Below are 72,089 nucleotides of genomic sequence, written 5' to 3' on the forward strand. Positions count from 1 at the left end.
ACCTCTCAGGTATCCCGCTGTGTGGGACTTACTGTAGGTAACAGAAGGAGTTCCTGGTCCCTAAGGACCCCCAGCATCCAGGAGAATGTCATCCCCCACACGGTAGTACATCAGGATGCGTGGTTGCAGAGTGGTGTAGAAAGGGGGCGGGGCCTCCTATCACCTCTCAGCAATCCCCCTGTTTGGGACCTACTGTAGGTAGCAAGAGGGGTGGTTGGTGGTCAAGGACCCTCTGCAGTCAAGGGAACTTCATCCCCTACCATTTGTGAGCCAGGAGGCGCATTTAAGAGTGGTGCTGAAAGGGGCGGGCCCCTGGTGACTTTCCGTTCCCGCTTTAAAAATATATATATTTCTTAGGGGAGGTGGGGCTGCATGATCCCCCTTCCCTGGGCCAATTTGGGCCCCGAGGACCCTATCTCCCGGGTCCAGGCTTTTTTTTAAATGTGCGTGGGGGAGCTGCACATCCCTCCTTTCCAGGTCCGATTTCGATCCCAGGGACCCCATCACCCAGGGCCCAGCCTATTTTTTTTCTTTTTTTTTAATTAAAGGGAGGGGGCTGAACAGCCTCCATTCAGGCCGATTATGGCACTGGGGACACCATCCTTGGTGCCCGGCCTTGTTAGTCCAGGAGGTGTGGCCCCCTCCTGGATTATTTAAGCCCCAGAGACTCCATCAACCAGGACAGGGCCTCTTTTGTGAGTGCCTTGGTCCCAACCAGCAAAAGACACACAACTGATGGACGGAATGCAGAACAAATCAAAACATTCACCCCCAGTCAAGAGATCTGGGTTAAATCCATCATTCTTTTGCTCACCATGCCACCCCAGTTTAGACCTGGCCATATGCAAATCAGTCTTGACCATATGCCTTGTGGGAACAGTCCAGCCCGAACTGCCAAGCCAGGTCCTCCCTGGACCGGAAACAAGCATCCTAGGATCGGTTTCAGGGTTTCCCCCCTCTTCAGCCAGGATAGCTTGATTCCAGTGGCACAGTGAGCCCAGGACCCATGTCTTGGCATACCTGGCGCACTTAGGGCGAGAAAGCAAAAGACACACAATTGATGGACGGAATGCGGAGCAAATCAAAACATTCACCTCAAGTCAAGAGATCTGGGCACCCAGTGATAGGGACCACAGGGGAGCCCCAAGGCCCCCGTTGTCCGTGCTATTGCCTGCTAGAAGCAGAGCATTTGCTGTGGCTTGACGTGAGCGTTAAAGCTCCTGCAAGCCATAGGAAACAGCTATGTCCTGGGGTGGGCACCCTGGGACAGAGCAAGAGCCGACCCTGAGTGATGGCAGTCTTTATGGCCATCCTCCTTTCTAGAATTTTGCTCCATGGACGTGATGGTCCCAGGGCATTGCGGGTGGCCACGCGCCCCGCATTCAATATTACAAAAGCACCAGGGAGGTGGTTGTCCCGAAGGCTACGGGGTCCATGTGGCCCCTCTGTATTAATTGAAACTTAAAGCCCAGGGAGGTAGGGGCCCTTGGGATTGTGTGGGGGGGGATCAGTGCGGCCAACCCCACATTTCTTCAGGTAAAACCCCAGAGAGGGTCGGTCCCCGGGGATGGGGGTTCTGAGAGGCCTCCCATTTAAAAAGTAGATAAGTTCTTGGGAGGAGGTTGTCCCCCGCATTCATTTTATAAAAAGCCACTGTGAGGTTATCCTCCCTGGGGAAATATTAAGCCCCAGGAGAGAACAGTGCACCCCCTTCCCTTATTAAGAAAAATGCCCAAGGACCTAGCACACCCAAGGGCCGATAATTAATTAATCGTGGGAGACCATACCTTACCAGGTCCCTGTGCAACCCCCGAAAGAGGCCTAGGGGGTCAGGGTATTTCTACCGTCCCCCCCCCCCTTTATATATATATGCAACAACAATTAGAGAGCTGAAGAAAGCGTTACACCACGTAGCGTGTGGTCACTCTATTTCTTTATTTGCTACGGATCCTCACACTGACACAAGCCTTTTTTAAAGTGTTCGTGCTCAATCAACTCTAGACAAACATATACACCATCTGTCATGAACATAAACAACATACATTCACAGGCCTTCATTTCTCCTTTTATGTCAGGATATGAGCCCTGAGTAAATTCCAATTATTTATATTAAAAACAAATTAGTAAATCGGAAAATATGTCAGCATTTGGTGAATACATTAATCAGTAAGTAAATAGATTAGCATATGTGCAAGTGTTTCTCGGGGCATCTCCAAGTATCCACTTTTATCCAATTTATACCATTTTTCCAGGGACACTAGCCTATTTAGTTATCTCATTTAATGAGTAACTATTTAACATCTGTGCCAGCATGTACCCTATAATGCACTACATGTGCAAAAAACAGCTAAAAGGGGAGATGAGAGGGGCTAAAGGAGGGGAGAGGAAGAAGAAGAGGAGGCCAAGCAAGTCAATTACAACTCTATATCACAACAATAATTGTTCATTAGCATCCTCTGTATCATATTGGAGTTAGGTTCAAAGGATCTCGGGCCAGTGCCTGGTTTTTCTATGCTTGGGTTATCTCTCAATGGCTCCCACTATGCTAAGTGGAATCATTGACTTTAACAGAGCTATGTTATATTCACTGTAAAATGAGTTACCAATGTAATCACATAGTAAGTAGTCATATAAAAACTCAATCTAGAGATATAGCAGCAGAGGAATGTAGCAGCAACAAAATATATAAAGCAGCAACATCTTAATTACCCTTACAGGGTATCACAGCTGCTTAGTAGCATCATCATCCAAGATTACAAATGCAAAGATAGCCAGCAGTGTCATAATAACAACAATAATATGCACTTCACAATATAGGGATATGCATTAGGAGATAAAAGGCATAAATAGTAAAATTATCATAAAAACTCTAATCAAGCCGGCACTATATAACCAAAATTAGCTGCACCTAAATAACCTAATTTCAATCTTCATTTTTACACCATATTATGGGTACAATGATAAGTAATAAATGCTAATAATAAAGACTGGGTTCCCTTAGTTGCAGACTCGAATGTGTGATAACAGCTGTTAGTCTGATTCATATTCATTGCCAATTTTAACCCACATGTAGCTCCATCTCTTCATCCCTATTAAGACTGGCTAGAAACGTTGCATGAAGTTCCAGAATATATCTGTTTCAACTGCATTACTCTATTGCCTCCGCTTCGGCTCTGAGCAATCCTGCATATGGCAAAAAACATGTTTCTCTGGGTCGCTGTTGTGTTTATCAAAGAAATGCTGTGCTACCGGATATGTATAGTCCGCATTTCTTATGGACCTTTGATGCTTCAATATGCGTTTACGCAAATGAAAGATAGTACTTCCCATGTACATTAGGGCAAATGGGCAAAGCAATACATAAATACACTGGTCAGAACCGCAGTTATAAAAACTACCTATCCTCCTTATATGCCCATCTGAAGTAGTATATTCAACAGTGCTCATAATAGTTTTGCAGGCCTAGCAATGCACTTGTAGAACCCCTCTGATGTGGACAACCAGGTATAAGCTTTATGCATCTTTGTGTGGTAACTATGTGTCAGCTCATCACTCATGGTCCTACCTCTTCTATATGTGATGGGCAATCTCACAGGCAAATCCAGGACTATCACTGTATCGTTCTTAGCTCGTGCCCCTGCCATACATGTTATTGTGATATTATCAATGATGTGTTCAAAGATGTCATAAGTATTGTAATATCTGGGGTAATTATCTGAATTGTGAGGGCGTGAGTTATAGTTACATTAGGGCACAAGTTATAATTACTTGCTATAACTCTAACAGGTGAATTTCTATGGTTTTGTACATTTAAAAAAGTAGCCTAACTATAAAGTCCCTGTAACCTTTGGTTTTTTAAGTGAATTTGTAGTTTTTTTTAAATTCTACTTCCTAGCTATAACATTATCTGTAATGGTTTGGTTTTTTCACTGAATTTCTATCTTTTTTTTAAAGCATGCAATTTGAATTTCTTTATGTTAATACAACCTCCGGAGTGTGGGGGTCAGCTCAGCCAACTCCCTATAACCACCAAACCCGGCGCCACGCAGGTCCTTCACACATGCATGGCAGCTTTTAGCAGCCCCTGGGTCCTACCTTAAACATATTGCGGAGGAGGACCCCACAGCCCCCCTCCCCAGGCCGATATCAGCCCCGGGAACCCCATACACCGGGGCCTGGCCATTATTCAATGGGGGAGGGGGGGCCACACAGTCACCTGCCCGGGATTATGTCGACTCTGGGACCCCCGAGCCCGGCCATTATCCTGTTGGAGGCAGCTCTATTTAAGGGTCATGATGGCAGGGGGCTGAGCACAGAGCTCTTGGAGCCTTCACGGAGTGAGCGAGGGAGTGAGTTAGGGACAAAAGGGGCACCTTAATTTGAGCGGGGGTGTCCGGGAACGCTTGCTCTAAAAATGAAGGAAACATATGTGAGCCATGGAAGCAGTTTTATTAAGAAGGTGCAACTTCAAAAACTGCAAGACAAAGGCATAAAAATACAAAATACAGAATCCAGATAGTCACATGGATAAGATGGCATTTCTCTATTAAAACTATTGTACTGTCTGAGAGAGATAAAGACTAAACCTCAAAGACACATTTATAAATGCATTATGAGAAACATAAGTTACATCAAGGAAAATGTTCTCAGAATGTAAAACATACTTGATCTGAAATACTGGAAATACTCACGTACATACCTAAAACCTAAAAGAAAGCAACTTTGCAAATGTGATATAAGTATGGAATGTTCATTAAGAAAAAAACAATTTAGGGACAAAATAGCAGAGCAAAATAGCATACATAGCATATACAGCAAATATATTGGCAAGTTAAATTGTATCTTAAAAACAAAAAACAAAAGCTTTTGGGAACCACCCAGACCCACCTACCATTTACTAACAGACGTGTGGGGTAGTCTGCCGAGGACTGTGTGAGCTCCCCTTTTATATGGTTTTAGGCTATAAGAAGCGCCTACAATAACGTCATCTCACCCCACTTCTACCTACGTCAGTCTACCCTAAAAAGCTCGGTCTGCAACTTTTATCAGACGTGGCGTCGCTTAATGCGGAACATAGACTAGGTGAAAAGGTCAGTTTCTCAGGCCAAGCGCTCATCGTAAATTGCATAGGGTAAGCAGAAAAATGTGTATTGTAAAGGGATTCTGCCTCAGCTTGACACATCTGCGGTGGCAACTTCCTTAAAAGTATGTACCAGCCCAGGATGCAGCCTACTGTATGTCGAAAGATCAGGGGGATGTTGAACTTTGAGACAGTGAACTTAGCACACGGGTAGGGTGGGGGCTCTTAGTTTGGAGCAGGAGGCCTCACAGAAAGAGGAGCTGGGTATGATTTGGGTCAGACCTGCCTTCAGCCTGCTATACAGTAAAATGGCAGAACTATGGTCAATTTAACAAAGAGGCCTACATATTGAACAGAAGGGCCTACACAGGGGTTTTATGTTGGCTGAGTGGTAAGGATGTCCCAGGGTATTTGTTATATAGTAACACAGGACCCTCTGGTCAATTTAATATGGCCTACAAATTAGGCTGGCAGGGCAAGGACAAGGGTCTCATACCTCAGGTGTGGACAGAACGGGCCTGGGGCACGCTATGATATAAAATCGACCCTCTCGCAATCCTTTGGGTGAGGAGGGCAGCATGGTCCCCCATCTGAGTCAGATTTCAGCCCTGGGGGCCCCATTCCCCGGGGCCAGGCCTTAATTTAAGGAGGAGGACAAGCATATGGCCCCCCTTCCCAGGCCGATTTCAGCCCTGGGGACCCCATACCCTGGGGTCCCCCCATTATCCCATGGGGCAGGGGATCGCACGGCCCCTCTCGCCAGCCGATTTCAGACACATCTTTCCATGCAAGTTACCATAGTGGCATGTTGGGTTTATGTTGTCTTAGAATCTTGATAAAACAAGACAATGGTACCTTTGGGGGTAATACAAGCCTCTGCTTCCTTAGCAATCCATTGATTGCTTGTCATAGTGAAATTAATTAGTTTAATGTTTATTTTACACAACTCTGAGATTTTTTATCAGGATATGTACAAATATAGACACATTGTATCAAAAGGTGTTCCCAAAAACAACATAGTGACAGTGAATAAATTAAATAAAGTGTGCAGGTGCTGTAGACAAGGCATACATACAAAGTTCGTGGCTAGAGTTGTGTACAATAAACTAAAAGATGTATTAATTTATCTTCGAAAAGCAATCAATTGATAGTCATGTTACAACTATGAAAGGAAGTAGAGGTTTATACTTCCCCCAAAAGGACCAATGTCTTGTTTTATTATTGTCTAGCCTCGCTTCCCAGGGTTATAGAGCTGACCATTTTATTTTTCATAGGTCTTAGAATCTTAAGCATGCATTAGATGTCGGTTTTAACATTGCTTCAGTGTATAAAGCACTATTGTTTTCCAAGTATGCAAAATGTGATTCTGCATCACGTCACTAAGTAAGTCAAATACCATTAAGCACCAGCAGAGTGTAGCACGGCTTTGCTCCTCCCTTCCCCTCTGAACTGCTGCATTCCAACAGTCTGATCAAATTACCCTCTGAGCACCTTCGTGTGGCCCACTACACTTGCTCGAGGCTGCAGCACTGCAGCATGCTTGCTGCAGAACCAGTGTCCTTAAGAGAACAGTAGCCTCCCATGCTCATAGGAGAAACTGCAGTCAGAATAACACTGCCTCTGCAGCGCATCTGTGGACAAGCATCACTGACGTGCATAGTTTGTAATTTGTGTTTATTGCCCTTTCACCCCCTCCCAGCGCCACTATGCCTGGCTCGCTCCTTCGTTTGAGCAGCAGTGACAGGAAGATGGACGGTAATTGACACCAAAGGTTGCTTCTAGTCACAGTAGAAGAATCAGCACAAAGCTAGCTATTCTATGTCTGAAACTGAGCACCATCTTCTACAGTGGACGTCTTCAAATTTACCATAGTAGCCATCTTAAAAAACCTTTTACTGCTTTTCCAGGCCCAACCCAGATACACAAACCAAGAAGCAAACTAGGTATAATAGGCCGAGGTAAAAAATAGATAGATACATAAAGAAATACCAGTGTTGCTCTAACTGTTCCTTTAGCACATCCATCCCCATACAAGTGGGTAGCAATCTACGCCCATTGTTTAATGGGTAAACTCTCCCACCAGACGGAAACCACCTGGGGTCTCTCTACCAGTCTATATAACAACTGAACCTATGCCCTAACGAGTTGTAGGAGTCAGGAGTAGATTCCTGTCCTGTTTGTATAATGCAATTGGGTAGTTCACCTATATCATACCATGTCCTTTGGTAGTCCACGTTTGACAGTGGTTGGGCTGTGCCAGAGAGTTTTATTGAATTGTTGTTGTCACATGGTTGTGTGTCACATGGAGTCCTTCAAAGGATAAACAATGTCACCCTTTAATGCAATTGAAGGTACATGGTATTGTTTGAAGTGGAGGCCAGATTTCCGTGCACTCAGAAAAAGGTGTTTAGGGGTGCATTGACCCAAAGTAGCCACTCTTGCTATGCTCTTTCAGCATAATTTTGAGAAATTCAGGACCATATTCTCAAGGAGCTATCTCCGAGTTAATGGCACTTTAGTGCAGCCAAAGTCGTGATAAATTTACAGCCCCATTCACAAGCCGGTGCAAACAGCCTACAGCACCACTTTTCCGGCGTTAGCATCTGCAACAAACATCACCACAGATGACCCCGGCAACTATCGCTAATGAGATGCAGAGTAGGCGTTCCCGAGCAAAAACCAGCCACAACATTACTCCGCAACATTCTCAACGACCAGCCAGATCTGCGCTAAGAACACGAAACATGCGATAAGGCGCGTTAGCACCAGGAATTTAACACCTGCTCTGACCTGGTGCAAAGTCGGACCACAACCTGCACCAGACAAGGGAGCACAGCTCATAGCCACACATGAAGAACAACAGATGCCCCAGAGCAACTGCCCATGCAGCAAGGACACCCAAGAGGGCCACAACACCCACTGACACCACACCCAGGCCCGCAACCCACCCCCCCAGCCCCGGACAAAGAAACTGCACACCAACACTACGAATCCCAAAACAAAATATTTTGTCTGATGTTGCACAAGCAGGAAAATCAACATACATGCGTGGCCAGAAAATGGAGAATCAGTCATACAGCAATGCAATCACCAACACAAAAACCATTCAAACAAAAGCCAAAACAACCATTCGGATGAGTCCTAGCAGGTCCTCACTGGACAATCTGTAGGACACATCCTGGAAGACAAAATCCAAGAGAAGAAGGTGTGCTATGTGCCCAACAAAGGAAAGAGACGAAGAGGGGGAGGGAGAGAGCGAGGAAGAGAAACAGAGTGAGATTGCACAAGCAGCGCAAGGCCTCTCAAGCATCTGGCACCACATGCCAACATGTGTGTGTGTATCGCCATCTGCACACCATGAGCCCAAGGCCTTGTCTCAATCTCAGCACCTAAGCCACATCACATTAGAAAAACGCAAGTAGTAGTCAGACAAACATTAAGGATGAAAGCTCCTTTGTTCCAATGCAGTAGGCGGGAGGACACCTGCACCTCTGACCTATGTCCTGAACGCGGCTGGAACACCCTGAGAGAGATGCCACGGCAGATGGAGACGACTCCCACACCACACATTGCGCAAATGAACTATCCAACTTATCCACACCCCACACACAGACGCCCCTGCCTGAGGTACTCACGCATGGGATGCCCTTGACACTCACAGAAACAGCAACCCATTCTCCCCAACGTTGCATACACATTTGAATCATTACTCAGAGCTGTGGCATATCCTCCACACTGCTGCCGCAGTACAGAAGAGTGCCGGTTCCACAAGACGCACCAACGCAATGGCAGGCCATCCCGGGCACATGCACAGCACCCGTCACGTGGAACAGTACCATGCACGTATGCTGCATTTACTGGGCGCACTACGACTGGCAGTGCTGTGGATCCGTTACCAGCTGAGCTTCCGCCTTGCCTACATCACCTGTGTCCAGCCGTGGTTCCACTGCCGAACATGCACATTCGAGTGTCCCATGAATGACTGCCTATCCAACACAACCGTAGATTAATTGGATTGTGACTTGTATGTGCGCCCCTGTTGGATCACTAACAGGAGTGCAACCGAGACAGCCGTGCATGGGATGCCTTGACATACTGCGTATGTATTGGCAGTTGTGCATGGGAGATTGCACAATTCCTCGTGTGCAGTGACCACATTGAGGTGCTCCCCTATTGGGCTGTGTTGCAGACTGGTTAAAGAGCGTGGGCTGAGCACACCTGCCCGGACCAGTTAATGGATTGGCTCACCCTGGTGTTCTTTGAACATGACAATGACGTACTATTGGAACACATTGCACATGAAGCTGCACTGACATTCATGGACGAGTGACTACGTTCCTGCAGCCACATCGGATTGTCACTCACAGCACAGGTCACAACACCTTGTTGCATTGTGGGGAATGCTCACATATCCCACCACAACAGAGGACATGGCTGCCTTCGTCAGGACTCTGGATGCATGTGCATGGAACTAAGCGTGTGTACACACACCTGTGCAAGGTGATGCAGGTCCATCTCACGGAGCAACACAGCGTCGTTTGGCAACGTTACCAATTCATACACACTGCTGAGGGAGACTACACACATGGCAATGTAGCACGACATGTGAACCTGTCGGACCCTTTCACCTGATTACTGTCAGCAAAGCAGGCAGTCGGTGCACTCTGGTGGCAAAGTACTATGCAGATCCCTTGGGCAGTTAGTCTTGCCCCCTCACATGGGGCAATGGGCAGATGCCAAACAACACATGATTCGTCCTGCACGGCAAAGTGGTATGAGACCGTTGCCATCCGTGATGATTGTTGTCAATTTTTGCCTCACCATTTTCTGCACCTCGACATGTTCCCATGCTGTGTGTATGTGTCTTAAGCATGTCCCTGCCTATTGTGGCCATTACCTCGTCCGTACTGACACGCACATGCCAATAAAGTCTATGCAACTCCACTGGTGTCTAACTGTGTTGAGTTGAGTGTTGATTAGATTGTCCACTCGTGTGCCACAATGAGCATCGTGCCTACACAGGGGGGAACTGACTGACGCATGTACAATGGGGGTGGATCCCTTTTGCAAGCTCCACCTCTGTGAGCCAGACATTGTTTTGGGATAGTTGCTGGCCGACCTGTGCACTTACGTGACCTCAGCAATGTGAGTATGGTGTCCAAACTCAGAGCATGTGGAGCAATGTAATGAATTATAACAGGATGTGTCCACACAGATGTGTGTGGGTAGGTATGCGACGTGAAGTTCGGTTGTCACATGTGATGTAGGACACCACTTCTGGCCTGCTTCCAATTTGGTCATTCCTACACACAGCCCTATTCAATACATGGATGTGTGCCTACGTTGGGGGGTTGTGAGATTGTTGTTGATGTGCAATGGGGACACAGCTAGTACTCACCTTCACAGTCATCCAATTGGCCATGTGTCTCAGGGATACACATGCGCATAGATGTCAGTTACCAGGGTGTACCTTCATGTGCAATCATTGTCCCTACATCCAGCCATACTTCCATACATGAGTGGACAAAGTCATGACACATCTATGTGATTTAGAATGTTTTATTCACATTCAGGGGATTGACGGAGCTGGAGCTGTACATGGCCATCCAAGCCCACATTACATGGAAGCCCAGTGGTGGGCCAACCAGAGTCCTTTGGGGATTAAAAAGTGACTTGGAAGAGGGGGAGTGCAGTCCGCAGCAGGAATGCTGTGTAATTGTCCAGCAGTGAAGATATGGCAGTCCGTATCAGGGTACGGGTGAATGTCGCAGAGTGTTCCGGGGGTCAGTGGAAGGTATTGTCCCAGGGCATGATGCATAGGTCAGAACCAGGCAGGGACAGGCCATATGGCAGTGATGGATGCTACTGCCTCCTTCCTCACACAGTAATTACCATCCCCATCTTACTCCCCTGATATGGGTTCTGTGTCCGGTGTGTCTGGTGTGTGTGGCGGGCTAATGGCTGCATCACTGTCTGCCACTGATACATCAGACTGCGAAGGTGATGGGGCTGTATCACTGTGTGCCACTGACACATCAGGGGTCTGAGCTGTGTGTGTCGATGTTCCCGCTGCAGTCATCTGGGACAGGCTCAGTGGCAGCAATGGCAAGATGATGAACTGCAGGGCATTGAAGTTCCGAGCTACTACTCGCTGGTGTCCAGCCGTGGCAGCCATACTTCCAGCCTGCATCTGCTCCATGGTCTCCATTGACCGCCGCATCTTTGCCAACTCTGTGCTGTCATCGCTGGTGCCTGTCTGACCCATAAGTTCTTGTATCCGATTAATGGCCCCAGCTAGGTCAGCCAAGGTCTGTGGTGGAGCATGGTGTGTACAGGGGGTGTCCGATAGGGACTGTACGTAGTCCCTGATGGGACTCAGACACCCATGTATGGCATCGAGTTTGGCTACCACGAGCTCAAAACCCACCCGCAGCTGATCAGCCAACTCCACCTGGCAACCCATCACATGCTGTTGGAATTCCATGTATTGGTTGGGGGGATCCCGGGAGACAGCCGTGGTGGTGTGTGTTTCCTGCTGTGTGGTCTGTGCAGGTGGTGGGGTCACCTCGAGGCAGCTGGCCTGCCCTGCTCCTGGGGATGGGGTGCAGCAGCTGTCCATTATCCGTTGGAGGATGTCTTGACATATGTTCAGGTTGTCCTCTTCATCATTGATGATGAGAAGTGTGGTGTGCTCTGCAGGAGGTGTTGATTGTCCCTCTGCAATGTAAAGGGGAGATGCAGGTTAACTGAGTTTCACATGTATGTTGAATATTTGCAGATGTTTACATTCAGACTGCATGCCAATGTACTTTGTTACTGTTTTGGTGGAGCTGGCTATTTGATGGCAGTCAGTGTGTTTTTCGACTACATGACGGATGTGTGGTAGTACCCGTACATTATCATCACACAGTGTCAGGCAATGCCACATGTGAGTGGACAGTTAATACGCACGAGCGGAGCCTGTTGTGAGCTCTGTCCTGTGGTGTTGATGTTTCACTTTGTACCACATTGCCATCATTGCTGATGTCCTGTGATTGCTATGTGTGTGTGCTGCATTGTGGGGGAGTTGCCCCTGCAGCTCTGATTTTGTGTACCCTTCTCCCTTTGAGGCGGGGTGCCTTTGAATTGTGTGCTTTTCGGGAGCTGAATTGTTTTTGACTTGGGTCATATGTGCTCTTGGACAGATTTTGTAGCCTGGTGCATTGTTTGTCTGCTGTGTGTATTGTGTGGCATGGGTTGTGGGTGCACATGGATATGTCAGAGTGTGACCTGCTCCTTTATGGATGTGATCTGCACTGTGCCATCTCCATGTCAATTCGTGGACCATGTAATGTTTTTTGGCTGCTGCCATGCTATCGGGCATGCAGTGTCACTTGCATAGTCAGTGTGGCTCACAGAGCCGCTGCTTTGCTGGATTCAGCACATGTGCATGGGTCGGTTGTGATATTGGTGATAGGGAGGGGGGCCCCTTTGTGCACATTGTGGGCGGGGGCCTACTTGGTGTTTCTATGTCTGCTGCATTGTGCCAAGGCTATCAGGGACATGTTCCACGATCATTGTGGGTGTGCAGTGTGCTACACATAATTGTGCATGTGTGCCATTGTGCCCATATCCCCCCGTCCCCCCAGTCCCTGGTCGTTACTCACCCTGTTGTGTCAGGTCGTATCAATCTGTGTCCATGCCCCCAAATCCTGCCACCATCTCCATACTGCTGACTTTGGCCACCATTTCCTCCAGCTCATCCAGCTCCTCCTGTGTTGCAGGACTCCCACATCGAGTCGCCGTTGCTGCCTTCCTGTTGGCAGTGAGTTTCTGTTTGGTTTGACCGTGCACTTCATGCCAGCGCCTCTTGACCTCCTCCATTGACCTCCTCGACACTCCAACTGCATTGACATTGGTGACGATGGCCTGCCCTATTTCCTTTTGGGTTACCAGTGCCGCAGTGGAGGTGCCGAACAGTTGTTGATGGTGTTCTGTCACCTCCGTGACGATGATCCGGTCTTCCTGCGGACTGAACTCCGTGTTCCTCTTCCTCTTCTCGTTGCCCTTCCCCGAACACTGGGTTCCATGCTGGTCCTCCGTGGGGCTTGTGGAGTTCGGCTTGTCCTCTGCAATCGGTCCGAGTGCATCCATGGTGCTACGCAGTTTGAATTGGTTTTGGTGGGTTTTTTTTCTGTCTTTTATAGTGCATTTTCCCGCCAGGTGCAGCTTTTTGTATCGCGCTTGGCCTCATCACAACTTTTTTTGCGTTTGTGTTTTGTATTTTTGCAGCGTGGTGTTGTTTTTAACGAGGCCATTTGACACGTTATCTGGTGACTATTGCATGGTACCGCCGTGTTGTGAATACTTGGTTAACACGGCGTAAATTTCCCGCGATAGCCTACGATGCGGTAGGTTGCGTTAAGTTACTTTTGCGGTGATTATCAAACGTTCTTGATAATATGCCCCACAGTGTTTAGTCTCACTACTTTTCAGTTTGCTGAAATGTTACTGAATGTTTACTGAACTGTTACTGATGCATTTTTATATTTGTACTTACATCTAGTTAATGTTAATTTGCGTTAGTATTACATCATTTTTGAAAAGATTACCAGACTTGCCCATTTGGGCTGAATGTTTCTTTCCTGCTTTGTTATATTCAGAACTACAAACACAAAATTGTTTGACTGGCCATTTTATAGAGGCTATATCATTTATAAAGCAATGTTTTGTAGATGAATTACATTTCTTACTTGATAATTTACTGCTGTTTCGATTACAGTCGGTGTCAGAGAAGACAATATAATAATATTAATATATTTTTTATGTTTTAATCTTTTCAAAGGGAATATATTTTTTTCAATTTTATACCTCCTGAGCGTCACCAAACATAATAGAATTCGTTCTCTCATAGTCACCTTTAGAGTGTTCTGCGAATGGATTCCTGGAGTATCCTGATTCTTCCATTTAATAGTTGCAGTAACGTGTGGGGAAGAGTTAAAAGGGCAACCAATAACCATGAAAAAATACTGCAGTGACCTATTCACTGAAAGAACGGCATTCATTACAGTGGTGTGGCGATGACTTGAACTCTTCTAACAGCGCGTTTGAAATGCCTGTCATGTGTTAAAATATTTGACAGCAAGCAGGATTTAAAAAAAACATGAATTGTTACATTACATTATGTATTACAAGGACTTAGAGTTATTGAGTAGAAACGACGGCTGACCACAAGAGGATTGTGATTTTTTGTTGTTGTACAGAGGGTGACTCAGCAACTATTGTAAAAAAATATAGATATGTGGAAAGAAGTGACACATCAAAGTGCTCACAGCTCAGTATGGCTATTCATAATGTGGTACATGTTTGATATAGGTCAATATATATAGTTAGTATACAAAGGGATTGATTCAAAGTGGGACATATGTTTTAAATATTTTATGTGGGATTTTGTTAATAGAATTGACTGAGAATAGTTATATTCTATAAATACACAGACTATTGGATTTAAAGTATAGGGTAGGGATCAGCAAACATGTTCACGGACATTCAGTCATTCATTTGTAAACTAATAGGTGCAGGTGCCCAAAATGTCTTAGGAGACAATCACCCATTTACGCCATGGCCACTGCCCGCTTCCTCCATTGGCAATGTTTAGAATGTGAATGAATACCACCAAAGTTGGGTGTAATATCTGAATTGTATTGAAGCAAGTGAGTGAGGACAGCAAGCATGCCTCCCTCAACATTTTCAAGAATTGTGTGAATGAGCACATTTTCATGAACAATTTTTAGATAATGTTGCTAAAAGTCCATCAGACCACTCTTGAAATTTCCCAGTGCTTTTATCGTGTGTCAAGCTAGTCAGATAGTCCCTAGAAGTGCTGCACCTTTATTGCCATACGATGTGTTTGAAAAAATTGTGAAAATTGTGCTTTTCAACCACAATATCCATCGAAAATGCGCATTAAGTTGTGGGTGATCCAGTTAAAAATATGGCATTTCACACTGTCAAATATTTGCCAAGTCATCTTACTCTAGTACATTACACATCTTTTCATCCTTTTCCATCCTGCCTCTTCCAAATAGATTCTAAATCACATTCTATGACTAAGAATCTCACTTGAAGTGACGGCGTGGAACAATAAAAAAACCAATACACAAACCAAGCAATCTCAGGCAGTACAGCCGAGCTAGGCATATTTTGAAGGTCCATACAAGAGGACTGTCACCCGGGCTATTGACACCCGAGAGGCTCTAGGAGCAACTAGTTCACACTAACATCACAGACAAGGTTTTCAGACTGTGGGGTCGATTATTGCTCATATGTCTATTACAAATACATATTTGCAAGAATAATCTCAATTTCCCAATCAAATGCTTAACATTTTGTGGAAAACCCGCATTTTTGTCCTGAAATGCAGCTTTTTTTATTTTACTAAATGCATGTGTGATGCCCTAATATCGATGTATCACTTTAATCAGATGCTCACATATTAAAGAAGGAGCTTAATCGTCCAAAAGCAGACTTGGGACCGTATTACATAAGGTGCCCTGGTGGTGCAACAGGCGTTTTCGCCCGCTTTGCGCACCCCCGGGGAACTTTGGCATTAAAAAGGGGACGCAGATGCGTCCCCTTCTATAATACCGATAGCACTAGCGCACTTAATGCACCCGCGCTACCTTCAGAGGGTGTTGCCTCATTTGCATAGGGGCGTGCCCTATGCAATGAGGGAATTCCTTTGACTCTGCGCCTGGCCATATTACAGACGCGGGGGCAGAGTAAATAGCCCTCAGAAGGCATACTGACAGTGCACCCCTAACATAAGCCCACTACAGGGGGTAAAGGGGGAACCCCTTTGAAAGTGCAGGCGGGTGCCACCTGCACTGTGAAAACACGGAGCGGCTGCTCCGTGTTTTCACATAAATGCGGTGCCCTGGGGGCAGCGCAAGTTCACAGCTGCCCTGGGGGCAGCGCAATCACCATAATGGGGCGCATTGGCATTGTTTGTGCCCGGCACACCTTTTCAAAGGTGTGCCCTGCGCAAACAATGCCAATGGTAGGGAGGCTTGCCTGTTCCTCCTCTATGCCATGCATCCTGATTTTCAGTTCTTGCAAATCTTTTGGGACCTGGGCCTTGAATAACCAGTGACAGGAACCATATACCGTGTGGCTGCCACTTGATAGCCAATAGATGTGCCTGGAAGAGCCTGTGTATTGTCTGGCTGCTGTTGGTCACCCTCCACTTGTTTCAGTCCACTGGATTGTCCTCTCTGCACCCGACTTCCTGCATTCTAGGTATCCACAGACTTTGACTTCTCATAGAGCACCCTCAGTTTTTTGTAAACCTTGACTACATGCCGGATGCGACTGTAGCACTCCAAACGCAATGTGGGCTGCTTTGCCGCTTCATCTCTCATGTTATCTAGGGAGGTAAAGGAAGAACCTATCAGTTCATGTGGAAAATGTACATGATGTCTGAAAGATTAGGCTTACATTGTCATACAATTATATGTGGCAGGCCAGACCAGCAACAAATATTTAGAGAGAGATATGGACAATATCCCTCCTGTACAAACCCATCTACTAATCAAAGAAGCCCAACTGACTTAAGTACTGGCTGTGTAGGTATACAACATGGAACGGTAATTACAAAATTAATTACAACAATCTCATTCATGACAGTGAGTCCCAATCCTGATGATGTGTCCATAGGGAATAGGACACATGGTCCAGAAATGGGCACTTTGGTGTTGTAATTGCATCATGTAAGTGGGTTTGTAAATTTCTCATTAACATGTGAAATGTGACAAGTTAAGCAAGTCCAGGTAGTGTGCTTCTGCATTACATTACTCATCTGGAGTTACTCAAGGCAACACACATTGGGGTATATTCACAAGAACATGTGCTAAACATCACCAAAAACCACAACTTTACACATCGCAGCTCATCGCGGGAAAATAACCCCGTGTTAACGTTGAATTCACAACACGGCGGTACCATGCGATAGTCCGCCAAAAAAGTGGCCAATGTCCACAATACAACCACCCCGATGGAGATAAAAACACAAATCACAACACCAGAAAACTTGCGATGAGCCCATCCGCGATGAGGAAAGCAGGGATAAGCACTGGCAGGACCGCGAAATACACGGCAGGTGGGAATAAGCACAACAAAAGCCTGGAAAAGTTAGACAGACCAAACAGAAAACAACAGCCAACCACAATGGAGGCAACTCGAGCCAGCAAGCAACCCCACCAAACCCGTTGGCAACAAAACATTGTATATAGCAGGCCAACTTGGACAAGATGAATGCAGCCTGAGAGCAGAGGAGGACAATGGCAGAAAACCAGAACTCCAGCAATGATGCGAAAGGCACAAACAAGCAGAAACACGCCAACAACAAGAAGGCAGAAATGCACACCGGAGGTGGGAGTCCAGCACCACACCAGGAGCTGGATGACATGGAGGAAATGGTCTCCATCACATCAGTCTGGAGATGGTGGGGACTCGGGGACTAGAAACTGCACCAAACAACAGACACAACAGCAACAGGAAGAGGAACCAGCAGGGACTGGGGGACGGGGGAGATGGGCACAATGGCACACATGCACAACTAAGCACAGCACAACTGCAGACAAACCATGCCCAAGAGTAAAAACACCAACCAGGTGAACAAGTCACACAACCCAGCAATGTCACAACACTGAACAGGCACAGAAGTGAACACAACACCGCCTGAAAGGGAGAAGGGTGAGCCAAATCAGAGCTGAAGGGACATCTCACACACAATGCAGCACACACACATAGGAAGCAGAGCACCCCAACATCCAACACAATGTGGTACAAACACAAACTTGTGCACAACCAAATACAGGACACAAGTGCACCCGCCTGTGGCCGGTAAACGGCCATACACATCTGGCAAAGCACGAAACAGGGACATGCTAATGCACAAGTACAAACACACAGTCCTGATGGGGTAGCAATGCACGGATGGCAAGGAGCCAGAGAGTCCATGGCACACATTGGCAAACAAATCAAGACACAACACAGTTGGAGACAAGTGAAAGTGCGGAAACTTTATCAACAAGTGCGAGTCAGTACGACCAAGAGAAGTGCCATGATATGCAGACAAATGCAGCAGCATGTCTGAATGAGGAACGTAGGAAAGCGCCCATGTCCACCTCGGGGAAGTCCCTCACCAACACAAGTCAGTGCCAACCCGCGTTGGTTGTCCGTGCCTGGAACATGAGTCCTGGCCAATGCAGCCATGCCCACTGTCGTCTCGGGACTTGTGACCATATCCACAACATGCAACCATGTGTCGTGACAAGTGCAATGGCTCACATCCAGTTGTGGCTGCAGGTACCTTGTCACTCTTACATGAACGTGAGTGCAGCTGCGTAGGTCAACTTCTCCAATAAGCGATCGTCGTCCACCACATCTGACATGTCGTCGGCGTAATCCATCAGCTGACCAGGACAGATGTGCTGTCTCTAACCAGTGGACCCAATGTGCACCAAAGTCCAATCGGGTAGTGGCTCAATGTGCTCGCTGCACACAACGACTCGTACAATCTCCCAAGTCCAGTTTCCAGCCTGCATGCCGAACATCCATGCATGCCATAAGCGGTCATCCTGGTGACACTCCTGGTCGTGGTCCAACAGGGGCCGAACACACACATCGAAATCCAGGTCAGCTACCGTTACGTTGGAGAGGCAGACATCCATGGACCATTCGAATATGCATGAGTGACAATGCAACACAGGCTGCACGCAGGTGACGTGCGCAAGGCGGAAGCCCACCCGGTAACTGATCCGAAGCGCTGCCAACGGCAGTGCCCCCAGTACATGCAGAAGATGTGCACGGTACAGCTCCACGTGACTGGAGTAAACCATGTGTCCGGGATGGTCTGCCATTATGTCAGTGGCTCTGCTTGAAGCGGCACTGGCTTGGCCTGAGACAGTCCTGTGGATGAAATGGCACAGCTCGGTGCAATGAGCAGTGTCTATGTGCAACAGGTGCAGGCCTTGGGTGGGGTGGGAGTACGTGTGAAGGCCATTTCACGCACGCCAACTACGACCAAGGACCACTGCATGTGGGGTGTGTACACGTTGGTCTCATGCCGGGTAGTGCGTAGTGTGGGAGTCACAAGCAAATGCTATTGTACCTGTCAGGGGGTGCTGGGCACATGCAAGGTCCTGCTCAGAGCTGCAAATGTGCTACCACCTGATAGTACAGACAGAGGACCTTTCATCCCTAGAGTAACTTCACCAGCTGCATGCATACAGGAGACGTACAGAGGCCGGTCATGAGTGTGTGGGACATCTGCGACCCTGGGAATCATGGATGGTATACCCAGCACGATGCACATGAGCAGATTCACTGTGTGTCACGTTGCCACACAGCTGCTCCGCCCTGCCACGGGCACCCACACTTGTGTGTGCTGCACGGTTGCATCCCAGGCACTCCTACGGGACACCATTCTAATGCCTGTCTGCGCATGTCCAGCGCCATGCCAACAACACCGCGACGTCGGCCTCTTGAGTATAGGCCAATGATCCGGACAGGGTAGACACAGGTGTCCAGCCCATAGCTAGCTGGGATCGCGCTGAGAATGAGGCCAGGCAACAGAATCATGCATCTGCAAGACTGATACACATCACACCTGGCATGCATGTACCATGACCCGAGCGTCCTATCACTCCTACATGTCCCCGTACCTGCGGGCCCGCCCTCCTGGTACATGCCACATTGCAACATCGTGTACTGTGGCCCTGGTGACAACAACACCCCAATACAGAGACACACTTACCGCACTTCCTGCACCGAGCCAGGTCCGGACCCCGCCCTGCCCCCCCTGCTGAACCAGCACATGCAGCCTGTGCATGCAGGGGGGGCGGTGCCGGGCTACATGTCCAGGGTTACTGCCAACGCTGAGTTGACATGGCAACATCCGCAGAAGACAGCACACTGTGATGTTGCAGGGCCCGTGCACATCAAGCTGACACAATGAACACACGGACACACTTGTCAGATGGTGTGAATGGCTACGGACACATGCGCACGGCCACATTTATTATCAGGCACACTTACCGAGTGACACCTGTGTTGGATGTGTGTGCGGTGTGTGCACACCAGCTGGCAAGGGCTGCCTGGTGCAGTCAGAAATCGACAACAGTGTACATCGTAAAGGACACAACCATACAACCACAAAGGCCCCATGATTTGTGCTGCACAGAGTTAGTGGCCGGATGCACATCGTCTTGCATGGGCCTGCTGCCACGGGCCGCTGAATTGCGGTGCACTGGGGCAGGGTCACAGGTGCAGAGCAGGTTCACGGGATGACAAGGGGCCTAGTCACGGAGTGTCTCTATGGACAGTGGAAGGTGTACCCACAGGGCAGGATGCAAAGGGCAGGCCCATGCTGATACAGTCACTATGGTGGAGCTGAATGGAACAGACACACCACTAATACCGTGTGGAGAAGTGTGGCTCAATGGGTGTGGAGAAGTGTGGCTCAATGGTTAGAGCGGCAGACCCTGATGCAGAGGTCTGGCCCGGGACCAGGGTTCAATTCCCCGCCTCGGCGGGTCTTGGGCTCAAAATTCCACGGACCTGATAATTCTCGCCTCGGTGCCTATTCCAATCATGGAGTCCCACTCTGCAACTCTGGGCAATAGCTTGCTTAATCTCCACAACGGCCCCCACAACGCTTAGGGATGCCTGGCCTCCACCTTGGGGGTGCCCAGGAGTGGACGCCTCACAGGGAAAGCCAGGATGGGTTCCACAGCGGTATTCGTACAAGCGCCTTGAGACCCTTGCGGGTGAGTAGTGCGCTATACAAGTATCAATTTTTACCACCACCATCAGCACCAATACCACCTGCAATACCACCAGCAATACCACCACCACCAATACCACCACCACCACCATCAATACCACCACCACCAATACCATCACCACCAATACCATCACCAATACCACCACCAATACTACCACCACCAATACCACTACCACCACCACCAATTCCACCACCACCAATACTACCACCACCACCAATACCACCACAACCACCATCAATACCACCACCACCAATACCACCACCAACCACAAATACCACTACCGCCAATACCACCACTGCCAATCCCACCACCACCAATACCACCACCACCACCACCAATACCAATACCACCAGTACCCCCACCACCAATATCACCACCACCAATATCATCACCACCACCAATGCCACCACCACCAATGCCACCAATACCATCATGAATACCACCACCACCAGTACCGCCATGACCACCACCAATACCACCACCACTACCAATACCACCATCAATACCACCATCACCACCAATACCACCACCAATACCACTACCAATATCACCACCACCAATAGCACCACCACCAGTACCAATACCACCACCAATACCAATTCCACCACCAATACCACCACCACCAATTCCACCACCATCCCCGATATCACCACCACTAATTACCACCACCACCAGTACCAATACCACCACCAATACCAACACCACCACCAATATCAATACCACCACCACCACCAATACCACCACCACCAATACCACCATCACCAATACCACCACCATCACCAATACCACCACCAATACCATCACCAATAGCACCATCACCAATACCACCACCAATACCACCACCACCAATATCCCACCACCAATACCACCACCACCAATACCACATCCACCAATACCAATACCACCACCAATATCAATACCACCACCAATACCACCACCACCATTACCAATACCGCCACCACAAATACCAGTACCACCACCAATACCAATACCACCACCAATACCAATACCGCCACGACCAATACAACCAATGCCCCCACCACCACCAATACCACCACCACCACCAATACCAATACCACCACCACCAATTCCAATGCCACCACCTCAGCGCCTCTCACTCACTATTAATAGCAGGGGCACTGTACGAGGCTAGAGCTGCAGCTGAGACCATCCCTCCCTCCCTCCATGCCTGCCATAAAGCACAGCTCTCCCTGCACCAGGAGGTGAAGCCAGGGCCCTACTGCAGCTGGAGTTTTTTTTGTTAGGCCAAAGGTAGCAATGACATTACACAAAGCCACACTGCATACTCAAATCACAGATTGGGCAGGAAATAGCCGCCCCTGCTCTTCCTCCTGAGCTGCAACATTGTAATCACAGAGCAAAAGGTGTTGGAGTGCTTTCTTAGTGTTTACAGCTCGGATCATATGTAACTCTCACTTCACACTTTGTGTCTCTGTAATTTACAACACTAATGTGGTTGATTATCAATGCCCTGAAGACAGAGGCACTCTGAAAGAATTGAGAAACAAAAGCACCTCCATGGCTCCGGTCAGCCATAAGATTTTGGATTCCTTTGAAACCATCATAAAACTAAACATGCAAAATTTACATAAAGGCAAGAGAACCCAGTATTCCAATATTACCATCAAGGATCACGGGATTTTAAAAAACATTGCCAACAATACAAAAATCCAGTGCACAATGGTAGACAAGGGAGGAGCAATAGTTGTTATGGACTCCTCATTTTACATCCAAAGTGTAAATGAACATGTATTTGATTCTTCAACCTATATGAAACTGGGACAAAACCCAACCAATGAGTTTGTCCAGATTCTGACAACACTTGAGGACGCAGCTGTCATAAAGGGGACCATTACTGACAATGACAAACGTTACTTACTTAAAACAGATCCAAGATGTCCAACCATTAACATGTTGCCTAAAATTCATAAGAACTTACACAAACCTCCCTTTAAACCCATCATGTCCACACGCAGTTATTTACACAAGCCCATTGGCAAGTATTTGGACCAATATTTGCAGCCTCTAGTTCAATCTATGTCAACGTATGTTAAAGACACTACCGATTTCTTGAATAATATCCAAACAATTTTCCTTGAGGAAGATTCTAACATCTTGCTATGCACCATTAATGTCAGAACTCTTTACACCGCTATTCCTCACGATCTAGGAATGGAGGCAGTTTAATACTTTTTGACACAAACCGATGGGTACGAGGATCTAAAAATCTTTCTGCTAGAATTATTGCATTATACTCTATACCACAGTTATTTCCGTTGGGAGAATGAAAGTTTTTACAGCTTACAGGGACATCTATGGGCAATTATGCAGTACCCAGCTATGCCAACTTATTCATGCACAAATTTGAGATGGAACACATTTTACAAAATGACTCATGGATTGGAAATCTATTGATGTTTGTGAGATACATCTCTGACATTGTTTTTACTGGGGAAGTGATCCGAATTAATAGCAGCTATACAGCATTTGAACTTGATCCACTGTTGCATTGAATTTACATTTAATGTCAATGATACCTCGATTTGTTTCCTGGACATTAACATCTCCAGATCTGGTAGAAATCTACAAACTGATAGGTACAGGAAAGACACGGATCAAAACAACTTACTACACTTTAATAGTTTTCATCAGTTTTCCTTGAAACAACATTTACCATACTCTCAGTTGTTACGTGTCAAAAGAATAGTCTCCGACCCAGATAAAATGTCTACTAACATCCAGGACATTCTGCAAAGATTCAGAGACAGAAAATATCCACCCAGAACACTAGAAAATGCTTTACAAAGAGTCATGTCTACATCTCTGGATCAACTTCTGACACCAACGACAAAATCCACCAAGGCTAATCGTGTGGTTTTAGTGTCTAAATTTTCCACATGGAGCTTAGGATTCAAGAAACCAATTTTGAAATATTGGCCAATCATACAGCTGGAACCAGACTTCAAAGGCATCTTCTCTGCTCCTCCCATGTTCGCATACAAATGCAGTAAAAATATCAAAGAAATTCTATCAGCACCCACCACCAAACCAATCAAACAGACATACAAAGGCACAATTCCATGTCTCAACTGCAACAATTGCAATAACATTATTAAGGGAAATTATATAACACATCCCCATCAAGGTAACAAAATCAAGTTACACACCACAGCTCACTGCAATAGCATGAATGTTGTTTACATGTTGAAATGCCCTTGTGGCCTGGCCTATATTGGAAAAACTGAGCGCAAAATCAAGACGAGATTAAATGCACATAAAAGCAACATACAAATGCACAACTTGAAATCAAGTGTAGCGTCACACTTTTGATTGTTCAATCACAACATCTGTCAATGGCGATTCTTGGTACTTGAGATAGTGGTACCACCTGAAGGTGTCAACAACAACAAACTTCTCTTTTCTCAATAGAAACACATTGGATCACATTTCTGGGCATGCTTCACCCGAATGGGCTTAATGACCGGATTGAATTCAGTTGCTTTTTATAATTGGATATGATCATACCCCGGATTTGTGTTATCGAATTCACCTGTTTCAACTCAAAACTTTATTCATAAAAATCTTTTTTATTCTTTTTCATTTTGAAATCGCATTACATCATTATGTCATTGACTTAAGTTATCGAAATGCGTTTACACACCGTTTGAATACTTTTTGTGTTCAGCACACATATTTATTGTTTGTTCCACCAACCACTTTAGTTGTTTCATCCTTTCAAGATGGCCCCTACGTTCACACACTCTTTGTTTCTATTGTGACACCACTGGATTACTCCTGTATCATTCGTATTTAGTCTGTATTTACTTTACGATTCACATCCTGATAACCCCATTGGCCCACTTAACCCCTTCGCTGCGGGGGGGGGTGACGGCGGTGGCGCTGTGCTCTTGACGAGCCCAGCTCGTCACGACTCCGCTCACTAATTGATTCTCCAGCACAGGAGGGGAATCAATCGCGAGTGGGCTGAGCGCGACCGTTATTAAGAGCCCAGCTCGTCATGAGCACAGCTCCGCTGTGCCTCATGACGAGCTGGGCTCGTCATAAGCACACAAGGGGTTAATGCACATGCACGAGTCCGTCACCCACCCTTCTCACATCACAGCCGGGCTTGCCACCCGGTCCATAACAACTGCGACATTTTTTGTATTGATTAACCCACAAACGCGGGTAAGAACCTCTATGATATTAATTTCAACGCATGATTTTGATTTCAAAGCATGTATGTACCTTGATTTTGAAACTCGGTAATGACACGAGCTTTGTACATGCCATTTCACTGTCACACCCATTGAGGCACATTACAATCACTAGGGACCGTCACGCCCATGGAGGCATACTACAAACACTAGGGACCGTGGGGTTTACCTTTTAGGAACACTGACGCGTGAAAGTAGAGCATGGACACGGTTGCCAAGGCACCTTTCATTCCTTTGGTTTTTTTTTTCCGGTTTACTCCACCTGTATTACTAATCCGTAGTGAACTCATTATTCACCAGTCCTTTCTCAGTTTTTTGCATGGCGTACACCATGGTAACAGGCACAGAGCACTCTGGGTCACAAAAACCTATTATTACAGTACTGCCACACTGTGAACTTCATTTCCCTTGTTTCTTCTTTAGATGTTGAATGTTCCCCTGATGTAGGGCTTCGCTCAGCCCGAAATGCAGTGGGATTAATGATCTGTCAACAACTCAGGAGTTGATGAAAGAAATTTATTGGCATTATCAACAGAACTATGTAAATTAAACTTAGGAGAACTGTACCACTGCTAAGAAGAATTTATCATGATACAATAAATTCTAATCAATGAGAATGGACTAAAATTGTTTTAATTGTGAATCAAGCTGGATCACACCGTTTTATTGGAAACCTTACAGTGCACTTAGGGGACGCCGCCCCCAGGGTGGTGTTTTGTAAGTAATTTACAATGCTTACACATCTTCTTCACTGCACTATTTATCACTACTTTGAAGACGTCGCAGGCCGGTCTTTTCCTCTGATATTTACAATCTAACAAGCGCTCGAGACGGCCCTTTTTTGCAATGCAATAGGTCTCGCATTTGCGAGAGTTTAAGCTATTAGTATTGGAAATGACTATGCCTTTTATTTATGTTTTCAAACCCAAAAAATAAATAAAAGGCATTGTCATTTACAATGCCAATAGCTCAGACTCGCATGAATGCGAGACCTATTGCATTGCAAATGCTTGTTCCAGATGGGGTTTCAAGCCACTGCTCCAACAATGGATAATATCACGGCACTTGCAGTCCTGAGCCATCAAGCAGTTCAGAAAGACCAGCCACCATTCTTCTGCTGCTTCATCAACTATAGTGCCATGTTTTACAGGGTAGACTGTCCCATGCTATAGAGAAAACTAAAAATGTGGAATGCCCCCTCAAAACTACTAGGCGCCATCATCTCTTCCAACACATGTTTCTGTGTGAGAACGGGTCCTCACACTGCTACTCCAAATATTATTACCTAGTGCAGCCTGAAGCAGGGCTGCATTCCTGTGCCCCCCCTTTCAAATTTGTGCACAGTGGACCTAGGCAAAGCTTTGGAGGGTGGCAGTCAGGTTCCTCTAAAATCAGGCATGTCCAAACTACATCTCCTGCAATACGCAGATGATACAGTGGTGATGGACCATACCAAAGTTGGCATACAGCGCGATCTTAGCAGCCTCTACATTTACAATGGGAAAAACATCTTATGATAAATCAAGATAAGACCAAGGTCCTGATTTTTGGCTGCTACAGAAATAAAAAACATTTCAAATGGCGTATGAGGAGCAAGATCCTCCATTCAGGAAGGCAGTATAACTACCTGCATGTCTGGTTTACTGAGATTTCCAAACTGACTACCCACTGACTACCCACATAACCTCCTTGAAAAAGAAAGGCACAGCCATCACATAGAGTCTCAACTGCCTGAAAACCAAACTAAAAAGTGCTTCTACAGACCCTGTACTTCAGGTTATGAAGGTGATTCTTCTCCCTGTGCTGCAATACGTGCATTAGACCTTTCCCAGGGCCTGCACTACTTTTTTATGTTTAATAAGCTTTATTAAAGAAGTAGTAATAACATAAGAATTGGTCATGAAACAATAGATAACATAATATAATAGAAGTGTGTACAGACAAGAATTACAGAGTGGAAATCTGTTTACATTTTAGTAATAATAAGGGAAAGGGGGAGGGGAGGGAGAAAACGAGGAGAAATACTACAGTTCTAAAATTGAAGATCATGAGAATGAATTAATAAACATATTAAAAACTAAGAAGATAAATAATACATATTATATGACTTAAACCAATGTTGTCATGACTTATCTTATCGTATCTTATCGTATCTTATCTTATCTTATCTTATCTTATCTTATCTTATCTTATCCAAAGGCAGGTAGAAAAATTCTAGAACATTTCACTGAAAGTTTAAAAGAGCATTTCCAATTAAGTGAGATTTGCTGGAAAGCTAAAGGCAACATCAAATCAAATAAACCCTTATCATGTAAGGACAACCACAATGAATCTGATAGGCTGCCTATAAAAAGAGTGATGTTTGAAAATGGAATGTGCAAATTAACATTAATTGAGAGGTATTTCCAAATATCGTTCCAAAAGGAAACAACAGCGGGGCAAAAGAAAAGAAGATGCATCAGATCAGCCAAGGGGGATTGGCATGACCCGCAAGCATCATCATCAGAGTGTGCAAATTTGGCTATAGATGAAGGGGTATAGCATAGTCTATGATAAGAAAAAATAAAGATTGAGTAGTGGAAGCAGATCTAAAGATCTTCAAAGATCTACCCCAGAGTTTTTTCCAAACATCTATGCTCCAAACACAACGCAGATCCACCTCCCAAGCAGCCTCGATCTTAGACTTAGGGAAAACAAGGTCAGGGGAAAGAAGAAACTTATAAAACAAAGAAACCTTGGGACAAGCATGCAATAGTGTGAGTATAGGATCAGCTAAGGGAGAGGGTAAATTAGAAGGTAGCGAATAAAAAACATCCATGATGATTGCCATAAGGACAGAGAATTTGTGCCAGAATGAGGGCAATTGAAAGTGACTTAAAACTGGGGAAAGGAGCATGGGGAAAACCGTCAAACAGATCCTGAACCCATATAATTCCTTTATTCCTCCAGGATTTCCAAAGAAGTGGTCTGTTATTAAGGGTAATAAGACAGTTATACCAAACAGGAGATTGGAGAAAAGAAGTTCTAGAAATAATCTCTAGTTGAAAGTGTGGTTTTAATAATGAACAAGTGTTTTTAAATAACTGAAGTGAGGTAATATTAACTTTGGTTGAAAAAGAAAGGATTTCCTTGAAAGAGAAGGGTGCGAGTAAGGAACGTTCAATTGAAACCCATAACGTGTAAAAGTGGAAAATTCGGAAAGGAGCCATTTAGAAGCTAGCCGAAGACAAAAGGCCTTATGGTAGATGCGAAAATCAGGAAAATTTCTCCTCCCAGAGATTTGGATTCACGAAGGTATGATAAGGTGAGTCAAGATTTTTTATTGTTCCATAAAAACTTGGAGAGAAGGAGTCAATTTAAAAAAAATATATATTAGGGATGTGAATAGGAATCATAGAAAGAGTATATAGTAAAATAGGGGTAATCATAATTTTAATCGAATCAAGCCATCCCCACCAGGAAAGAAAGAGAGGATTCCAAGAGGATAAGAGTTTAGAGATACGATCAATCACCTCCTTCATATTAATTCTAACTGAATCTAATATAGAGTTATTAAACCGAATGCCCAGGTATTTGATTTTGGAGCTATTCCAACGAAATCCTGTAGTGTCAAAATGTTGCTTAAAACAAAATTTGGTGATGGGAAGGATTTCTGTCTTGTCAGACTTTATCTTATAACCAGAAACAAGAGAATAATCTAAAATTTCTTGCAGAAGAGGAGTAATAAAAGATTTGGGGTAGGAAATGAAACGTAAGATACCATCTGCATAAGCTGATAGTTTTAAATGTTGGTCACCATGCTCAAAGCCAGAAATAGATGTATACTGATGAATATGTGATAAGAAAGGCTCGAGTGCTAAAATAAAAAGAAGGGGCGAGAGAGGGCAACCTTGACGTACACCGTGATGTAAGTTGAAAGAATTCGAGACCATTCACTACTACAGAAGCTTTAGGGGCCGAATATAATAAAGATATTAGGGAGATAAATTTAGGACCAAAACCATGCCAATGGAGGGCTTTAAATAAAAAAGACCAATTGACTCTATCAAAAGCTTTTTCTGCATCAATAGAAACAGCAGCAAGGGGGTAAGAAATAGAAGAGGCCCTATTTAAAACTGTAAAAAATAAATGGGAATTATCAGAAGTTAATCTACTCTTAACGAAACCGCATTGGTCTAATCCAATAGGCTTCGGTAAAAGAAGTTCAAGACTTTATGCAAGCAATTTAGCAAAAATCTTATAGTCGACGTTTGCTAGGGATATAGGACGGTAGTTTTTATATTGTTTGGGATCCTGGCCATCCTTGTGGATTTAACATATTGAAGCATCTAAATAAGAACCCTGTGCACTACTAATAGAATGAAAAAACTGAAAAAGCTGTAAAAGTATGGGGAAAAGAATATGCAAGAAATGTAGAAAAAATTCCACTGTAAACCCGTCAGGACCTGGAGTTTTTATTTTCTTAAGCAGATTTAAGGATTGAGAAATTTATTGGATAGACAAATCGGATTCTAACGAGTTGAAATCAAGATCTTCATGGGATGAAGGTGAAACCTTATTAGGATATGCATCAATAGAAGAAGGGAGTGGATAGGATTCTGGGGTATACAACATTTTATAGAATTCCATACATTTATTGAGAATATTTTGATCTTTAGAAAGGAATCTCCCATCAGATGATTGGATGGAATCTATCTAACACGTTCCTTCCGAGATTTAAGATAGTTTGCCAAGAGTTTGCCAGATTTGTTGCGGCCACAATAATACCAAGCAGTGGATCGAAGAGGAAACGAAGACGCATTATCAGTAGTTATTTTATTAAAATCAAGTTTGGCATGAATAAGATCCTGTAGGGAAGAGTCTAAAGAGGACGTGTAGAAAAGATGTTCAAGTCACTTAATATTGACTAACAAGGCTTTCCCTTGATTAAGTAAATGCTTCTCTTTTTTGGAAACATAATCTATAATAAAACCGCGAGCTGAGGCTTTAAAAGTGTCCCAAAGTAGTGAAGGAGAAGTGTCAGGAGAAGAGTTTAAAATAAAAAATTCCTCTGCAAAGGAAATGAAGGAGGAAGAGAAAATTGAGTCTTGAAAAAGGTATTTATTAAACCGCCATCTAGACGACCTGGGATGTGATCTGAGCAAATCAAAATCAGCAACAACTGGGACATGGTCAGAGATGACAATGGGTTCAATTGAAGAGGAAATAAGATTCTGTGATAAGGCAGAGGAAAGAAAAATATAATCTAATCGTTTTAGAGTGCCATGTGGAGGAGAGAAAAAGGAGAATTCAGAACTATCAGGATTGCACAGTCTCCATGTGTCAATCAGATGGGTCTGAGCCATTTTTCTTCGTAGTGGAAGGAGATACTAAAACTAAACCCACACATTGCCTTTTAAGTGTCAAGGCTTCTGATTCTGACAGGTGAGTCTCTTGCAATAAAACTAAATCAGGATTAGAAGTAGCTAAATGGGATAATATTCGCTGCCTCTTCATGGGGTTAATAAAACTTTTTTCCATTCCATTAAATAACTTTGACTGAAAATAGATTTAAACAAAGATAGAATCACATGATCAACAATGATGCAAGGAAAAGAGAAGAAAAAGAAAAAGATATAGAAGGAGGATGATGAAGAGGAGAAGGAAGAAGAGAAGGAAAGAAATAGGAAGAATAAGAAAGACAGTAAGAGAAGACAGTAATGTCAACCATTAGAGAAGAGAAAATCATATGATGACACAAACATGAAGAAAAAAGGGGATTAACAACTGTAATATGTAACTTTTAGGAAGGGAACAAGAAGAAATAATGGAGTCGCATACCCAAACAGGAGGAACGGACCACAACAGGGAGGTTTGTAAAACAATCTGGAAACGGAAAAATAAATAAACGTCAACGACAATTCTGTGAGAAGAAAAAGGAGAAGAGAGAAATCAGAATGCCATGCTATAAAACAAGTGTCAACAACCATAATTGACAATCAGTAAATAACCAGTAAGCAAAAAATGTATAAGTAAAATTACGAAGAGTAACCATGTTACAGTGAGAAGAGAAAAGTCAAGGTAACGAAGTTGTAGAAGAGGAAGGTCCAGCAATTTCCATTGACGTTGTGGAGTGAGAATGGATACATTTCCTTAAGTCTACTGGATCTTCGAAGGTGGAAGTTTTGTTCTGAAAAGTAACTTTAAATAAGCATGGGTGAAATAACTCATATCTCGTGCCCATAGTGCGCAAAGCAGGACGTAGGTCAAGAAAATCTTTCTGACGTTTGGCAGTTGCTGAAGAGACATCTTGTGAGATAAATAGCTTTGAGCCAGACCAGGTAAGTTGTTTCTTTGGCTTTAGCAGCATTTAAAACTTGTAGAAGGTCTGTTAACTTCAGGAAGAGGAAAATCACTCCCCTTGGTTTTGACGGAGCTGACGAAGAAGTTAAGCGGGGACCTAGCCTGTGAGCACACTGGATGCTTAGATTTGTAGATGGAGGAAGATCCAGGAGCTTTGGGAGAAAGGTGGAGAAAAAGTTCACAGGATTATCACCTTCCAAACCTTCCGGGAGACCATATAAACGAAGATTGTTGCGCCTGTTCCTGTTCTCAAGATCTTCAGCCGATTTCTTCAACTGGAGGACCTCCTTCTCCAGGGAAGTAACCCTAATAGACATTTTGCGTATCTCTCCAACATATTGTTCCACTATATTGATGCGAGATTCCATAGAATTCCATTTAGTGTCTAAGACTTGCAGACGAGTATTTGTTTCCTCAATAAATGGTCATAGGGCACGTATTTCATCGAGCAAAATGTCCAAGGAAACAGGAGAGATGGGCTTCGGAGGAGAAGGAGGGTCTTGCTTAAGACGCTTGTTGGCAGAGGATGGAGTTTGCAATTTAATTGAAGAAGTAGGCGAAGCTACTTGTCTAGAGGAGTTAGATTGCACCATCTTGCCGGTGTTTCGTATTGAGGAACTAGCGTAAGGAGAACAGGAACCAGATAGACTGGTCGTAACCTTTTTATTGATAACAAGTACTCCTTCCCATAAATGACTGACAGAAGAGAAGCCAGAAAAAACTGTGAGGGCGTAGGAGTATAACATATAAATAACGGAGATTTATTGAGATGGTGCGCTCAAATAATGAAGCAGGAACAGAAAACATTGAAAAACGCTGCTCACATAATAAGTGTCCAAATTAAGCTGCAAAAATGTTCAAATGGACAAAGTAGCTAGAAAAGATGCACAATAAACCATGTTATATAGAAGAGAAAACATGGAAAGCAGAATTATAATTAGTTCTTCCACAAGCGCCATAAGACTGAAAAGAAGGAAAAAGCAGCATTGCAGGAGACAAAATGGCGGCCGGAATGTGAGGAGAACAGTCTCCTCATAAAAACTCTGTGGAAAAGCAGACAAAATCCATAATAATACCCACAACTTGTGTAGGGGGTCTTCCGATCTAGAAGGAACACCGTTTCATTGCGCAATGAAGGCAGGAGCCACAGAAATCACTGTGGCATCTCCCATCGCTGACCGGAGCTCTGTCCTAGGCGGCCATCTTATTTCACACCGCACGCCGCCAATCGGGGCCTGCACTTCTAGTCAAGGACCAACTCAGTGTACAGGCTACAAGAAAATATTCCAATTACCTCATTACATCCGCAGGATAAGACTCCATCCGGACTCTGGGCTTCGGAGAAAAACTTCAGCCTATGAGTCAGATAAACTGAAATATTACATTTGGGTCTTGAAGGCACCAGCCAATTCGCTTAAAGCCCACCTGAAAGGTACATTTAAGACCTTGGCAATCCCTGCCACCAGCCAACACAAAAAGCCATTACCTCCTTCCATATTGAAGAGTCTGGGTTAAAATAAGACGCTGCGTCCTACATGACCTGGAAAAGGGTTTATCAATAGGCAACTGAAACACATTTTGAACCAACAGGATACGTCGATCCTAAGGGGCTCCATTATTCTGTTTCCCTTGAATAATTCATATTTGGTAGGGTAGCCACAACAATACCCATCAGAGGCCATCAATGGTCAGATGCACGAGGGTAGTCTGTATGTGCACCTACGAGCCTTACCAGGGGCAGATTCAGCCCGGCATGGGCACTTAACCGAGAAAGAGGGGCATGCTGGCTATGCAACTTTAAGCGTGAATCATGGCTGCACCTCCTCTGTTGCTGTCCAAAGTTGGATGTCCCTAGGAGGTCTCTGCTGAAACCAATCTACCTAACTCAAGCAGTTGGCACCTGTCTGGAAGCTACATCATTATGTTTCATTTAATCTGAAGCAAGAGCCTTATGGAGGTGCGGAACATTTGTCAAAGACTTTAGAGCAAAGCTACGACCCCAAACCACTAAGCATCATCACACAATCTTCATCCAAACGCTCAAAACGGACTATTGCAAGCAGAAAACCTGAATCGTGACAATGGGGTGGCAAGTGGGGCTCGAGCTAAATGTGGGAATGGAGGTGGAGAGGTGGAATCATTTAGCATGACCCTCATTTGAGAAGCTAGTCATGCAAAATCCCAGTGTTATTACTTCATCATATCAATGGCTCCCACCACCCCTCCCTTCGCTCCATCTAAAGGATACTGGTAATGGTGGTCCACTGTTTTCTTCGGGTTTTAAATCATCCTTTTTCCCCTTTGCCCCTTTCATGTCTGTTAGGTGCAAAAGCACGTTTTTTTTAAATTGACAGGCGGATCTGGTAAAGCACGCTAGATCGAACCATCTTTTTGCATGGTACGATGCACCTTCTTTCCGCTGCTCATGCTATGTATGCACCTTAGTTTAAGGGACCTAAATAGCTAAATGGGATAATATTCGCTGCCTCTTCATTGGGTTAATAAAACTTTTTTCCATTCCATTAAATAACTTTGAATGAAAATAGATTGAAACAAAGATAGAATCACATGATCAACAATGATGCAAGGAAAAGAGAAGAAAAAGGGAAAGAAAAAGATATAGAAGGAGGATGATGAAGAGGAGAAGGAAGAAGAAAAGGAAAGAAATAGGAAGAATAAGAAAGACAGTAAGAGAAGACAGTAATGTCAACCATTAGAGAAGAGAAAATCATATGATGACACAAACATGAAGAAAAAAGGGGATTAACAACTGTAATATGTAACTTTTAGGAAGGGAACAAGAAGAAATAATGGAGTCGCACACCCAAACAGGAGGAACGGACCACAACAGGGAGGTTTGTAAAACAAGCTGGAAACGGAAAAATAAGGAAACGTCAACGACAATTCTGTGAGAAGAAAAAGGAGAATAGAGAAATCAGAATGCCATGCTATAAAGCAAGTGTCAACAACCATAATTGACAATCAGTAAATAACCAGTAAGCAAAAAATGTATAAGTAAAATTACGAAGAGTAACCATGTTACAGTGAGAAGAGAAAAGTCAAGGTAACGAAGTTGTAGAAGAGGAAGGTCCAGCAATTTCCATTGACGTTGTGGAGTGAGAATGGATACATTTCCTTAAGTCTACTGGATCTTCGAAGGTGGAAGTTTTGTTCTGAAAAGTAACTTTAAATAAGCATGGGTGAAATAACTCATATCTCGTGCCCATAGTGCGCAAAGCAGGACGTAGGTCAAGAAAATCTTTCTGACGTTTGGCAGTTGCTGAAGAGACATCTTGTGAGATAAATAGCTGTGAGCCAGACCAGGTAAGTTGTTTCTTTGGCTTTAGCAGCATTTAAAACTTGTAGAAGGTCTGTTAACTTCAGGAAGAGGAAAATCACTCCCCTTGGTTTTGACGGAGCTGACGAAGAAGTTAAGCGGGGACCTAGCCTGTGAGCACACTGGATGCTTAGATTTGTAGATGGAGGAAGATCCAGGAGCTTTGGGAGAAAGGTGGAGAAAAAGTTCACAGGATTATCACCTTCTATACCTTCCGGGAGACCATATAAACGAAGATTGTTGCGTCTGTTCCTGTTCTCAAGATCTTCAGCCAATTTCTTCAACTGGAGGACCTCCTTCTCCAGGGAAGTAACCCTAATAGACATTTTGCGTATCTCTCCAACATATTGTTCCACTATATTGATGCGAGATTCCATAGAATTCCATTTAGTGTCTAAGACTTGCAGACGAGTATTTGTTTCCTCAATAAATGGTCATAGGGCACGTATTTCATCGAGCACAATGTCCAAGGAAACAGGAGAGATGGGCTTCAGAGGAGAAGGAGGGTCTTGCTTAAGACGCTTGTTGGCAGAGGATGGAGTTTGCAATTTAATTGAAGAAGTAGGCGAAGCTACTTGTCTAGAGGAGTTAGATTGCACCATCTTGCTGGTGTTTCGTATTGAGGAACTAGCGTAAGGAGAACAGGAACCAGATGGACTGGTTGTAACCTTTTTATTGATAACAAGTACTCCTTCCCATAAATGACTGACAGAAGAGAAGCCAGAAAAAACTGTGAGGGCGTAGGAATATAACATATAAATAACGGAGATTTATTGAGATGGTGCGCTCAAATAATGAAGCAGGAACAGAAAACGTTGAAAAACGCTGCTCACATAATAAGTGTCCAAATTAAGCTGCAAAAATGTTCAAATGGACAAAGTAGCTAGAAAAGATGCACAATAAACCATGTTATATAGAAGAGAAAACATGGAAAGCAGAATTATAATTAGTTCTTCCACAAGCGCCATAAGACTGAAAAGAAGGAAAAAGCAGCATTGCAGGAGACAAAATGGCGGCCGGAATGTGAGGAGAACAGTCTCCTCATAAAAACTCTGTGGAAAAGCAGACAAAATCCATAATAATACCCACAACTTGTGTAGGGGGTCTTCCGATCTAGGAGGAACACCGTTTCATTGCGCAATGAAGGCAGGAGCCACAGAAATCACTCTGGCATCTCCCATCACTGACCGGAGCTCTGTCCTAGGCGGCCATCTTCTTTCACACCGCACGCCGCCAATCGGGGCCTGCACTTCTAGTCAAGGACCAACTCAGTGTACAGGCTACAAGAAAATATTCCAATTACCTCATTACATCTGCAGGATAAGACTCCATCCGGACTCTGGGCTTCGGAGACAAACTTCAGCCTATGAGTCAGATAAACTGAAATATTACATTTGGGTCTTGAAGGCACCAGCCAATTCGCTTAAAGCCCACCTGAAAGGTACATTTAAGACCTTGGCAATCCCTGCCACCAGCCAACACAAAAAGCCATTACCTCCTTCCATATTGAAGAGTCTGGGTTAAAATAAGACGCTGCGTCCTACATGACCTGGAAAAGGGTTTATCAATAGGCAACTGAAACACATTTTGAACCAACAGGATACGTCGATCCTAAGGGGCTCCATTATTCTGTTTCCCTTGAATAATTCATATTTGGTAGGTTAGCCACAACAATACCCATCAGAGGCCATCAATGGTCAGATGCACGAGGGTAGTCTGTATGTGCACCTACGAGCCTTACCAGGGGCAGATTCAGCCCGGCATTGGCACTTAACCGAGAAAGAGGGGCATGCAGGCTATGCAACTTTAAGCGTGAATCATGGCTGCACCTCCTCTGTTGCTGTCCCAAGTTGGATGTCCCTAGGAGGTCTCTGCTGAAACCAATCTACCTAACTCAAGCAGTTGGCACCTGTCTGGAAGCTACATCATTATGTTTCATTTAATCTGAAGCAAGAGCCTTATGGAGGTGCGGAACATTTGTCAAAGACCTTGGAGCAAAGCTACGACCCCAAACCACTGAGACTCATCACACAATCTTCATCCAAATGCTCAAAACGGACTATTGCAAGCAGAAAACCTGAATCGTGACAATGGGGTGACAAGTGGGGCTCGAGCTAAATGTGGGAATGGAGGTGGAGAGGTGGAATCATTTACCATGACCCTCATTTGAGAAGCTAGCCATGCAAAATAACAGTGTTATTACTTCATCATATCAATGGCTCCCACCACCCCTCCCTTCGCTCCATCTAAAGGATACTGGTAATGGTGGTCCACTGTTTTCTTCGGGTTTTAAATCATCCTTTTTCCCCTTTGCCCCTTTCGTGTCTGTTAGGTGCAAAAGCACTTTTTTTTAAAATTGACAGGCGGATCTGGTAAAGCACGCTAGATCGAACCATCTTTTTGCATGGTACGATGCACCTTCTTTCCGCTGCTCATGCTATGTATGCACCTTAGTTTAAGGGACCTTCTCTGCACATGAGGGTGCGGTGAGGCGAAGGGACGAATATGAGATTTATGGCCTGACATTGTTAATAGTCAGTGTCCTTCAGACTGAGCAGCCCACAGATTTTTTGGCGAACACGCCAATCTTTTGCATGATGCACTTTTCTCACAGTAATAGTCAGATTGTCTTTGCCCCTTCTCCTGTTTACGTACTTTCAGTTTATGAGGTCCATGAAAACAAACTACCATTCAACAAAATTTAATTCGATAGCTAAATGTGATTTCTAAGGTTAGCAATTTTATTTACCATATAGATGCCCATTTTATCATCACTCATGCCCTCGCAGTTCTTCTAAAGGCAACTGAGAGACTAGCATTGGACTCTTTTCCCTGCCCCAGGAGCAGTGGATCAGCCCCAGATCCACTGCTCTGTGGCAATAAAAACACAGGCATATTTTTTTCCTAGAAGTAAGGCCTGATGAAGCTCTGTATCTTTAGGTGTGTGGCTGTGGGTGAATGTTGGCATGAAATATGTCTGCACCGGTGGCTCCCGATCTACGAGTGCGGCGGGAGGTGCTGTAGAATCAGAATACATCTTGAAGGAGTACAGTTGGTAAATGAACAATACACGGGCCCTTCAACTGTTGTAACTCTGGCAGCATTGTTGGTGGCTTCAAAGAAACATTATGCAATATCCCCTATGCCTTTAGTGAGGTGGTATTATTGACCAGCACCCATTCTAAAAATAGTCCCAGCACCACTGTCAGCACTGTGTGACTATATGATATTTGCCTCTATGGGCAATATAACATAGTCAGGCATATTACCCTTGTAAATGAGGGTTTATTTTGGTTCCCGAGACAACCCAGACGATTTACTGATGCAACTTGCCTTTTTCGATATTATTCCTTTTGTTTACGCTTCCGTGCACTAATTAGAAACGACAACAGTAGCATTTTCTCTTCCGCAACTAATAATAAAGAGATGAAATTTACTAACAAAGAGTGAAAGTGTAGATCGATATCTGTATGACTTCTGATTTTATGTAAACGTATAATTTCTAAAATTGCTCTCACGTTTTCACCTAGAAATAGCCTTTTTCTTTAAAATCTTCACAGCAATAATACATTTTTATTTAAGTGAGGAAAGGTCTGTAGCTAGAATGCATTGGGAATTGTCACCTTTTTTAAGTATCAATTAATACCTAAACATAATCACTTTCCTTCTCTGTGCAAGCTTCTGAAAAAAGTTTTAATAATGTGGAGGAGAAAACGAGAGAGAATGAAAGAGAGAGAAAGGGAGTGAGCGAGAGGGCAAGAGAGAGAGAAAAAGCTAAGTCCCCACAGACAGGTTGCAGTGACTTGAAGGTTGTGCCTGGTTGGGATGTTTGTGACTCAGCTTCTTGCTATGATCTACCCAGAACATTGAATTAAAATGCAGCCCGTTCGTGGTGCTAAGCTGCCAAGTTAGCAATTGTGAAGATATGCTTTCTTTGTTTCCAGCATAATCGACCTTTCAGTAAGGTAACAATTCTATTTCGGTAAATTATACTTGGACTAATAATGACATCCACGTTTGTTCATCTATGAAAAACCTGTTGCCTCTACAATAAATAATATTGAAATGTTTTATTTTATCAGGGGGTTTGTTCATTATGCTCCTGAGTGATGTTTTACAGATGGTATCAGGAAGTGGTTTAAACTTCACTATGCTACTCGGCAAGCTGTTGTATTTTGAATTTACCTTTTAATACGTTTGAATCATGCCCGAGTAGCATATGCTGTAATGTATTTAGCTCTTCATTAACAGGGAGGGGGTCAGCTGTTCCACGGTCATTGCACTGGCTTCCAGTTCATGCCCTATCCATTTCTAGCAAGAACTAGATCGAAAAAGTCATTACAGTCAAAGGTATAACGCAGAGAGGACGGCCGAGGGAGGGAGGGCTGTGGCTCACAGAAGCTTTAGCTATAACACAGAAGTATGTATGGCTTTCTTACCAATACAGACAGTATTGCTGGAACCTTGTGGTCTTTGGTGCATTTGTAAAGGGGGGTTGGGTTTAATTACATCAATATGCGAGGCTCCCAGAATGCATAAACTCATTTGAAATGTAAGCCATCTAACCATTAGATCAAAACAGCTAAATATGATTTGACTTTCGAAAAGGAAGGAATATCTGGAAAAGAGACACAATTTGTCCCACATTCTTGTGTGGGTAGTAATGCCCCTTCCTGGGTCCGGGTGTTGGCAGGATGATCCAACTTTAGCAGGAGGAGGGGGTTGAGCTGTCACCTATATCACACTTGTACTTCAAAGAGGTTGTCTCAGCACACACTAATGGACTTCACACTAGCCTGTTGTGTCCCCAGACAGCCTGGACCAGAGTAGGAAGACAGGGAATTCCAGACACCTCCGTAGGGGAAAACAACAGAAGCTTCTTTCACTTCAAAGTGTAAAAAGGGGCCCCTTGGACACACTCTTAAGTAAATTGCTGGACCTGTGGATACTACAGAAGGACTGCCAATCTGCACAGCGGCTTGAGGCCTGGCTTGCAATCTTAGAAAGAAGACTGGACCTGAAATCTTCATCCCAGGCTGAAGTGGCTCTAAGAGTCAGCTGACTGACCTCCTGTTCTGAACTATAGGGAAACAACAGCCTCCATAGGCCCCTTTGCAACTGCCCAGCCGACTTTCTGCATGTGGACATGCCTGGACCCACAATTAGACGTGCCAGAGCCCTGCTGATTTCTGCTGGAGTAAGTTCCTGCTCCCTTAGTAGTAGCGCCCAGGACCTGGACCCTGGTGTGTCATCAGTTGAGCTTCTCCTTGAAGAAAATGTGAAATACTGAAGTTTGGGCTGTTCGCAAATGCAAACGTGCCTGTTCACACCAAGGTCTTGCAGTCCACACTTACCGCCAATGCGAAGCTCTGTGAACCTGACTCTTCAAGCTATGGCGACTGCCAGCAGTGATCAGACATGCAAGATCTGCACTTCACGCTACAGCATTGCCAGCCCACGGTGATCACCAATGCAAAGCTCCAGAAATGACCGTCAACACTGCCAGGCAAGATATTTTTGATACAGCGACAACTGTCCTCGGTGCCCAGCCTGCACTTCGTATTACAGCGGCGACCATCAGCAACTCTCTCGCTGCTCCTCACAGCCTCCTTGCCCATGAACCAAACTGGTTGTGCTGGGCTTTGTGAGGCAAATTTTTCATCGAGACTAACCTTGTCCCTGACCCATGCTCCATCGTAGTTGGACTGCACTTGACTTTCACCCGGTCGTACATGACCAGATAGCTGCGAGTGGCACTTTGTATTTCAAGCTCTATACTTACCTTAATTCTTTGAAATTGCATCTCTCCGGTTTTACCGATTGGATTGTTGTCATTTTGGTGTCAAATAATGTATTTATTTTACTCTATTTTTGCTAAATTGGTATCAGATTTTTCTTGTGTTGTGTTTCCAATGTATTACTATGTGAGTGCAGCATAAATACTTTTAATACTTTACACTTTGCCTCTAAGTTAAGCCTAATGGACTTTTGTGGCAAACTGCTAGAGGGTAAGCACAGGTTACTTTAGTGACTTTTTTTGTGGATTGCGGCTGTTGCTTGACAAGAGATCACCCCCTACTCAACCATTAAACTTAATTGCTCACAGCCTGCCTCCGCATTTAAACTTTTTTATCCCTACGCTTTTTCTGCTTGCCGCTGTTATTTAATTTTATTTATGTTGCATGCCATTATTTCTCATTCGTTTTTCTCCACCTAAAATGGCAGTAGGACAACAACTCAACACATGTCAGTGCAGCATTTTAAGCCAACAACAACAAGGTGATGAATCAGGTCCATCATTTTTCAACTACCATGCCACTCTAGACAGAGGTCAGCCTTAGGGTCCTTCCTTATGCGAGCAGTTCATACCAAAGTTCCAGGTGAGGTTCCCTCTAGAAGGGACAAGAACCAACACTAGACCAGTCTGATCAGTAGGGTGTAGCTTGTTATGCAGTGAGCCTAGGACCCATGACTGGGCATACCCATCTCACTTAGGACAAAAACTGCAACAATAACAAGATGATGGGTGGAATGCTTGATTTAATCTTGCCACTGGTGAACACTTGAACTTCAGTCCATCATTTTTGCCCACCATCCCACTCTAGACAGAGGCCTCTCCTATGCAAATCAGTACTGACCCTGCCTCATATAGGAACAACCCATCCTGAACTACAAGACAAGGCCCCCTTCAGAGGGGAACAGAAGCAACCCCAACAGTAGGGCGCAGCTAGGATTCAAGCTAGCCTGGCTGATAAAGGGTAATACCCAGAAACCGGTCCCAGGATGCTTGTTTTTGGTCCGGAGAGGACCTGGCTTGGCAGTTCGCTCTGGACTGTTCCCATGAGGCACAGGGTCAAGACTGATTTGCATATGGCTGGGTCTAAACCGGGATGGCATGGTGAGCAAAAGAACAATGGATTTAACCCAGATGTCTTGACTGGGGGTGAATGTATGATTTATTCAGCATTCCGTATATCATTTGTTTGCGTAGCACTTTTCACCCTAAGTGGGATGGGTAAGCCCAGACGTGGGTCCCTTGCTCACTGTGCCACTGGATTCAAGCTAGTCTGGCTGATGAAGGGTAATACCCAGAAACCAGTCCCAGGATGCTTGTTTCTGGTCCAGGGAGGACCTGGCTTGGCAGTTTGCTCGGGACTGTTCCCATGAGGCACAGGGTCAAGACTGATTTGCATATGGCTGGGTCGAAACTGGCTTGGCATGGTGAGCAAAAGAATGATGGATTAACCCCAATCTCTTGACTGGGGATAAATGTATGATTTGTTCAGCATTCCGTCCATCATTTGTATGCGTAGCACTTTTCACCCTAAGTGGGATGAGTATGCCCAGACATGGGTCCTTTGCTCACTGCGCCACTGGATTCAAGCTAGTCTGGCTGATGAAGGCCAATACCCAGAAACCGGTCCCAGGATGCTTGTTTGTGGTCCAGGGAGGACCTGGCTTGGCAGTTTGGTCTGGACTGTTCCCGTGAGGCACAGGGTCAAGACTCATTTGCATATGGCTGGGTCTAAACTGGGATGGCATGGTGAGCAAAAGAACAATGGATTTAACCCAGATCTCTTGACTGGGGGTGAATGTATGATTTGTTCAGCATTCTGTCCATCATTTGTTTGCGTAGCACTTATCACCCTAAGTGGGATGGGTATGCTCAGACGTGGGTCCCTTGCTCACTGTGCCGCTGGATTCAAGCTAGTCTGGCTGATGCAGGCCAATAGCCAGAAACCGGTCCCAGGATGCTTGTTTTTAGTCCAGGGAGGACCTGGCTTGGCAGTTCGCTCTGGACTGTTCCCATGAGGCACAGGGTCAAAACTGATTGGCATATGGCTGGGTCTAAACTGGGGTGGCATGGTGAGAAAAAGAACGATGGATTCAACCCAGTTCTCTTGACTGGGGGTGAATGTATTAAGGTAAGTAAGTATTAGTAGAGACACCATGCCAGGCAGCCTTTCAGCCCCACCAGTGACCTCCACATTGGTCGGCCCCAGTCATGTCATGTGTGTGCTTACATCATTTGGAATCGACTTTCCATGTTCTATCTGTAACCACCCGCGTCATGTTCAATTTCGAGACCACTTTCCTGTTGTCTTTACCAGCAAACAAGCCTGTGATTTCTAGCAGGTGCATTATTATGAACATTGATCTGTCCTTCCATTTTGTAAAATAGATTACCTGTTTCTACGTACAGCTCCTTCCCTGCACTTATGGTTAATTATACTCTGGACTTTTTACAAAGCGGGGCACAACTTGTCAAGTCCTTGCATTCTTTTTTCATGAAGATTGCTGAACTTTTCTACATGTAAGCACTTTGGCATGCATACCGAGTTTTTGGTAGCGATTTTGGAATCGGTATATTCAACACTGACAGTTTTTCCCAATTCTATTGTTCCTGGCAATCAGTTGTGTTCTTTGGTGCAACTATGTGGCTAAAGTGAACTGTGAGTAAATCATAAATTTACTTTGAACAAATGTAACCGTTTTTTCTGCATGAGGCTTGCGCAAGGTACCTGTTCCATTAAAGCCTGCATGGAAGTCTCCCGGCATCGTAGTTGACGCGCGTGTCCATGGCGCGTGGTATTCCTGACGAGCATACAGTGAGGAATCTTAGACTTCGTTCGGGGTGTGACGTCTCCTGCAGCCTGCCTACATTTAGTGCATATGCATGCCGTTAGCCACTCAGCACTTTTCCTTTGAACGTGCCACCATCTTTTATTTCAGTGTCCCATTTGTGCAACCTACAGTGGTGTCGGAGTGGGCCAAGTAGTTACTGCTAGTTTTGTCAGAGTTATGCAACCAGCTTGTATTTATCATTAAAAGACTCAAGGCAACTGCCGGTAAGCTGTGATGATTTGTACACTTGTTTTTGCGAGCCGCTGTATCAACTGTAGTACCGACTACCTAGTTTGCACCCTGCTCTGCCCGGACTGCCCGCATGTGACATCTGTTTGAGGAACTTTTGTTATGATCTGACATTAGCAGTTCAAGTACCCCGAAGTGCTGTGGTTCAACTAATCACTGTTTGGGATTTCGACGCTGTTCACACAAAGGACCTGCTACCAGAGATACTGTTTCCAGCTGTGGTATAGCTGTGTCTGATGTTCGCATGTCTTGCATCTCAACAAACAAGTGTAGTCTCCATCCTTTTGGAATTCATCGTGTACCATAATACTCTACGTTTCCATGTTGGCCAGCGTTTAAACCATATTTCTATTAATTGTTTTTGTGTCTGCAGAATTTTATTTTTCTTCAAATGCTATGTTCCTTCACACTCTGTTTTTTTCATTGTGTCCATTATTGCGGAGTGGTTTGGTGTTGTTGTATGCTGGGTGGATAAGTAAGTTATCTTTTGTTGTTTGAGGGACTGGTTTGTCTCCAGTCTTATGCTCTATGCATCTTACATGTCAGTGAGAATGCCTTTGTGGTTGTGGTGCAATTGTTATACTGTTGTTACACATTTATGTGCGTGTGTAAACTTGTTTTTACAAATGCCTACACAACAACGGACCCAAATATCTCAACAACAGAATCAACTTCCACGTACCCAAAAGAAACCTCCGATCTTCCAACCTCGCACTGGCCGAGACCCCGCGCATCCACAGAGCCAGAGCAGGTGAAAGATCCTTCTCTCACATTGCAGTCAAGACCTGGAACGAGCTACCGGCAGACATCAGACGCCCCCCTCTCTGAACACCTTCAGGAAGACCCTCAAGACCTGGCTCTTCAGCTAAACAGATCTGCGGACCCCCCCTCTCAGCGCCCTGGGACCCTCATGGATGAGTAGCGCGCTTACATTCCCTGATTGATTGATTGATTGATTTTTGTGTCCTAAGATTTTTGTTTACATTTCAGGTTGGGTGTTAGTTGCTCACCACTATTACTCATGGGTACTAGCCCCATGTGTACGGATCTTGTCGTAAACCCTTTCTTAAGGGATGTGGATGGGTTTTAATCTGATTCAACACAGTTTTCACAATTAATGGTTTTTAGTCCCATTCAACATTGTTTTCACAGTTAATGGGTCTTAGTCCCATTCAACACAGTTTTAACAGTTAATGAGTTTTAGTCTCATTCAACAGTTTTACAGTTAATGGATTTTAGTCTCATCTATGTAGTTTCTAATGGGTACAAGTCCCATGTTTTTGTAGTGGGTTTTATTCCCATCTATGCAGTTTGTAGTGGGTTTTAGCCCCATCTACGTGGTTCTAATGGGTACAAGTCCCATGTTTTCTATTGTTCCCTTCACGTTTCTATCCTCACAGGGGTTCTAATGGGTACAAGTCCCATGTGTTTTTCTGTTCTGTGCACATTTCTAACCTCCTCATACGGGTTCTTATGGGTACCGTATTAGTAACACATGGGTATTAGTCCCATGTGTTTTATTGTTCTGTGCACTTTTCTAACCTTCATTTAGAGGTTCTAATGGGTCGAGTCCCATGTGTTTTATTTTTCTTTACACTATTCTAACTTTCATATAGAGGTTCTAATGGGTCTGAGTCCCATGTGTGGTCCATTGTTTCACCTGTATTTTTGAGAAAGTCAGTTTGGATGTCCGTCACCCATTTCTAATGTTTTCTTTGTAAAATTATAGGATAATGATGGGTGGGTAATATCTATTTTTTGTTTATTTATCTTTGCATCTCCTCTACATTGTTTATTTTTCTTGCATGTACTTATTGTACATCTCTTGTATATTTTCTCTGAATTTACTTTCCATTTCTCCCATACTTCAGTCTTAACCTTTCACTTCATTTTATCTTGTACTTACTCTTGCATATCTCCTATGTATTTTCATGTTTTTCTATTTCTTGGGGTCTCCTTGTTTGAACCTTTTTCTTCTTTGTGGTTTCCATTTTTGTTTTGTGGAAGAAGGGAAGGTATGTTGTAACCTGTATTGTATTTATCTGGTTACCTTCTCCCAAGCTGCTCAGTCAGTGTGAAAGTGATGCATGGAATGTTGGTGTGATGGTCTTGAATGGAATGTTTGGGTGCCTGAATGCTTGAGTGTGACAGTTGGAGTATGGGCTGAGCAGCAGGCAGACTGCTCCTGGTGGGGCTGCATCTCTATAACTCATCTACTTGTAACTGATCTAAATAAATCTACATGAAACTACATCCTGGTCATGCACTTCATTACTACAGACTGTCATTGGCCATCCTCTGTGCCAGTGTCTATTGGACATAAACCTCAAAATAAACTTTAGTATACCAGCTTCAGTTGCCACCTTGATTTGTTGAGCTAGAGATATGCTTAAGGATTGGAGTTTAGCATGTGCACAGTATTCTTTATATTATTACTCTTACTCTGCAACAAAAAGAATCTGGATATTAGCATGTATTATACACAACAGATCCCCATCGGAATTATTCAGATTTGGAGTTGGTGGAAATCATGTTTCATCTTTTCGCAAATAATTTAAAATGAAAGCATTTCCTGCAATGTACCAACTAAATGATGTGCACACTGAGTTACTACAATATTTGATGTCTCATTGTGGTTAATAATGGTTGTATTGTAAAGGTTTGTTGGAAAGTGGATTATTAGTAGGGGCAAATGTAGGTCTGCCACTGGCAGTAAGGCCACGAACACGGTATAGGGCTCAGAATACGTATTAGAAAATGATTCCCATGCTCAACCTTTGGTAGCTTGGCTGGGAGCAGGCAGGCTTAACTTCAAAGACAGGTATGTAAAGCATTTAAAAACACAAATTCAGTAAATAATTAAGACACAATGCATAATAAAAATCCAGCACCAATTTATGACAATGGAAAATAGTGTTATCTTTACAATGATACCAAAATAACAAAATTCCAATGTTGGGAACCGGAGATATGAATTTTCCAAGATTTAGCAATTTCTAGCACATAGAAACCTATAGCACCCTTTTGGGACATCTGGTCGTGATAGACTGGGTCAAAGTCAAAGTTTCAGGCCGACCGTGATGAAGCCCTGTCACAGTTTTTACCTTCAGACTTAGAAACTTTTCCGGAGCTTTTTCTCGTGGGGTCCCTCGATGCTCTTCACCAGGCCGGATTCGGTGAGGATTCACCAGCCTCGGATTTCGTATACTCCTAGTCAAACTCTGGAAGTAGTACCTACGGAGCTTTTCAGCAGGACCAACCTGGACGGCAGACCGGCTCGCGGTTGAAGGCAGGCAGCTTGGCTGGCCAGGTTAAGTCATTCCCCTTATGAAGCTTTTTTTCCAAAGCTGCTCCAAAGTTCTACAAAACTCCTGGAACTTCTTTCTGAAGTTTCCCAAAGGGTCCGAAAGTGTCTCAAACTCACCCAAGGGTCTGGAATCTCCAAGATGGTCCTTGAAATTTGAGGACGTCAGTTCCCACAATCCACTTGGACAAAACTCTTACAAATCCACTGGTAGTTCTCTAGGTTGAGGATCCTTGGTGGTGATGTTCCAGGTGAGCTCTGTTAACCTGTAGCTTGCAGGAAGTCCACTCTTTAGTCCTTTTACAGCAAAGTAATCCACAGGCTGTAGTTTCAGATGGTGCAGAAGGTGCAATCTTCAGCGTGCAGGCCTTAGAAATGCACATCAAACTTCCAGCATGGCCGTCTTGCTTCTTTGGTTTCAAGCAGCAGGTCTGAGGGGCTCTGCCCTTCTCAGATACTTATTCCAACTTCGCTGGGTCACTCTTGTCCAATGGGCTGCAGGATCCACCCAAAGGTCTGACCACTTCCTGCAGAGTGTGGCCGCTATTATGTCCCAGAGTGTACCAATTCTTCCAAATTCATAATTGCTGATTTTCCAGTAGGGAGAGAAGAGCTGGCTAAACACACCCCTCGGATGGCTAATCTCCAAAGTTTCTCCCCCTTTGCATCTGCTCATTCCTTCCTTAATCCTAGCATCAGGCTTGGGTTCAAAAGGGTAAAGTTGGAAATGACACTGGGGTCCTCCCATTCCTTTGAAGTCCATTGTTTACAACTCCTCCCCCTGGTCTGGCATTCCTGTGTAACAGGACCCTGCGCTCCCAGCAGAGCTGTTCAACCCCAGGGGCTCTTCATCACCTCTTCACAGAAGCCTGGCTAATCCCCTTAACGCTGACCAACCAGGACAAACCACAGGAAAGCTGAATTTGGATTTGCAAACAAGAAAGTCTTATAACTTTTTGTATGTACATTTTAGGAGAAATTCAACAATATCATATTGTTGGATTCATTAATACCATTCTGGGAAGATTTTGAATTGTACTTTTAGCCTTCTCCTGTCAAGCGCTATCAGTTAATAACTTTCACCCATGTTAACCTATGTGGCAGGGGGTTTGCAATGGGAAAAATGATTTGGGCCATTTTTCCAGCACCTGGGCTTATAAAAACACATCTTATAAGTACTCTGCCTATATATACAGGACCCCCACCCCTGGTACACCTAGGGGAGACTTCAGGGGTTCTGAGTATGCAGAAGAATTGCAGATCCTCCCTCCACAGTGCTCCTACCACCAAAGTCGATTTTGGGCAGCACTTTATCACAATGTGGGGAGTAAAATGTGCAATTTCACTTTACCCAGGGCATATACAACTCATTTGATAAGGGTCTACCTTATAGATACCTGCCTCCCCCCCACCTCTGGGACACCTAGGGGAGACCCTGGGGGTACCTAATATGCCCAAACATTGTAGGTTAACCACTTTTAAGTGCCCTAAACACAAAAGTCGAGTTTGGGCACAATTTTCTTTTCAAAAGAAGTCCTGCAGCACAGGGCTACTTTTAAACTGACCTCAGACCCAGCAGTGCACACATGCAAGTGCAGAAAAGAGCTGCTGACTTCCAAACTACCATGCCCTTTTATATACTAGGAACTGAGAGGTAGTTTCAATCTCCCTGCCCTATTATGTACTAGGGCCCAATGGGATAGGTCATACCAATCACATGACTACCCCAGCCCTTAGTGTACCCTAATGTATGTGGGTGTTTTCGCTGTATTCTAAGTGTTTTCAGCATAGCACTGGCCCAGGGCCTGGGTAGGCAGAGCCCATGGTCAGTCAAAGTCAGTTTCCACCAGTACCAGTCAGCAAAAAGTTGGGGGATGCCCAGGGTACAGGATGACTTTGCAACAAAGTTTAATTGAGATTTGTGAATATATGTGACCACGGCAAAGGACTTGCCAAACATAACCTGCATAACTAATAAAAAGAGTCTTTTTTTAAAGAAAAATGTGGCATCTACATGTCTATCAAAGCTTCCTCTCATGCTTTCTACCTCATTGCAAAGATTTACTTTTTGGGACCAATTCCCTGTAAAGCAGTAGGTAAACATGGGATAACTATGTTTTTGCTATGCATATTCAAAGGAAGTGAAAACAGCACGATGCCTTTTTTATTGTGACACGTCTATCTCTCATTAACTTGGATATTGCTCTTCTTATCTTCTAAACTTTCATTGCCATCTTCACACTTGAATCTTCCCTCTGCCATTGTCTCTTGTGACAATCTTAGCTGAAGCAGCGACTCTTTTGCATCTTTCACCCTGCTCCTTTGCCAAAGGTCACGGATCAGGCATGAGAGCTTTAATTGTCAGGATGCTAATTTGCACAATGGTAACTTGCCAATGTGCAGCTACTTCCATGTCTAATTAGGATGACTGCAGGAATTGCTGTCACTCTGAACATACATGTTGTACAAAGGGAACAAAGTTCATTATTTAAAATTTGAGCCTACACATGGCATACCACAATGTAATTTAAGCAAAATTGTAGTTCACTCATAGCAGAAGAGTTCCGATTCCTAGCAGGTGTGTCACTTGGTGCCTCATTACGAGTGTCCTGGATAATTGGCTGGTAACTCCCTCCTCTCCCTCCAAATTACCAACAACTCAAGAACAAGTAACTCCTGGGAAGGGCAGAATTACTGTCCGATTACAAGTGGGATCTTTGCGGTTCTGTAAGAAAGGTGGAATTTGCACAGGAATTGGTAATTTTGCACCCGGTATTTCAGCAGGACGCCCCTCTAGAATTAAGCAGGTGGGGTCTCTCGATAAAATTAAAAATCAGCGGAATTACTTTTAAAGTAAGCACATTGTTCACATATATCCATAATTTTCGAGTAGGCGTATAATATTTACATTTATGAAAGGAAGAAAGGTCCAGAATGCCATGTGCAGCACATTGAGACCCTCAGAGGTGAGTAGAGTGCTTTTAAATTTACTGATTGATTGATTGACATTTTAGAAAATAAATGTGATATATACGGAGACGGGTTTATTTTTCTTCCAACCCTCCTTGATAAATCAATGATGATGAAGGCTGCTGTATTACGCTCGTGAAAATTATTTTAAAGACCTAAGTGCTCATCACCGACTTCATTCTGAGGCGGTAAAAAAGAGCAAAATGTTTTTTATCTGTTTGTAGTTACACCTGCTAGTCACAATTCTCAGCCAGATCAAAATCTGGAAAAGCAGGTACTGCACAAACCACATGTTTTGACAATGCTAATACAACATTTCTCTATGTTACAAGTGGTGTTACCTGGTTGAATATACCACCTTTGGCAGTAAGAAAAGCACGTAGCCACAGATGGAAATTGAACCGATTAAGTCCATGTCATACGCCTATATTCTCAATAAGCACTTCCGACACCAAGCCATCATGATGTCTTCCTACCACTTCTAATCTAGTAATGGAAGAAACGGAGGGTTGTCGCCAACAAAAGAAAAGGATTTAATGTTCAAACAAGCATTTGCAATGCAATCGGTCTCGCCTTTGGGACCGTATATGTATTTAGCTATGCAGCACATTATCTTGGGTGCTGAAACATCTACTCTACTTTAACGTGGAGGGAAAGTAAGCACCAAACTACATGACATGCCAGGTATGGGAGCACCTGGAGAGAAAAATTGCATTTCCATGGGAAATGATATAGTCCAAAGCTCTGTTTTTAATATTTAAATCAGGACCTTCAGTGGGCAGATCACTTAAAATACAAGATTTGAAAAAAAATATTACTGTCTACAGGTGCTCGTGGAAGACAATTTCAATGGACTGGAATCTAGAGAATGCTAGCGTGATTCTGGTATTTTACTGACCTCTGCTGGTCGTTTTCTATCAAGAAAGTTAAATAGAGGCATTTGCCAGAAACATTAAAAAAAGAAAGTCCCTCAGCAGAAAGCAATTCTGGTATTTTACTGACCTCTGCTGGTCGTTTTCTATCAAGACAGACAGTTAAAGAGAGGCAGTTGAACAAAAAAAAAGTCCCTAAGCGGAAGCAGACAAGTCCTAAGGCTGATCTCCAGAGCCCACAAAGTACATACACATATAAGTATATACTAAAGTATATAAGTATATACTAAAGTATATACAGAGGTCTCGAATGCTCGACCTAAAAATGTGAAGGTATTGAATGCAGTCCACAGAACTAATGTAATATGTCCTCTGTAACACAACTGGTAAAGTACACCGGCGAAATCTACTACGCACGTGTTGGCATGACTGAAAGATTACTTTTAAAGTACAGTGTATGCTATATTTAGAAATGGGCTGTGAAAACGTTCATTTCACAGAAAGACTGTGCAAGTGACAGAGACATATTGATTAGTATAGTATTTCATTGTCTAACACGCTGAAATACATATAAAAAAAAGTGTCAATAGTGAAAGTTTGTTTACGTTTTGTGTAAGTATATGGTTTTAGGTTTCTGAATATAATGTATTGCTTAGGTGAAACCCTTCTCTGATTGTACAATGGGAACTGATGATTCAGAGATGCACTACGACAAAGCATTTTTCTCTAAGACATTCATGAAACAATCCCGACGTAGCTGATATATGGAGACTGAGCCGTTATAACTGAACATCGATAATGTGATCCTCTGGTGAGAAACACAAGGTTGTCTGACTGATAAGTAAAGGATTCTTGCTTGTATTTAAGGAAAATAGTTGAAATGTGGCTTCTAACACTGTGGAGTTTCAGCCTGTATTTAGGGGTGTGTCAACTAAAGTTGCAATGTGGCTCCTGTGCACGGCTACACAAGGTCAGAGTGTGGGAAGAGATTGAATCTGTTGAACACGCTACGCCTGTTGGTAGTTACTATCAGTCATGATGCCCTCTTCGATCATGGAGGTCATAGGACCAGGTTTTTATATTCAAAAGTATTGAATGTGCAAGACCCTGTACTATTGTTCCTGTGGTTCATAATAAACGATTGTTTTAAATAATGCATTTTAAAATCATGAATTATCACTTCTGAGGGGTATTCTAATACATACTCACCAGCTTTTCCAAGAAAACGAGATTTAATGTTGGTCTTGATACTCCTCTCTACTGCTCCATAGAGCACCATCTAGTTATGGGAACAGACACCGAGTAAAATGCAGCATTCCATTCTGCGCATGCTCCTAGTGACATTCCCAGATGTGTGCTCATAGGGCAGCCATGTCTAGTGAGTGCTTAGAGCTGCCACCCGTCACTGAATGGCCTTCAGGTCATGATAATTTTGGCCACCCATTACACATTAATCCACCGGACAAGCTCAGAATAGAGGCAGAGCTAAGAAGCAAGCACAGGAACTGAGAGGTAGCCCTACCGCAGCCACACACTCTTAACTTTTCCCACAATACATTTTTTTCTTATACTTCGATCGCTGGATCGAAGAGAGTGAAATATTCAGTTTTCCAGTAATGTAATTTCTCTGAAGAGATGGCATTACTTTTCTTTACCTCACATTTCATTTTCGTTAGAGATAGGCAAAACCTGAATTTATCCTGTATTTATCCATTCCTCCAACTCCCCATACAGTCCTTTGAACATACATAAATGAACGTGTTTTTTCTGTCTGTAGTTTCGTCAGTGTATATAGGTGACTGAATGTCTAATGGCCTTCTCTGAATGAGTATCTGTATACCTGGCTGTATGTGCATGGGTGTCTGTAGTTGGTTTGTTTTTTAAGCATACATGCTTGTATGTCAGTTCCTTCTCAAAGTGCCTGTATTTCACATGCCTTGGTATTATGGGCGCAGGATTTTTGTATCTAAATCTTCGGGTGTAATCAATAAATAATCACCGCCATTGGTCATATGGACCTTTGTTCGTAGACAGAGAGTAATGGGAAAGGAACAATTGATTACATCAAACTTCATAAACAACAAAGTCTATTTTGGGCTTCACAATAGACAATAAAATGAATTTGATTGAGGTAAGGGTGTTATTATTAATCCACCAAGATTAAATTATGAATATTTGTGGAGTAGAACAATGTAGTCATTATTATTACAAATTCAAATAATCCATTAATTGGTATTTCAAATCAAGGTCAAACACCAAGTTAGTGAGTATTACAAATTGAATAGATATAATACAGCAAGCGTGTTTCGTACGGGAATTCCCTAATCTAGATTAAGCATGAAATGTCAGTTTCTTCAATAAGCATGGAGATGTGTCAGATGAGAAACCCAAATAAAGAGCTTTGTTGAGAGAATAAAATGCATCTAAGCATGAAGCCTTTGCTTTTAATCAATAAAAAATTTTTTAAAGCAGGAAAGTATTCTAAGGTATAAATCAGCACATATCTCTAATAAAAGGGATGAGCTCAAAGGGGATCTCTTCTGAAGAGAGGTAATCCTAAGAATCTCAGCAAGAGAGCTCAGAGTGGTCTAATTTAAACTAGGATTGCACACTAATATAAATTTGCTAAAACATAGGGGTTTATTTACAAGCCACTTGCGCTGCTGGACCGTCACTTTCTCCCATATTAAAAGTGATGCACCGGTGGCGCAAGGGGCTTGTAAATAAGCCCATAGTTGGCTACATTTGATGCATTCCACCTACTCAGCTCCAATTGGATTTCAGCCAACACTGGGAGCAGGTAAACTCCCTGTTTTCTCATATCTTCACAATAAGCCTTAGAATCAATTCACATCTTGCAGTTCAGACAGTTCTTTTCTTGAGACATAATTCCTGCCATCTCCTCTCCTCCCAGTGAGAACCTCACTGTCATTTGTCTAATACATAACTGTTAGACCTGGCATCTTTGGCATAACTTTTTACCTTCAGACACCTGTTTTTGCTTACTTTGTTTTTGCTGGCCTTAGGACTCGGGGCACTTTACCACTGCTAACCAGTGCTAAAGTGCATGTGCTCTCTCCTTAAAATATGGTAGAACTGGCTTATACTAAATTGGCATATTTAATTGACATAAGTTCTTAATAAAGTGGTACTACATGTCCCCGGGCCTGTAAATTAAATTCTACTACTGTGTCTGCTGCACCTATTGTGCCACCCACATAAGCAGCCCTTTAAACATGTCTCAGGTCTGCCATTGTAGAGCCTGTGTGTGCAGTTTTTTTGTTCGACCTGGCAAAATAAGCCTTCTACCAGGCCCAAACCTGCTATACGCACTCCCAAATAGTGAACTATGTAGTACATTGAGAAATAAAGTGTGTGGTGCTATAGGCAGTGGAGCACACATGTGCATTATGTTGTACATTGGGAAGTTTTATGCCATTTTTCCTATTGGCTTTGACATGCCCTCATGCCATCTTGAATTCATGGCTCCTGAGTTTTGAACATACAAGCAGGCCCCGGGGTTGCCTCTTTGAAGGGTGTTTTTGTACTTTTTAAAATGTTTTGTGCTTTCTCAAACCGGTGCCAGATAAGGGAACATGCAGTGTGGGAATGCAGAAGAATATATATAAATTCTTTGCCGTTGGAATGCTTGTGGGAGATAGGCCTACTCTGGTAAGCTTCCTTGGCACAGAGGAGTTCTTCCATGAAACCTCTAGTGCATTGAGAATATTATAAAACGGGTGTCTATTGACTTGGAAAAACTGGGTTCTCTCCTGAGAGACAGACGCATCTGCTGAGAGCTGCATTTCCCGGCTTGAGGAGTCTCCTGGCCCCAGGATTGTCATGTGGGAGCCCGAGCCTTGTGAGGGCTAAGATGAAGCTTTTGCAGCTGGGGGGTATTTTTCTGATTATTGGTATTGTGATGTGTGAGTGTGTCTGTGTGCATATTCAGGTATTCAGTGATTATTGTTTATTGGCATTCATTTATATGTGTGTTATACTCATCTGATGTATTCTGTGTATATATTTTATGTGTTTCCATGCTTTCCTTTGACAGAGTTTATTTTGCGTGTTTGATTACTTGCATTTAGCAGTGCCAATTTCTTCCAGTTGATGTCCATTATTATCATTATTATTTGTATTATTATTATTATTATTATTATTATTATTATTATTATTATTAGTAATAATAATAATAATAAACATAATTATTATTATTATTTCTTGCTTGTGTTCTATTTCTCTTGCATTTGATTTATGAATGTTCCATTATTAAAATCTGCTTATGTTTTGCTCCATTATTATTATTTGACTTGTGTTAGAAATGGGGTTTTCTAGTTGGCAGAGACGGGTACCATTGTCCAAATAGGGACCCTGCTTCTAGTCAGGGTAAGGGGGATACACACTTTAGATTACCCCTGCCCACCCCCTGGGTAGCTTGGCATGAGCAGACAGGCCTATCTTAAAGTCAATGTGTAAAGTATTTGTACTCAAAACACACAGTAACACATTGATAACATTACAAATGGACACCACACCAGTTTAGAAAAATAAAGTATCTTTATCTAAACTCAACAAGACCAAAACAACAAACATCTAACATACAAATATTAAGAATATGTCTTTAAAAAGGTTTCAAACAACTTGATCCATAGAAAACTATGGATGCAAGATTTCTCTCAAAGTCCCTGTAATTGACACAAAATTCACAAGGTCACACAGCCGCAGAGATGGGAAGCGTTGAGAACACAAATAGAGGCGTCAGTCCCTGAGACCACGGGGAGGCAATGCAACAGTTCTGCTGCGTCGTGTCATGTCCGGTCTGTAGGGGGAAGTGATGCGTCAACTCCAAGACAATTCTGGTCCGCTGGTGAGGCGTCAGGAAAATGTGCCGCATAGGTGCGATGCGTGGAATCCATGATGCGTTGGCGATCAATGCGGAGGCGTCGAGTGGTGCTGCATTGGTTTATTCACCCGCGATCCCTCGATGTGTCGGTTCTTGCAGCTGCGATAGGCACTGGGTTGGTTTCAGCAGCGGCACAGCGATGCATGGAGGTTCTTCACGCACAGCGGTGCTGTGTCAGGAAAACAGCCGCAAGAAGAGCGATGCATCAATTCTCGTAGTTCTTCAGGTTTCTTTCAGCTCCCTGCAGCAAGCAAAACCTCCAAAGGCCCAGAATTGGAACAGGCACCTCCTGGCAGGTCAGAACTCTCAGCAGCAGAGTTCAGGGGAGCTAGGGGGTGAAGTCTTTGTGGCTCTGAGACTTCAGAACAGAAGGCCAGTACACACAGGCCCTTGGAAATCTTCTTCAAGCAGGTTCTAAGCAAAGTTCCAGTCTTTGTTCTCTCCTTGGCAAAAACATCAACTGTCGGCCAACCCCACACAGCAAATGGGCAGTACTCCTCCTCCTCACAACTCTTCAGCTTTTCTCCATGGCAGAGGTTGCTCTTGAGTCCAGAAGTAGTCTAAAGTTCTGGAATTTTAGGTCTAATACTTGTACCCCAAAATGTCTTTGTTCTATTTGTGCAAGGGTCTCTGAGCCTAGTCCAAACCAGTACTATTCTCACTGGTGAGGTATGACCACAGAGCGTGGAGACAGCATTGTGCAAGAGAGACAGGCCCTATTCAGGTGCAACAAAATCTCCTCCCACTACTATAAATTCAACCAAGGTCTATTCAGCTCAGTGCTGAGTCATCCAGGAAGGGCCAGTCACACCTAACCCCCTCCAGGCTGTCTACAGTGAATGCATATCCCCAGCCCCTGTCACTCCCAAACCAGACAGTCAATGCACAAACACGCAGAGGCACACAGAATGGTTAAACAAGAAAATGCTTACTTCTAAAAGTGGCATTGTCAAACACACAAATTAAAAAACATCTACTAAAATATGTGTTATTAAATTCTGAGTTCAAAGATCCTAAACTTTATTTCTCAGTCTTGTCTCAATAGGAAATTATACTTGTAAGATGTTACAAAGTATTTCCCATTCAATCCTATGGGGTAGATAGCCTTCCAATAGTGGAAAAACAAAATTGCCAGTATTTCACTATCAGGACATGTCACACACACTAGTACATGACCTACCTTACACATACACTGCACCCTGCCCAGGGGGGTGCTTGGGCCTACCACAGGGGTGTCTTGATGGAGCGGGTAGTACAACATTTTGTATACCCCCCATTTCTGCATGTTTATATTAATCCGAATAATCTATTAATTGTAATATTATCAATCTGTTTGAAGTGATGTCTAACCAATTATTTTAACGAAAGAATTACACTTGGTATTTGCATTTGCATGACTAAATTAACTGTATACTAATATATGTACGCATACTAATGGTAGAAAATTACAATATTGCATGATATATGTTGCTTTTGTGACGTAATTGTAAGTTGCACCAGATGACATCGTTGGGTGAATATAAACACTTTGAATGTTGCTATCATGCTAGATAATTACTTGCACATGGGGGAATTAGTTAGGGTTTAACATTTTATTAGCCATTTTAATGTTTTAATTACGTTTTGTGTTTGTTTTGCTTAAGTTGACCATTTGGGCCTAAGAAAAGATGGCTGACCGAGACACACGACGCGACTACTATCGTTTCACGAGGTTTCGGGTGAAGTTCGCCTGCGCCACCGCCAGCAACAGTGGCCTCGTCTTGACCCAGGCAAGATGTACCCATCAAGGTCACACTGGGAGAATTGCCAAATTCACGAAACAAAGGACTGTCTTTAAAACCGGAACCAGCAAGTGTGATGACTTAACCTAACGGACTATGTGAGAACTTTACCGAATGACCCCAAACCAGCCAATCAGGACTGCCTAAAACTGATTATTGTTACAATTTGACGTTAGTTTCATTATAAAAGTTGGTAGACAAAGCGAATTGGGGACTGACAGACTCACTGAGCGCGAACCCATCCTTTTTCCTGACGTTATGCTGACGGAGAGGACGGTGACACTGCTGGACAGCTGTTATCCTGTCCTGTCAAGTGCCCCAATGAAAGAAACTTTACGAATCATAAAATCGGAACCAGAGTTCCAGGATTTGGGAAAAAACAATTCCATTAGAGAGGTAGAAAGGAAGTCCGGAAGTAGAATAAGTGGTGAAAATTCAGCGGAACTAGCAAAGACAACCTTAGAATTAACAGAGAAAATAAGAGAATTAACCAAAAATCTGGAAGCTGTAACAGTTCCAGTAATGATAGGTCCAGTAATGCCTATTTTTGATAAACAAAAAGATGGCGAACATTGTTTAATGGTCCCTTATAAAAGCAATAAACAGGTTGAACAGCCAAAACCAACTCAAAATGACAATCCATGGAGACAGACAATAAGTATGATTGAACCAAATGTTTCGAATAATCCGTTTGTAGGCCAGAATTGTGCAGAAAGACGTATAACAACAGTGGAGTCAATATTAGAAATACAAAAGGATTCAGGATAAGGTAATGTAGAGAAGTCAGTAGGACCATCTTCAGAGGAATTAAGTGAATGGTTGAGAAGCTTGCAGAAGAAAGACAAAGAATCTCAGTCAATAGATGTGGCCAAACTACGAATGGTACTGGAAGAGTTAATAGTAGGAACTATCCCTACCAGGATGAGGAGTTGTTATTACTGTGTAAAAGCATAACGTGGAGAGCAAAAAGTCTCCATGAGAGATTAGAAGAAGTAGCAAATGAAATGGGTATAGATATTGAAAAGGTAAAAGTCCTACAGAAACCATATCGAATAGATTTGGCTGAAAAGGACATTGAAAATATGAATACCACAGGACGAATGAGTCAGATTAAGGAGATAATTATTTTGTTGAGAAAATGGGGGGATGTGGACAAATGGAAAAGTAGATGGTATCGAAAACAAGATGATGCTTCAGATAAAACCTTTTCAGCTTTCCCTGTTAGAGAAAAAGAGAAGGTAATAACAGAATGCCCTATGAGAGAAATTCCAGGAGGAGAATATGTACATGTCCCATGGACTAGGCAAGATATTTTGTCATTCACAAATGACTTCCCTCGACTACGTGAAAAACCCGTCGAGTGGTATAGACAGGTAGACAGATTAGTGAAATTGTCCAAAGTATTATGGATTGATCTAAACAGCCTGTTTGTCCATAGATCTGCTGGTACTATTATGTCAGAGTGCAAAATAATGATAGATTGGCCAACACAAGAATGCCCAAGAGATCCAAGAACAGGGGCTCCAGACCCCAAGGTAATGAAGAAATACGAACAGGTTATTGCCTTTCTGAAAAATAAGGTTCCACCTAAAGAGACAGATTGAGTAAAAATTGACAGAACACATCAGGAAAGCAAAGAGTCAGTGCATATTATGAGAGGCTGATCTTGGCCTTTAAACAGTTTAGTGGAGATGAAAATCTGAGTGAAAAGGATCTAAGTCATTTTGTATACACGTTTGTATATGGTCTTCATCCAGAAATTAGTGAGATGATAAAACAACATACTGTAGATTGGCAGAATAAGAAAATAGACGAAGTATTGAGACATGCTAAATATTTCAGTGATGAGATTGAAGCTAAACAGCGAAAATTGAAAGAAAAGGCTATGTGGGCACAAGTGAAGGTAGCAGAGAGACAGGAAGCACAATTAGCAGAACAAAGCGAATAATGCAGGATCAAGACAAAAATTCAGTCCTGGGAAAGGTAAAGGAAATATAGAGGAAGCTAAGAAGAAATTCCTGTGTCATAATTGCGGTAGTATAGGGCATTGGAAATCTGAGTGTAAATTTCCCCCCAAGTACTAACGATGAAAATGCATCATTGAATCCACAGGTGCAGAATGAGGTGAGTGGTCAACCGCAGCGACAGCAGCAGGTTGTTACCCAACAGAATCAGGTGCCAAAACCGCCTTTTCCACTGAGCAAAAATTCCCAGAGGTATAGTAGTGAAACGGGATTCTACAATGGAGAACAGATAATAAACCGCCGCGCGCTAGCGCTGTTTCGCAGTATTGGCTGCAACGGGATGAGAGTGATTCAGAAGAAAGTTATTGATGGTGCCGAAGGGAGGAAGAAGAGTGCGTACTTGGCGCAACTCTAGAAGTAGACCAGTCAGGCCCATTTGTAGATGGAAAGATTAATGATGAAAGCATTACTTTCCTAGTTGATACTGGTGCTACTCGATCAACTGTCAGATCAGCTGATGTTAAGTATCTTCCTCTCTCGGATGAAACGATCCAATAGTTGGTGTATCTAACAGGCAGATTAAAACCTACCTTACAGACCAGGTGAAAGTTAGCATAGGGAAATTTTCTGAAAAGCACCGCTTTGTTGTGTGCGATACCAGTCCTGTGAATCTGTTAGGTAGAGATTTGTTGTGCAAAATGAACTGCACTATATTTTGTACCCCGGATGGGATAGCATTTGAAACCCCGGATGAAGATGTGCTGTATCAAATGACAATGACAAACAGGGAAAATAGGGTTATTGAAACTTATGCTGTATTTAACCCTGATGAATTACCTAAAGAATTAAAACAATCTGTTAAGGCAGAAATTTGGGATTTCACAGGAGAAGACGTGGGATTAATAAGAAATGTAGATCCAGTAAAAATAACAGTAAAAGAAGGAGTAAGTTATCCAAATGCTCCCCAATATAAATTGACACCTGAAATAATTGAAGGAGTGACTCCTGTGATTGAAAAAATGATAAAACAAGGTATTTTGAGAGAAATAATGAGTAGTCCATGTAACTCACCAATAATGGGACTGAAAAAGCCTATTGGGAAGTTCAGGATAGTACAAGATCTGAGAAAGATAAACACAATTTTTGTGTCATGTTGTCCCATTGTACCAAATTCATCTGTGATTTTATATCAGATTCCCCATGACGCAGAATGGTATACAGTAATTGATCTATGCCATGCTTTCTTTTCCATCCCATTGCACCATGACAGTCAGCAAATTTTTGCATTTTGTTTCGGCGAGCGTATTTTGGCTTGGTGCCAAATTCCACAGGGGTATACAGAAAGCCCCTCGATATTTAATCAGCTATTGAAGAAGTATTTGGAAAGTATAGAAATGCCCGAAAATTCAGTGTTAGTCCAGTACATCGACGACCTTCTTGTGGCGTCAAAAACCCGTGAGGCTTGTGAACTTGACACGATAGCCTTGCTGAATCATTTGGCGGATGGAGGACTTAAAGTGTCACCATCAAAATTACAATTTTGCAAGAAAGAAGTACAATATTTAGGACATCACATTGTAAAAGGTCTGAGAAAAATAATGATAGATAGAATCAGGATCATAAAAAGAATGAGTGCACCCATAACCCAAAGAGAAGTGAGAATGTTTGTGGGAATGGTTGTATATTGTCGTCAATGGATTAGCAACTTTTCGTTGATTGCAAAACCTTTGGTGCGACTGACAAGAAGTGATGTGAAAGATCCCATTGATTTGACCAAAGAAGAATTGGCAGCATTCAAAAGATTGAGAGATGGGTTGTGTGAAGCACCTGCATTAGGTATGCCTGACTATGAAAAGGAGTTTGAGTTGTATTGCAGTGAGAGAAATGGATGTGCGCTCCCTGTGCTAATACAGAAGCATGGAAAACTGAGGAGACCAATTGAATATTTTTCATCAATGTTGGACCCAGTAGCTGTAGCCTTACCTGGGTGTTTGAAAGCAGTAGCTGCTACATGCCGAAGTTTGGAACAGTGAGGGAAATGTGATGGGATATCCTGTGAAAGTGTTCGTACCTCATGATGTGGCAATCCTTTTAACAAGGAGTCACACCCAGTATATGACACATAGTTGGCTGACTAAGTATGAGAAAGTTATACTAGGTGCCACGAATGTAATTCTTGTGAGATGTTTAAATGTGAATCCTTCAACCTTATTGCCTGATGCTGAGAATGTGGAAGTCAGAGATTAAGCAGATCATGACTGTCTGGATGTACTTGATTTCTGTACAAAACCTCGACCTGACATAAAGGATGTACCCTTACCATAAAGTGATTTTGTTCTGGTTGTGGACGGGTCTTGTTTGAGAACAGATTATGGAGTGTTAAGTGCAGCCTATGCGGTATGTACGGTTGCCACAGTGATGGAAGCATCATATCTGAAAGGAGTAAATTCGGCACAAGTAGCTGAACTTGTCGCTTTGACTAGAGCATGTAAGATTGGAAAGAGTATGAGAGTGACTGTGATGACTGACAGCCAGTATGAATTCGGCATCGTACATGACTTCGGTCAAATATGGCTGCAGAGAGGCTTTTTGACATCGAGTGGAAATCCCATTAAGAATGCTGAAGTGGTTGGAAAATTGCTTGAGGCGATACAGTTGCCTAGGCATTTGGCTGTTGTGAAGTGTGCCGCCCATAGTCAAAGTGGTGATTATATCGCCACTGGCAACAAATACGCGAATGACATGGCACAATACTGTGCATGAAATCAGAATTCTATTAATCGGGCTAAGGAAAGAGAGGTGATTTCTTGCTCTTTGATGTTTACTAACAATGTGGGAACATGGGAAAAAGTGAGACAATTACAGGAAGAAGCAGGAGAAGAGGAAATCAAGCAGTGGGTAAAAGCAGGATGTGCTCCAAGAGAGAAGGATCATGTGTGGGTCTATCGAGATGGAAGACGAGTCATGCCTGATAGCATGATGTCTGCCATGGCACATATGTATCATGGTCAGGGACACATGGGGAGAGATGCTATGGTCAGGTCATTTAAACAAACCTGGTATATTGCAAAATTTAGACTTGTAGCAGAAAGTCTTTGTCAGAGATGCCTAATATGTCAGCAATACAATCCAGGAAGAAAGACAGTAGTGAGTCTAGAAACAATAGGTCGAGAAGGAGGGCCTTTTACCAGAATGCAAGTGGATTTCATTGAGATGCCTCCCTGTAACAGACTGAGGTATGTTTTGGTTATGGTCTATCTGTTTTCTAGATGGGTAGAAGCATTCCCAACAAGAAGAAATGATGGGATGACAGTGGCAAATTACTTTTGAGGGAATTCATCCCTAGATTTGGGTTCCCAGTGACAATTGAATCAGACCGAGGAGGACATTTTCATAATGAGATCATAAAACTGATTTGTGAAGCATTGAGTGTACAACAAAAACGAAATTGTGCCTACCGACCAGAGGCTTCTGGTGTGGTGGAACAGATGAATGGTACTATCAAAAAAAGGATAGGGAAAATGTGTTTAGCCACAGGTATGAAATGGCCTGATGTCGTGCCTCTGGTACTCATGACTATTAGATCAATTCCAGATAGAACTACAGGGGTAAGCCCCCATGAAATCATCATGGGAGGAGCCATGCGGTAAGTGTTTATACCAGTCAACAAGCTGATGACTATAACTGATGACATGGTGTTGGAATACTGTAAAAGCCTGGCTGACACAGTTCATTCTGTGTTTCATCAGGTTGGAGCGGATGCCACCACCCTTGAAAAGAAGCCAGCCCATGATCTAAGCCCAGGGGACTGGGTGAGAATAAAAGTACACAGAAGAGGAAACTGTTTGGTCCCAAGGTGGGGAAAACCAAGACAAGTCATTTTGACCACAACAACAGCTGTAAAGTGTGCTTGATTGAAAAACTGGATCCATGCAAGCCATACATTGAGAATTCCAAATCCAGTAGACGGCAAGGAGAAGGAGTATTTTGATGAATCAGAATCCAGTACTGAGTCAGATGACAAAGAGCCAAAAACAAAAGAAAACCCTGAAAGGGGGGAAGCAGAACAGAGTCTAACATATGTTCCAAGAAGTATTTCCCTGAGAAGAAGGTTACAGATTTCTGATACCAGTTCAGACTCAGAGACTGAACAAGGAGCGAAGTGTTCAAAGGAAAAACAAAGGAAAACCAAAGAAAAAGACAGTGAAGAGACAATAAAAGAGATTTATGAGAAGGAAGTGTCAGATGAAAGATTGAGAGAAATTCCACCTGAAACAACACATTTAGATGGACAGGTGCCAGATACAGAGAGAGAGGGAAAGATTATTGCGGAAGACCCCCGAGGAGGTGTAGGGAACTCCAACATCCAGTTAGAAACAGGGACAAGTAGTCAGCAGGAAGATTGCGTGACGGAGATTCGAGAAGGGACAGAAGTAGGGAAAACTAAAGAAGTGGTGGAAAAAGCAAGTTGAAACAGAGTCAGAAGAAAGCGAAGATGAAATACCTGAAGGTCGAGTTCTAAGAAAGAGAGCTTGGAGAACTGAAAAGAATGATAAAGGAAGTAGATTGAAAAGAGCAGCAAAAGATGATGTTTGGCCGAATAAAATAAAAAGGTTGAGATACCGACTGACACGAGTGAGTTCACCAAGAGCTGAACAGGTGAATGAAGTGACAAGTCAGGTGAAATCAAAAGACGAAGAAACCACTGAAATTAAAGAGAGCAAAAGAACCAGAAAACCTAACCAGAAGTATAAATCACCAGAATGGACGTATGTGGGCCTGCCTGAGGTAAAAGAAGAGGCGGATAGCCAAGGAAATCCAGAGGTGGTTGTACCAGAAGTGGTTGAGGAAGACGAAGAATCGGAAATCCTGAGAGTTATCTTGTCCGACATTGGAGAAGAAGCGGATGTTCAGGACATTCTGTATACCGAATAATCTATTATTTGTAATATTATTAATCTGTTTGAAATGATGTCTAACCAATTATATTAATGAAAGAATTAAACGTGGGATTTGCATTTGCATGACTAAATGAACTGTATACTAATATATGTACGCATACTAATGGTAAAAAATTAGAATACTGCATGATATAATTTGCTTTTGTGACGTAATTGTAAGTTGCACCAGATGACATCGTTGGGTGAATATAAATGCTTTGAATGTTGCTATCATGCAAGATAATTACTTACACATAGGGGAATTAGTGAGGGTTTAACATTTTATTAGCCATTTCAATGTTTTAATTACGTTTGGTGTTTGTTTTGCTTAAGTTGACCATTTGGGCCTAAGAAAAGATTACTGACTGAGACACACAACGCGACTACTATCGTTTCACGAGGTTTCGGGTGAAGTGCGCCTGTGCCACCGCCAGCAACAGTGGCCTTGTCTTGACCCAGGCAAGATGTACCCATCAAGGTCACACTGGGAGAATTGCCAAATTCACGAAACAAAGGACTGTCTTTAAAACCGGAACCAGCAAGTGTGATGACTTAACCTAACGGACTATGTGAGAACTTTACCGAATGACCCCAAACCAACCAATCAGGACTGCCTAAATACGATTTTTGTTACATTTTGACGTTAGTTTCATTATAAAAGTTGGTAGACAAAGCGAATTGGGGACTGACAGACTCACTGAGCGCGAACCTTTCCTTTTTCCTGACGCTATGCTGACGGAGAGGATGGTGACACTTTTTTCATCCTTCGGGGTCCTTTAGGGACCCCCTGACAAAGGCTATGGGGTCAGGAACTCTCTACCCTGCCCCCTTTTCACGTTCGCCACCTCTCTTTTTCACTCTCGCACCCAAAACAAACAAAATGGCAGCCGACACTTCCTGATTTCGACCGATTCGAACATTGACTGACATGTAACCACCAATCAGAATTACGCTCGCGCACATTAGGGTGCGCGCACCGTGTACGCATGGTGCGCGCACGGTGCGCGCCTATAGATATTTATGTACTTTTAACTGCAATTTTCTCAGGTCCTATGGAAAAATGCATGGGGAAAACGCGTTTTGGGACCCCCCTTTTTTCTGGGCCCCCGCTTGACGAATCACCCCAAGACTTTCAGGGTAGGAGCTGAGCGGAGCGTCCCATTAGTTTTGAAAATTTTGCGACGATTCGTCAACTGGCGCCAAAGTTATTCAAAATAGAATTTTCAGATTTCCTATGGAAACACGGTCCTAACTATAACTATCTACTGGCGACCGCCAGTAGATAATATATCTATCTATCTTTATATATAAAAATATATATATATAAGAGGAGTTAACATCGTGAAAAGCTCTGCCCAGGCAACACTTACCTGATCCAGCTCCCTTCTGGGAACTGTAGTCTCCGGCGAAGCTGTTACCATGTGACCTGTGGTCAAGCGGACTACCGCCTATGGGAGAGGCATGTACTATTTAAATGTGGGGTGGAGCAGTACCCTAAACATGGCAGCATCTGAAGAAGGCTCGTAAGCCGAAATGCATTATGCCTAAATTATCTGCTATATTAAAGGTCTTCCAAACGTTCCCCTGTGAGGTCTCTGCTTCTTCGTTTGGAGGAGGATGTTTTTCATATATATATATATATATTCACTGAAAAAACCATAGGTTTCAGGGGCGTTATAGTTAGCTGGACTTTTCACTCGTACAAAACCATTGAAATTCCCCCGTTATAGTTAGTTCAGCTAACTATAACTCGCGCGCCCGCAATGCACTGCTGATGACGTCACATATTACATCACTTATGACATGGTCAGTGACATCACTCATGACATCACTGATGACATCTCAAATGACATCACTGATGACATCATCCAGTGAATGTGTGTTTTTCTGAAAATTACATATGTTTTATATATGTATATCTCAAGGTCAATGGAAGAATAAATGGGTATATAAGTGTCTAAATAGATGATTTGTTTTTGAAAAATTGATTGTATAACTGACTGATTAAGTGTATCTTAGTGAATACATGGCTTAGTGAGTAATGTTTAAATGTGTAAATATCTGTATCAGTCTCTCACTTTGTGTATAAGTGGCTGCATGGGTTCGTGAGTAGCTACATGAGTGTCTATATAGGTTATTAGTTGGTTTTTTGAGTATCAGTATGAGTGTCTGAGTGTCTGTATGGTTCGGTGGGGGGTATTACGTAGTGCATAGGTGCATGAATGAGTGACTCACTGTTTGTATGTGTTGAAGACAGTATGTGTGCAGGACTGTATGGGTGGATGAGTGTGTGCATGGGTGTGTTAGTGAGTGATAGACTGTCTCAATAGTGTCTTTATGAGTAACTACATATGTTTTAAACTAGTATATGTGACTATTGGTGTATATAAGTGAGTATATGTGAGAGTGAGAGATTGAAAGAGTTCCTGTATGAATAAGTATGTGTTTCTATAAGTGATTGTTTAAAAGACTAAGTATGTGGAAGTTTCTGTAGAAGTAAGTGTGGTGGTGTGTGTATAACTGTATATGCAAGTAAATGGATGTTTGATTCTTTATTAGCATGAGTGACTATGTGTGTGAGTAACTCTATGGATGAGTGGCGGTGTGTAACAGGATGTATAGGTGGGTGAGTACATATGATGAGTGAGTACATGTATGAGTGACTGTATAGGACTGTTGGTGAATGAGTGGATGTGTATGTGGATCTTAGAATTACTGAATAGGTTGTTGTAGCTGGTATTGGTATGTCTATTGTTTTGAACATTGTAGTTTCTATTTTTGAATGTGTGTATCAAAGGTTATATTAAGGGAAGAGGAGGTCTGCCACTCTATCACAAGGATGCAGTCATCAGTGATGTCATTAGTGATGTCATTTGAGATGTCATCAGTGATGTCATGAGTGATGTCACTGACCATGTCATGAGTGATGTAATATGTGACGTCATCAGCAGTGCATTGCGGGCGCGCGCGCGTTATAGTTAGCTGAACTAACTATAACGGGGGAATTTCAATGGTTTTGTACGAGTGAAAAGTCCAGCTAACTATAACGCCCCTGAAACCTATGTTTTTTTCAGTGAATTTCTAAGGTTTTTCACATGCTAAATCCTAACTATAACGTGCCTGAAACCTATGTTTTTTTCAGTGAATTTCAAAGGTTTTTTAAATGCTAATTTCTAACTATGCCTACAGAGATAGGACATGTGAAGAAGAAAAAACGCACAGAAAAAAAAAAAGAAATGCAGAAAGAAGCAACAGAAGTCCTCAAAGACGAAGAAAAGTGCAGGAAGAAGGATAACGTGCAGAAAGAACAAACAGAAGAGCAGAAAGAAGCCTTGTTGCAAAATCATCCTGTACCCTCAACTTTTTCAGACGGATACTGGTGTTAACTGAGTCTGACTAACCAGTCCTAGAGCCAGTGCTATGTTAAAAGACACTCAGAATACAGTGAAGACACCTACATACACTAGGGAACACTATGCGTTGGGGTCCCCCTGTGATCAGCATGACCTCCTCTGTAAGCCCCTAGTATATAATAGGGCAGGGGATTAAAACTACCTCTTAAAACGCGCCACAGGGCATGTTTGCACACGTCACCTCAGGCCCCGTCCCCTCACTTCCCCACTGTATAAACACGCCCTGTGGCCGTTTTCAGTTGGGAGATTAAGTCCCCTTGAATCCTGAGGGTCCCTAGGGTCCAACTAGAACACTAGGTACCTCCAGAGCTGCGTTGCAGAGAGATGTAAAAAGGGGCACGGCCAAGACCACCTCTCTGCAACGCAGCGGAGTGGTGCTTACTGGAAGCACCTGGTGGGCTAGTTGGCCCCCCAGGGTCCCTCAGGATTGAAGGGGAATTATTTCCCCAACTTAAAACACGCCATAGGGCGTGTTTGTACACGTCACCTCAGGCCCCGTCCCCTTCCTTCCCCACTGTGTAAACATGCCCTGTGGCCATTTTTTAAGTTGGGAGATTAAGTCCCCTTGAATCCTGAGGATCCCTAGGGGCAAAATAGCCCACTAGGTACATCCAGTAAGTGCCATTGCAGAGAGGTGTAAAAAGGGGCACGGCATGCACCACCTCTCTGCAACGCAGAGCAGTGGCGCTTACTGGAAGCACCTGGTGGGCTAGTTGGCCCCCAGGGTCCCTCAGGATTGAAAGGTAATTATTTCCCCAACTTAAAACGCACCACAGGGCGTGTTGGCACACGTCACCTCAGGCCCCGTCCCCTCCCTTCACCAGTGTGTAAACGCGCCCTGTGGCCGTTCTAAGTTGAGAGATTAAGTCCCCTTGAATCCTAAGGGCCCCTATGGTCAAACTTGCCCACTAGGTACCTCCAGTAAGCGCCACAGAGCTGCGTTGCATAGAGGTGTAAAAAGGGGCGTGGCCTCAGAGCACCTGTCTGCAACGCAGCTCCCTGGCGCACACTGGAGATACCTGTTGGGCTAGTTGGCCCTCAGGGACCCTCAGTATTGAAGGGGAATTAATTCCCCAACCTACAACTGTCCAGGGGGCGCGTTTGCAGAGTGCTGCAAGGAGGGGGCGTGGCCTCCAGCGCGATGCCGGTCTTATTCAAAATAACTATAACTATCTACTGTCGCCAGTAGGTAGTTATAGTTAGGACCTATTTTCCATATGAAATCTGAAAATTCTATTTGGAATAACTTTGGCGCCGGTTGACTTAGCTTCGTGAAATTTTCAAAACTAATGGGGCGCTCCGCTCAGCTCCTACCCTGAAAGTCTCGGGGTGATTCGTCAAGCGGGGGCTGAGAAAAAAGGGGGTCCCAAAACGCGTTTTCCCCATGCATTTTCCCATAGGACCTTTAGTCGAAGGTACAGCCCAAACGGCTTAACAGAATTACTTGAAATTTGGCAAAGAGGTAGTCCCCAGGTCAGGCATGTGCCTTTTGCTTAAATGGTGTAAATCCGTTCAGTAGTTCCTGAGAAAATCAAAAGTAAAATCACATATATATCTGGGCGGAGCCTAACCACACATCTCATCGTGAGATCTGATTGGCTGTCAGCACTTCATCCAAGAAGTGTTGGCAGCCATCTTGGGACCAATATACATGATAGCACCTCATTAAAAAGCATTGCAGTTAATAGAAGGTTTTAAGACTTTAGTTACATTATAAATCATTTGTTGATGGTACCATACTCATTTTAGGAATTGTGGTGTGTTCTAAGGTGATTTTACCATGTGAAAAAGCCTTCTGCTGTGATATCATGAATCATGTTTGAGAGAAAACTATTTTCTCATGCTTTTCCCACAGAGGTTTGGAAGGTGATCTATAAGCTAACTGAGAGCATATTTTCTGTAAATTCACATTATCTTTCTCAGTCATGTGAGAATGAAGTCTGACATTCTCAGTAAAACATGTACATCCAACAAGGGCAGAGACTGTCAGTTGATTCCTTTGTGTTCTACTGCAGCTTCCCAGAGTGTTCTAAAGAACAACTAGAGTGCTAACAGTCCTACTTATGACAAACGTATGGCACACCTGAAGCCATCTTGGTTGGAATAAAGTGGTAATTCTTAAAACATTTAATTTAAAAAGGAAAAAAATAAGGGGGTTCATTTTGCCATAGAAAGTATGATTAGTGCTGCAGAAAGAAAAATTAGGGCACATTTTGAGTGACTTCTCAAATCCTCTTCTATTTCATTAAAAAATTCTGACATGCAGACTGAAACATGCACTTTCAATACCAGCAGCAGACTTCCCTGGTGAGCAGTAGCTTTACTACAGTGATCTAATAAGCAACTAGAGTGCTAACATTCTGAATTTATGGCAAATTTGTGACACATTTGAATGCCTTCTTGATGGAATCAAAGTAAAAAACTGAAAGTATTTCCTACTGAGGAGACTGTAGTAATTGAGGAAATTAGGAAACATCATAACAAATAAGTCTCCCAAAATGGCCACAAGAGACAAAATAGCCCAAATGTAGCCCAAATATCACCCAGATGTAGCCCAAGTATAGCCCAATGACAGAATGTCCCAGAGTGTTCTAACGAACAACTAGAGCGCTAACAGTCTTACTTATGACAAAAGTATGGCACACCTGAAGCCATCTTGAATGGAATAAAGTGGTAACACTTAAAACATTTAATTTACAAAGGAACACAATGAGGGGATTCATTTTGCCATAGAAATTATGATTAGTTTTTGCAGAAAGAAAAATTAGGGCACATTTTGACTTCTCAAATCCTCTTCTATGTCATAAAAAAATTCTGACATGCAGACTGAAACATGCACTTTGAATACCAGCAGCAGACTTCCCTGGTGAGCAGTAGCTTTACTACAGTGATCTAATGAGCAACTAGAGTGCTAACGTTCAGAGTTTATGGCAAATGTGTGACACATCTGAATGCCTTCTTGATGGAACCAAGTAAAAAACTGAAAGTATTCCCACTGAGGAGACTGCAGTAAATGAGGAAATTAGGAAACTTCATAACAAATAAATCTCCCAAGATGGCCACCAGAGACAAAAGAGCCCAAATGTAGCCCAAATATCACCCAGATGTAGCCCAAGTATAGCCTAATGACAGAATGTCCCAGAGTGTTCTTAAGAACAACTAGAGCGCTTACTGTCTTACTTATGACAAAAGTATGGCACACCTGAAGCCATCTTGATTGGAATAAACTGGTAACACTTAAAACATTTAATTTAAAAAGGAACACAATGAGGGGGTTCATTTTGCCATAGTAATTATGATTAGTGCTGAAGAAAGAACAATTAGGGCACATTTTGAGTGACTTCTCAAATCCTCTTCTATTTCATTAAAAAATTCTGATATGCAGACTGAAACATGCACTTTTAATACCAGCAGCAGACTTCCGTGGTGAGCAGTAGCTTTACTACAGTGATCTAATGAGCAACTAGAGTGCTAACATTCAGAATTTATGGCAAATGTGTGACATATCTGAATACCTTCTTGATGGAATCAAAGTAAAAAACTGAAAGCATTTCCTACTGAGGAGACTGCAGTAAATGAGGAAATTAGGAAACTTTATAACAAATAACTCTCCCAAGATGGCCACCAGACACAAAAGAGCCTAAATGCAGCACAAATATCACCCAGATGTAGCCCACATGTAGCCCAATGACAGAAGTGTGCACAACACTTATTTTTTGTGTATTTGCAGTTTTATATAGTGCAGACTTGTCAGGTATTGGAATGCTTTACATGAGCATTGGTTACATCACACAAGATCAAATTCATTTTGGTTGTAGACATGGGGAGATTAAGTGATTTGACCACAATCACAGAATGTTGAGCTGAAGCAGAAACTCCAACCTGGTTCCCCAGTTGCAAAGTCTGCAGCTCTGGAAGTAAAACCACATCCTCTCGCCAAGGTGCAACATTTAATCAAGTGGTCAACTGGATAAAAAAACATAAAGATTACAAATAATTTAAAAGTTCTTTGTGGCTATTTGAAAACTCAGAAAATATGTCCTCATTTTAGTTTTCTAGAGCACTAACCATAATTTTGATGCAAATAAGACCCTCTCTAAAGGAAATACTCTAGGTATTACAGTTTTGATTACATCAAGATGACGTCAGGCGTTCCACACTTTTTTAATAAATATAGAATGTTAGCAATCTAGTTGTTCATTGGGATACTGTTGAGAGGCAGAGGCCAGGGGCACGGACTC

Source organism: Triturus cristatus, chromosome 5_1 (genome assembly GCF_964204655.1).
Source record: "Triturus cristatus chromosome 5_1, aTriCri1.1, whole genome shotgun sequence".
In the NCBI taxonomy this organism is placed as follows: domain Eukaryota; kingdom Metazoa; phylum Chordata; class Amphibia; order Caudata; family Salamandridae; genus Triturus; species Triturus cristatus.